Here is a 72,089-nt window from a genome sequence, read left to right on the forward strand (position 1 = left end):
ATGCTAAATGGGAGTAAACAAGATTGCCTGAGCCCAAGTGATGTGACAATAAGAGAATACTTTCCAAAATATACAAATAATTCATACAGCTTAATAGCTATAGCTATATATATATATATATATATACACACACACACACACACACATATACAGAAGACCTAAAAAGACATTTCTCCAAAGAAGAAATACAGATGTCCAAACAGGCACATGAAAAGATGTTCAGCATCACTAATTATTAGAGAAATGCAAATAAAAACTATCATGAGGTCCCACCTCACCTCAGATAAATAGCCATCTTCAAAAACTCTACAAATAATAAATGCTGGAGAGGGTGTGAAGAAAAGGGAACCCTCCTACCCTGTTGGTGGGAATGTAAGTTGGTGCAGCCACTACAGAGAACAGTATAGAGGTTCCTTACTAAACAAAAAACAGAGTTACCGTATGATCCAGCCATCCCATTCCTGGGCATATATCCAGAGAAAACTCTAATTCAAAAAGATACATGGACCCCGATATTCACAGCAGCACTATTTACAATAGCCAAGACATGGAGGCAGTCTAAGTGTCCATCAACAGATGAATATATATATATATAATGGAATACTACTCCGTCATAAAAAGAATGAAATGCCATTTGCAACAACACGAATGAACCTAGGGATTATAATACTAAGTGAAGTCAATCAGAGGAATACAAATATCATGTTATCTATATGAAATCTAAAAAATTATACAGGTGAACTTATTTACATAGAAAATATATGGTTATCAAAGGGGAAGGAGTAGAGTAGGGATACATTTGGAATCTGGGATTAATATATACATACTACTATATATAAAATACTTTAGATAGATAACAAGGACCTACTGTACAGTCAGGGAACCATATTCCATATCTGGTACTAACTTATAATGGGAAAGAATCTGAAAAAGAGTATGTGTTTATCACCTTGCTGTACACCTGACACTAACACAGCACTGTAAATTAACTATACTTCAGTTAAAAAATGCTTTTAAGATTGCCCACACAGTATAGAATAAAACCTTGTGTGCTGGTATAAGTGAGTTCTCTGAACCATAGACTGATGTGGAGGGTAAACTGTGGCTTATAGCAAAAGCCTGTGAACACCCCCACAGTAATGCCTCCTGGGACTTTGGACTAGAAAATTTCCATTTGAGGGGCAGTTACTAGCTTGCTCTTGGACATTAATTGAAATTGTCCTTATGACTGAAGGACATAAAATAATCTTACCACCTTGCATGCATTAATATGGTTACTATCAAAAAAACAAACAAAAAAACAAATAGTGGGCAGGATGTGGAAAAATTGGAACACTTGTGCACTAGTGGTGGGAATGTAAAATGGTGCATCCCACTACGGGAAACAGTGTGGTGGCTTTTCAAAAAATTAAAAATAAAGTTAACATATGATCTAGCAATCTAATTTGAGGTATGCATAAAAAAGAATGAAAGCAGAATCTCAGATATTTTATACCCATTTTCATAGCAACATTATTCACAGTGCCAAATGGTGGAAACTCAAGTGTCCATTGATAGATGGATAAACAAAATGTAGTATATATGTGCAGTGTAATATTATTCAAACTAAGAAGAAAATGAAGACACCTGCTACAATATGCATGAACCTGGAGGACATTATGCTAAGAAAAATAAGCCAGTCACAAAAAAGAAAAATACTGTATGATGATTCCACTTATAAAGGTATCCTAGCATGGTCAAGTTCATAGAAACAAAGTGGAGAAGTGGTTGCCAGAGGCTGGAGGGAATGAGAAATAAGGAGCTATTGTTCAATTGGTATAGAATTTCAGTTTTGCCTGAGAAACATATCTAGGGGTTTGTTGCAGAACAGTATGAATATACTTAACACTACTGAACTGTACATTTAAAAATGATTAAGATGGTAAGCGTCATGTTACATGTATTTAACTACAACTAAAAAATCTGTAAATAAAAACTATCGGATCAGATCAGTCACTCAGTCGTGTCCGACTCTTTGCAACCCCATGAATCACAGCACGCCAGGCCTCCCTGTCCATCACCAACTCCTGGAGTTCACTGAGACTCACGTCCATCGAGTCAGTGATGCCATCCAGCCACCTCATCCTCTGTCGTCCCCTTTTCCTCCTGCCCCCAATCCCTCCCAGCATCAGTCTTTTCCAATGAGTCAACTCTTCGCATGAGGTGGCCAAAGTACTGGAGTTCAGCTTTAGCAGCATTCCTTCCAAAGAAATCCCAGGGCTGATCTCCAAAGCCTGAAGTATCAGTGATGTCTTGGGTAAGGCCAGAGAAGCATGTGAGGGGGAAGATAGTGCCTAGAAGAGTTCCATAATAAAATGGAAATGTTTGTATAGGTATATACTGTTGGGGAAATGCAGAGAGCTACTCAGTGGATTCACAAGCAGGTGGACTCTTTGTCCCAGGACTGACTTTGGAAATGCATGAGGAGCTGTCAGAATCTATTCTATGAACAGTGCCCTGTAAGGTTTTTCAGCTGATCAACAAAGAGTTGCTTGGTTTATGGATGGCAGTTCCAAGGTGAATGGATAGCATCCTATTTGGAAGGTTATCACTGTGTTTATAGAAGGTAAAAACCAATCAGTTCAACAGGACTTCTTGCTCCTCCTTTTGAGTAGGAGTCCAATGTAATAATGAAAAAAAAAAAAAAACCAGTTTGGTGAGCTCAATTATATGCTATTTTCCTAGCAATGACTGAAGAAATGAACAGTGATAGAAAGTCCCTATGTTTGAACTGACTCCTAGGTAATGGCCTGGTCTTAAGTGAATGGAAAGTTGGCCTATTAAAGAGATGCCTGTATGAGGCATGGCTGTATTAAAATTACTGAGACTTCAAGGGATGCGTTATAATAGATATGGTGATGCTCATAGGAAGAACCAACTTGCAGGTTCACAAGGTGGTTGGAACTGACCAGTGGATACCCTGGTGTGCTTGCTTGAGGACAACACCTGTGCATGAAATGAATGGACATTGAGGGACTACAGCAATACGGAGATGGACCCAGTCTAGACATACTCCTCTTGCACCTCTGTAGCACAAAATGCCACCAAGAACTGCTTTGTTTGCCAACAAAATAGAGCCTGCAGATGGATATGTTGCAGATACCTCAAAGGGGAAAAGACCATGAACATAGTGGCAAGTGAGTCAGATGCTGGTATCTAATGGGTCTTGATGAGAATAGATCCCGATTCTGACACAGACTTTGTTTACTCAGTGGTAGATGCGAATGCTCAGAGTACTATAAAAGAACAGCAACAGCAAATATTACACCACTTTGGATCACAGAATGACATTGCTTCAGACCAAGGTACATACTTTACAACCCATAATGAAAAGAGATGGACAGAGATATCCTGCTCAGAGTAATAGTTTGATAGAGAATTGCAATGGGGAATTAAAGCATCATTGTCTGAGGGGTAGATACAGGCATGAAGAGCTGGTTTATACACCTTCATGAGTGTGTGCTCACACTTAACATGAGCAGGACTAAGGGAGTATCCTGACTAGAGTCTCCCCTTCCCCACCTGCCTGGTGTATCTGGGGTGGAGGAGAATGCTAGTATGACTACATGGTTTAGTCAGTCCTGCCTATGTAGTGAAACCCCATCTAGAAACCCTAAAAAGGGTTCAGGGAATTTCTGGGTTGGTGAACACATGGATGTGCTGGGATCATGTACTTGGACGGGGCATGGAATTTCTGTGCATTCACTACCACCCCCCTCCCTCAAACTTGCTCTTTATACTTCTTCATCTGGCTGTTCACTTGTATCATTTATAATACACTGGAATCCTAAGTATATCACTTTCCTTAGTTCTGTCAGTCATACTAATGAATTATAGAACCAAGGGGATTGTGCATATTTGGAAGGGGTTTGTCTTTTAATGTTCCCTTTAGTCTACATTTATATTATTTCAATGAATGATAACAGGTGTCCACTTTGGAGGATTTCATTTCTTTAGGAAAATGGCTTCACAGACAGGGACCTCAGGATTTATTATGAGTGGTGAGACTGACCAAGCAAACAAAAGATCTGGGAACTAAAAGGGGTAAGCCAAGAGGTCTCTGCCTCAAAGCGCTGTCCAGGGTTCTGCTTTCTCTGGTATGAAGACCAGAGTTGGGGTCGCTTCCAGGCTTGCCCCTACCAGACGCCCCACCCCGTGCATAGTTCTGACAGCACCAGAGTTAGGGACGAAGGCTGGCAGCCGCTGAGTTCCTGGACCTGACAAACCCTGCGCTCCCTGGAAGCCTGGCCAGGACCCTGTGAAAGCTAGGTCCGCAAGCAGCGCAGCACAATGCTTTCCTCTGAGCTGTTTCTTACCCTCCCACTACGCAGGATCCGTAAGTGCCCCGGAACCACTGTCCTGACCCTGCCTTCCTTCCTGGTTTTCTCAGAGGACTCGCCGGCAGATTCGCCTCACTTAGAGTAACCATTCTCAAAAGCCATCTGGAAACGCAGGGCGCTGGCCTCAGGAATAGAATCTAGGCACTCCCGCCCGGATGTGAATGCCACGATTCCAGAAGCCCCCGGTTAGTGCGCTCCCAATGGGTGTTAGCAGATATTCCCCTGCCAACAAGATCACCTACTTCACTGAGTTGCTGGGAAGTTGGGAAGGAATAGGGTATTTTTGCTTACATTCATTTATCGAGAACCCACCATATTAAAGACACAGTGCTGTAGGCTAGCAATATTAATAATGAACCAAAGAATCATTGTCCCCACCCTTACTGAACTTACACTGGGGTGAGATAGAGGGAAATAATAATAATAATAAGGAAATCTTTGTCTTAGTGGTAGGAAAGAAACATGATGCAGTGTTAGGAAAAGGAAAGAGGATGGTGATAGTTAAGATAGGGTTCAACCTGCAGGAAGAAGTGATATTTAAACTACAGTGAAAAGTGAAGACCAGAGTAGGCAGAGAGGATGAAGTACACAAAGGACCAGTGGTAAAAAACTGGGAGCATTCAAGGTATTGAGTAGAAATTACAGTTGTTTAGTGAGAGGTTGGGATTAACATATACACACTACTATATATAAAATAGGTAATCAACAAGATTCTACTGAAGGAAACTTTATTCAATACTCTGTAATAACCTATATGAGAAAAGAATCTGAAAACAATAGAGATATGTATAACTGAATCACGTTACTATTCATCTGAAACTAACACATTATAAATCAACTATAATCCAATATAAAAATTAAAAATCTTTTTAATGTTTTTCATGATGGATATATAAATCCTTCTTCAAATGCTTTGTTAACCAGTATCTCACTGGTTCTCTTACTAATGAATTGATAATATTCTTTGATAAGGGTTCATTTTGCATTTGTATAAGAGCCACGATTTAAAATCCTTGAAAATTATTTTACTACATCACTGGATTCTCAATGAACCAATTAGAGTCTTTGGAAGACATTTAAAACTAAAGCAGGGAAATAAAAGAAATCTTTTCTCCTTGGTTGCTAAGCTGAAAGCATGTGAGCTCAAAGCTGCCTGTGACATATCTCTACTACATTTACCCATTGCCATAGCCTCAAAATATCTAAAGGAAATTTTTAAAGAATTCTAAGAAAAAAAGAAAAATTTTCCATTAAAAGAGTTAAAATGTTCTCAATAATTTATAGTTTGAGCAGCAAAAATTAGTACAAGATGATTTGAACTGAATAATTAAAAACCTTGATTTAAGGGGTATATATACATACATACACAGTCATGGGAAAACACATTCTTTTCAAGCTCATGTAGAAAACTGATTATATACTAGGCCTTGAATTATATCTCAACTAATTTCAAAAAATGTTTTCACATAGAACACATTATCTGAACTCTCTTAGGTTAAATGCAATAACAAAAAGGTAGCTTTAAAAATGCCTAAGTTTGAAAATTTATAAGTGACATGTGGGTTACAGAAAAATAAATTCGTGTAAATAAAAATATTTGGATATGAATGCTAATGAAAATAGTTCATACTCTGGATGGACTTGAAGGGTATTATGCTTAGTGAAAGAAGTCAGACAGAGAAAGATAAATATTATATGATATCACTTATATATGAAATCTAGAAAATAAAACTAGTGAATATAACAAAAAAGAAAGACAGACACAGAGAACAAACTAGTGGTTACCAGTAGGGAGAGAAAAGAGGGAGGGACAATATAGGGGCAGGGGATTAAGAGAGAAAAACTACTATGTATAAAATAAGCTACAAGGATATACTGTACAACACAGGGAATATAGACAATACTTTATAATAGCTATGAATATATAAACTTTAAAATGGTCAATTACTATGTTGTACACTTGAAACAAATAATGTTATAAATCAACTCTACTTCAGTAAAGATTCCATGGTCAATGATGGGAATTCAATTAAAATACAAATAGAAGGAAATGTATATTGTTAATGCTTATAATAAAAGAGAAGGTTGGAAATCAGTAAGAATCTAACTTAAGTTAGCATACTAACAAAGCAAATTCAAAGATAATAGAAATAAAATAAGAATTTACAATACAAATCTATAAAAAGAAAACAGACAAAATGTAAAGAATCAAATATAACATTTGTTTTGACCGCCCTATTTGATCCTTTCGCTATCGTATTTGACTCCTTAACTATACTATTTAAAACTGCAAACCTATCCTAACATAGAGCTCTATTTAGAATGAGGGAAGTGGTTTTCCTGATGCACAAAATTTAAGAAGATGCCAAAAAGCCCCTCACGAATGAAGATAAATAATATTTTAGTGAAATGTTTTTAAAAATAAAAATTAGTGCAAAAAATCCATGATAACCAGTATTTAAAATTTAAATAAAGATGGTGTTTGACCTGGAACTTGCACAGTCAGAAGAATAAGTGCTTTACTTGTCTCATCCTTATCCTGGCTCATGGGTTACCTGATAGCAGTGATACCAGGCACATGTGCAAAATGTAAATAGCATTGCTTCTATATACTGTTCAGTTCAGTTCAGTCACTCAGTCGTGTCTGACTCTTTGCGACCCCATGAATCGCAGCATGCCAGGCCTCCCTGTCCATCACCAACTCCCGGAATTCACTCAAACTCACATCCATTGAGTCGGTGATGCCACCGAGCCATCTCATCCTCTGTCGTTCCCTTCTCCTGCCCCCAATCCCTCCCAGCATCAGAGTCTTTTCCAATGAGTCAACTCTTCGCATGAGGTGGCCAAAGTACTGGAGTTTCAGCTTTAGCATCAGTCCTTCCAAAGAACACCCAGGACTGATCTCCTTTAGAATGGACTGGTTGGATCTCCTTGCAGTCCAAGGGACTCTCAAGAGTCTTCTCCAACACGACAGTTCAAAAGCATCAATTCTTCCGCACTCAGCTTTCTTCACAGTCCAATCACATCCATACATGACTACTGGAAGAACCATAGCCTTGACTAGACAGACCTTTGTTGGCAAAGTAATGTCTCTGCTTTTGAATATGCTATCTAGGTTGGTCATAACTTTCCTTCCAAGGAGTAAGCGTCTTTTAATTTCATGGCTGCAGTCACCATCTGTAGTGTAAACAGTCTTTATGTTACGGAAGTACCTGACCAAATAGACTGCTGCTGCTGCCGCTAAGTCTCTTCAGTCGTGTCCAACTCTGTGCGACCCCATAGATGGCAGCCCACCAGGCTCCCCCGTCCCTGGGATTCTCCAGGCAAGAACACTGGAGTGGGTTGCCATTTCCTTCTCCAATGCATGAAAGTAAAAAGCGAAAGTGAAGTCACTCAGTCATGTCTGACTCTTAGCGACCCCATGGACTGCAGCCTACCAGGCTCCTCTGTTCATGGATTTTCCAGGCAAGAGTACCAGTGGGGTGCCATTGCCTTCTCCAACCAAAAAGACTAAATTTTATTAAATTCCTTTCAATATATATTAAGATGATTATTTGGTCTTTCTCCATTAGTCAACTAATGTCATAAATTATAAAATTACTTCTAGTACTTGTCCTCTCGTACTTCTGTTACAAATCACAATAGCCATGGTATATTTTAATTGTTAGAAATAATTTTCAAATATATTTTGTCTTTGAGTATATATTCATAAGTGACAAATAATTATAAATTTCTCTTTAGTGTTATCTTTGTAAGTTCTATTATCAAAGTTTTTCTAACTTTATAAAATGAAATGGGAAAGTTTTCCTCCTCTGTAATGCTCTGAAATTTAGTTAAAAGACAAAAGAAGTTTCCTTTATCTTAAAGTTTGGTAGACATCACCTTGATTATAAGCAGTTTTCGGGAATTCCCTGGTGGTCCAGTGGTTAGAACTGGGCACTTCCACTGCCATGGGCCAGGGTTCAATCCCTGGTCAGGGAATTAAGATCTCACAGGTTGCACAGTGCAACCAAAAAAAAAAAAAAGCAGCAGCATTTATTAGTCCTTGGTTGGAGCTTTATTTGGCCCTGGAGAATGAGCCAGGGAAGATTATGTTAAAGCCCCTTATTTTCCTTTCTCTCCATTCCTGCTACCATGGCTCTCTTCATAGCCTTACCATCTGTGGCACATTTTATTGAATGGAATAAAATGGCACATTTATATCCTTCATAAACAACAAATCCTGTTGTTTATGAAGGATAAGATGCTGCTCACTGCAGCTCAGGGCTGCCCTATGAAAGGAATGCCACTTCTTTGATGTATGCTTTATTTTCTATGTTTATCTAGCCAGGACAATTCTATCACTGGGAGTTAACCTCATACTGACCCTTCTCTAGGTATCATTTCTGCCAAATGTCACCTGTTATCACTGTTCTGTGTGCATGTATCAGCTCCAGGAACATTACTTGTAAATTCTTACCCGATTGCCATCTGCCCCCTTCTACCTGCCATGGTTCACTCTTGTCTCCAGCCCTGCTATGCTGACTTGGGAGCTATTATACCAGCAAAGAGACAGACAGGGAGAAAAAGGATAAGAGTTTGTGGTAGACTACAGAAGGCCACAAATTCTCTAACACCATTCCCATCAACCAGTGACTGCCCTTGAATCTAGACTGGCTTGGACTGTTTAGATCAATGGAGTAAGAGAGAACTGGCTTTATGCCAGTTCTGGGTCTACCTTTTAAGAGAACTGGCAACTTCCCCTTGACTTCGTCAAAGCCCGAAATTCCATTCATTACTCCATCCCTGCTAAAGAGGCCCTAAGACTGGAGGGAAGAGGGGCCCAGCCTAACACAGCCTGCCAGCCAGCCATCCTCTGCAAGGCACCAGGCATGTGACAGAAGTCCTCTTCAGTCTTATAGAGCAGAGCAATATGACTGTCAACTAAATATCACAAGACTCCAGGTGATGTCATGTGGAGCATAAGAAGTGCTTAACTGAGCCCTTTCTGGATTCTAATTCATCCAGTCATGAGATATAACAAAGTGGTTACTGTTTTAACCCACTGTGTTTTTGGATGGTTTGTTATTTGGCAATAAATTGCATGACAAGACATTCTCTCACTGAAAACTTTAGTATACCATGTTTCTGCCAAAGGAAGGAATCTGTTTTTAGCTCTAGAAACTCCAATAATCTTTATATCTTCATTTATCTTCACAATGAAAAGGCAACTCCCATTTCTATTGAGACTTGTGATTCTTAAAGAGTAATGTACCAAAGAATTGTCTGGGAAGTTATTAAACATGCCAGTGGTTGGGAACCTCACCCAGTAATTTAATTCAATAAATCTGGTATGGAGCTCAGAAATCTGCATTTTAAGAAAACACCAAGTGATTTTGCCCCGAATGGTCCCAAGAACACACAGCGGAGCATTCAATAAAATGTGCCACAGATGGTGAGGCTGTGAAGAGAGCCACAGCAACAGGAATGGAGAGAAAGGAAAATAAGGGGTTTTAACATAATCTTCCCTGGCCCATTCTCCAGTCTCATTTCCAGGCTTCTCACATCTGAATCCTTAAACTTTGTATTCAACTCAAACCATGTTGTATGTTCCACAGAGCTTTATGTTTTCCATTTTATTATAGCCTCTTAACTCCCACGTGAAGTAGAACAGACATTTTACAGAGCAGTGACTAACCCATATCTGACAGACATCACATGCTATATGTCTGGGCATGGAGTACCTAAAGCTAAGAGCCTCCCACCCCACCTTGTCACTCTGAGGCCTTCATTTTACTTCGTTGAAGGACATCAGGTTCTTCAAATCAGAAACACCGCCACCAGGAACCATCTTCTTCCTCATGATCATTACAGTCCTGCTTAACAGCTAGGCGTAGATTGCTACTCGCCACAGCTTCCAGCAGCTTCTGTGCTTCCTCATCAAGTGCCTCTTTGCACAACCTGAGAAGACAAGGGAACACCTCTTCTTGCCACAAAAACACCTCTCAATTTTCCCATAGCCCTTTACTTTCTCTGGAGAATTTATTTCAGGGAAAGAAAAAACCTGTTAGAGAATATTAACATGGCTGGGCAGCAGGTAAGGAAAAAGAGAGAGACATAGCAGTTGAAGGAAAATAGAGTACAAAAGGTAAAGGGAAGATAGATTAAGATTTTTAAAGGATCCGTCAAGAGACTTTTCCTATTCAAGCAAAATAGCTCTATTCATGATTATGAAAACAGCCAACACATACACTGTTTATTATATGCTAGTCACTGTTCTAAACACCGCCTGTATGGACTCAGGTGATCCATGCTCACAGTAACCCTATGAGTAAATATTGTCATTTCATCAATTTTACAGACAAAGAAAACCAAAACACAGAGAATCTGGGGACTAGTACAAGTTCAAATATCTAGTAAGTGGCAGGCCCAAAGTTCAAACTCAGATAGTCTGGCTCTAGAATTCTCGGCTCTTAATTACTATGCTACACTGCACCTCTTGAAATTCACTCTTCTATGTGAGAAAAACAAATAAGGGCCTGCAAAATACCCAAGGATTCACAATCAGGTTGATGCTGAGGCTTGCCGTTAATGAATGGCTCCCCAAATGCCTCATTCCAGGAAACTTCTCCCCTGAGAAGCCAATGAAGACTTACCCTAGAACCTGTAGTTTACATTCAGTAGACCTCAAGACTTCACTTAACTTCATAATTTCTTCACGCTCTAAGGTATTCAGTGTCAGGCTTATTTTTATCAGGCCTTGGTTGCTGCTAAGAGTAGAAGAGAGATCCTGACAACAGAGAGAAGTCAAACCACAGTGTTCCAACCTGCAGGGAAGAGAGACTAAAGATAAATGAACTTTATCTCATGATAGAGAACATGCATACAAGTGATCTGTGATCTGGGAGTGTAGGGTAACTCCAGAAGTTCAAAAAATGAGCACAAATAGGGTAAAATCAAGGTATATAATATTCATTATTTCTAGATATTTTGGGGTTGAATATATCCCCGTCCTTAATCATGAATTACAGGTTCATAATTATGGTCCAGGAATAAATAAAATGTGGAAGCACACCAAGGAAAACTGAAGCAACTGAATCCTTAGAATTAAAAACACAGCAACGTAAGTAGATTTTAGAAATATGATACTGAGTGTTAAAGTCCAAGTATACAACACAGGGAAACAAACTAAATGTCCATGGACAGAGGAATGGATAAACAAGATGTGGTACATATATACAATGGAATATTATTCAGCCATAAAAGGAATGAAATAATGCCATTTGCAACAATACGGATGGACCTAGAGATTATCATACTGTGAAGTCAGACAAACACCATATGATATCACTTATAAGTGGAATCTAAAATATGATACAAATGAACTTATCTATAAAACAGACTCCAGACACAGAGAACAATCTTGCGGTTGCCAAGAAGGAGTGGAGGTGGGGAAGGGTTGGATTTGGAATTTGGGACTAGCAGATGCAAACTATTATATATTGAATGGATAAACAACAAGGACCTACTGTATAGCACAGAAAACTATATTCAATATCCTGTGATAAACCATAATGAAAAATAATTTTTTAATATTTTTAAAAATGTCATGTGTATATTAAAGAAATTATGGAAAATGGGTAAGGTAAATAAATGGCACCATGCCAGTTATGCAAAAAAATGTATACACCTAAAAACACCAGGGAAGCCCCAAAACATTACATCTTCTATAAGGTAATACAATTCTATGGCATATTTCAAAAAAACTAGGTAAACTGCCTATAAATGGAAAGGAGACATAGTTAATGGAGATAAATTAACCAACTAATCAACCAACCAGGGCCCTTGCATAAAACAAGGATAATAAAATACCACGAACTGGATCAATTGAACAGAACAGAGAACCCAGAAATAAATCCACACACCTAGAGTCAATTAATCTTCAACAAAGGAGGCAAAAATACAAAATAAGAAAAAAAAATGGTCTCTTCAGCAAGTGATGCTGGGATAGTTGGACAGCTGCATGTAAATCAATGAGATTAGAACACACCCTCACACTATACTCAAAGATAAACATCAAATGGCTTAAAAACTTGAATATAAGACAAGACACCATAAAATTCCTAGAAGAGATCATAAACAAAATGTTCTTTGACATAAATTGTACTAATGTTTTTTTGGTCAACCTCTTCAGTCAATAGAAATAAAAATAAATGGGACTTAAACTTACAAGCTCTTACACAGCAAAGGAAACTATATATATATGTGTGTGTGTGTGTGTGTGTGTATGTATGTATGTATGTATATGTGTGTATATATATATATGTATGTATATATATAAAGACAAGCTACAGAATGGGAGAAAATATTTGCACATGATGTGACCAACAAGGACTTAATTTCCAAAATATACGGATAGCTCATACAACTCAACAACAAGACAACCCAATCAAAAAATGGCAGGAGACCTAAATGGACGTTTCTCCAAAGACATACAGATGGCCAACAGGCACCTGAAAAGATACTCAACATGGCTAATTGTTAGAGAAATGCAAATCAAAACTACAAGGAGGTACCATCTGACAACAGAAGAATGGCCATCATTTAAAACTCTACAAATAATAGATGCTGGAGAGAGTGTGAAGAAAAGAGAGCCCTCCTACCTTGTTGGTGGGAATGTAAATTGGTACAGCCACTATGGAAAAGAGTAGAGAGGTTCCTCAGAAAACTAAAAATAGAATTACCATATGGTCCAGCAATCCTGCTCCCAGCCATATATACAGACAAAATTATAATTTGAAAAGATACATGTACCCCTTTATTCATAATAGCACTTTTTACAATAGTCAAGACATGGAAGTAACCTAGATGTCCACCAACAGATGAATGGATAAAGAAGAGGTGGTATATATACACAATGGAATACTACTCAGTCATAAGAGAGAATGAAATAATGCCATTTGCAGCAACATAGATGGATCCAGAGATTATCATACTAAGTGAAGTAAGTCAAAGAGAAGGACACTTTCTGGTATCACTTATATGCGGAATCTAAAATATGGCACAAATGAACCTACCTATGAAACAGACTCACAGACAGAGAACAGACTTGTGCTTACCACAGGGGAGGCTGTGCGCAGGGGATGCACTGGGAGTTTGGGGTTGGTAGATACAAATTACTACATACAGAATGGATAAACAAGGTCCCACTCTATAGCACAGGGAACTATATTCAATATTCTGGGATAAACTATAATGGAAAAGAATATAAAAAGAAATACATAAATGTGTATAACTGAGTCATTTTGCTATACTGCAGAAATTAACACTGTAAATCAACTATACTTCAATACAAAATTTGTAAAAGAAAAAGAAAAAATATATATAATACCATGAACTGATGTAGTATGTTAAACTCAACCTTCTGGAACTGATGATCACCCTCTACCAACTAATTTTAATTTTTACCTTCTGTTCATCTAGCTATTCAACATTTGAATTCCTATATAGGTGCTGGGTATATAATGTTTTTCAGTTACTGTCTACATGAAACACACATTAAGTGTGGTGGGGCAACAGTCCCAGTAATTATGACACAAGGTACCTAAATATCACACAAAACAAACCTTATAGTAAAAGCATATAAGACATAAGACATAAAAGCATTATAAGAATAAAAGCATTATGAGATACAAAACACTATCAAGAATTCATTAGGAAATAATCATTCTAAATGTGTGGTCACTAATAAAAGTCTCAAATATAGAAAATAAAAACCGAACTATGAAGTTAAATACACAGATCTGTAACTATAGCAGAGATTTTAACATTTTTCACAATAATAGAATTATCTGGAAAAAATCATTAAAAATACCAAATGATTTAAACAACAGAACTAACAATCTTAACCGATACAAAATACTGCAACTCACAACTCTTCATAATCTTTCCAAGTGCACTATGGAACACACATTAAAAGCTGACTATATAAGGGCCATGAAACAAGTGTCAACAACTTTTTAAACACTGAAATCATGTACAGTATATTCTCAGACTACAGTGCCAGAGGTTAAATATAAGAAGATAATAAGAAACCCTTCTTATGTTTGAAGATAAAGTAGTACACTTTAGAATAATCCATATGTTGAGGAAAAAAATCATAAATATTTTAAACTAAAAAGTAAAAATATCACATATAATATCAAATTTTGAACTTAATGACTTAATGAAGTCTATTGGAAAAGAAGGAAATATTTATGAGATAAACATCCAAATAAAAAAAATGGCAAAATTAACTCAACAAAAATAGAAAAATATAGTAATTAATGAAACATGGCTATCTAAACACTAAATATAACTTAGAAATTAAGCAGATAATAACAGACCCTTGCCAGTAAGTTTTAAATTTCAGATGAAATGGCTAACATCACTTGCCAGAAGTTCACCAGAAATTTCTGCCAAGTTCAAGGAAGAAATAATTCTAGTTCTACACAGTCTTATGCTAAAACCATACTTGATTGGCTACAATTTTAAAAATTAAGTCTGACAAAATTGACAAGAATAGAGTAACAAGAACTCTTACACGCTGCCAGTGGTAGCATAATGGGTGTAATCCTTGGAGATATTCCCAATAATATAATAATTCCACTCCTAATTATTTACTGTAGATAAATGTGTACACACCTGTCTTACAATCCGTGTATTAAAATGGGCTTCCCAGATGGTGCTAGTGGTAAAGAAAGTGAAATTGAAAGTTGCTTAGTCATGTCTGACGCTAAGACCCCATGGACTATACAGTCCATGGAATTCTCCAGGCCAGAATACTGGAGTGGGTAGCCTTTGAACTCCTCTGGCAATGCAGGAGACCCGAGTTAGATCCCTAGGTCAGGAAGATCCTGTGGAGAAGGAAATGGCAACCCATTCCAGTATTCTTGCCTGGAGAATCCCATGGACAGAGGACCCTGGCGGGCTACAGTCCATGGGGTCGCAAAGAGTCGGACATTATTTAGTGGAGATAAATGTGTAAACACATATCTTACAATTCATGTTTTAAAATACTCATAGCAGCGCTAATCATTAAAGAAAACAATCCAAAAGTCCACCAACAAAATAGACTGAGCAATTAAGCCCAGCACAGTACAGAAGAAACCTATGATAAACACAAACCTCAATTAAATAGAGTTGGGAGACCAGAAGGGGGAGCTCTCACACCCTGCAAAGACAGCGCAGCCCAACAAGAACTTCTTTCCTGGTAAGGACTCAGCCAGTGAAAAGCCAGACTCTTAGTTTGCTGTAGCCCTCCAGCTTCCTTTTCCTCTCCGTAAACACGGTCTCCTTTCCCTGCCATGTGGAGACTTGCGCATGGCTCATCCTGATTGCACAGCCCAAATTACAATTCTCTGCGGATCCTGAACAAATTCATTTTTGCCAGAGAAATATCTGGCAGTCTGTTTGTTTCAGGTTAGCAATAGTTGGTAGTACGGTCATTCATTGGAATCTTTCATAGCAATAAAAATGAGTAAAAACAGCTGCATGAAACAACTAGATGACTCTTACAATCATAACATTAAGCAAAAAAAAAAAAAAAAAAATCATTACACAAAAGAATAAAGTATGATTCCCTGTATAGAAGTTCAAAATCAAGCAAAATTCAAATATATTGTTTATGATTACATATATTATATAAATCTACAGAGGAAAACACAAATTACTGCTATAAAAGTCAAGACAATGTTTACTTCTTGAACAGGAGAGTTGTTGTTGTGATTTGGGAGGGGTAACTGAGAGGAGTTTAGTTTACTGGGAAAATTCAATATGTGAACCTGACCATGATTGTTACATATATCCTTTTTAAAAAACATTAGTTTTATTTACTTTTCTGTATATTTTATTTTATAAATAAAATTTTAAAAATATGATTTGGCAGAGCTTAAAAGTAACAGAAGAAAAAAATTATAGAATGAAGCCCCCATTAAAATAAGTCACAACTGCTAAAAATACACTTAGGAATATGTAGCATGAGTTAGAAAGATCCAGCAAAAGAAGAGTGAGCTTTGAAAGATTAAAGAATATAGATAAAGAATTATCCATAATTACAGAAAAACAAAACAGATCCAACATAAGCATAATTAGTAATCCTGAAAAAAAATTAAGTCAAATAGATAAAGATAGGAAAGCCTACCAAAAAAAAAAAAAAAAAAAGCACAATCTACATTCTTAATGGCACACCGTTTCCCCAGAAAAATATTATTAAAGAAAATCCAACAAAGGCCAAAGGAAAAATTCGAAGGATATATAGTCCCCCTCCCCCATTTTTTTTTTTAGAACAGTAAGGATATTAAAGGGGAAGAACCAACTGATTTCAGACTTTTCTATAACCAGATTCAATGCTGGCAGGCAGTGGACTCTTCAGAACTCTAAGAGGATAACCAAAATATTATGAAGAAAACCAAATGTGTTCATTCAAGTTCACAGAAAACTAAGATATTTTCAGATATGCAAAAAAAAAAAATATCTCTGGACTTCCCCTCAAAATTAAATAAGAAAGATTACTGACTCAACATCCCTCACTAACTCCTAGTCTACATTCCTTAGAGGGGCAGTTTAGTCACTAAATGTGACAATCCCCTGAAATGCTCATCTCTCTTGGGCTACCTCTTGGGTAATGATTAGGATGAAAGGGATGGCAGCTTCTATAAAAAACTATTTTGAAGTTTCAGGATTGTATTCTGGTCATTCTTGGTCATGATGCTTTTCTCGCCCTTAAAGCAACTCCAGGCGACCCTGACTGGTACACCCTCCAGGTGGCAGGTCAGTCAAAAAAGGACTTTGGGATTCAAACTTAATTTAGATCAGATACCTGGATTCTCTTTTGGACTGACAAGGCCATAGCTCGTGAAAATAACAATCGTTTGGTTGAGTACAATGCTGGACAACTCCCCAACAAGCCAAGATGTGAGATATACGGGTTTCTATAAATACTGTAAAATTTCTTTTGTTCCTCTCCTGCCTGATCCCTCTGGACTGAAGGCCTGGTGCTGGTGGGGGATGATTAGAGAAAAAGTAAAGTTACAGACACTGGGATGGGGCACACCGAGTTCATGACTGGGAGGAAGACTAACACTAATACCTGGGGAAGGAACACCTTAGAACCTGAGAGGTTCAGGAAGTGGGAAGAACCACCACGGTTCTCTGTCACCCTGGATGCAACACCGCCACCTGACAAATAATTACGTGGTTTGCTTGAGTCAAGCAGCAGCTGGCACCTGGACCCACTGCCCAGTTGTCATGCCTGTCTACGTGCTATGAAAACAGAAAATCTCATATGGACACGGCAGATCCTCAACTATTCTGTTATGCCTGTGGCCGTCAAAGGCAGATCCCAAATGTAAGATCCCTTTCACAGGGCGACTGGTATAAACTTGTTTCAATCTGTCTGATGCAAATTCACTAAGATTCTCTTAATGCTGGAACAGCCTGGATTATGCCACATATGGCAAACAAAGCAGTTGTAACTCCTCAGTGGCAGTGCCTGCCCGATACAACCAAAGCAAGGCAATGGTGACCCAAATCGAATATAACAACAGACCCCACACTGGAGCCACCTGTGCACCTTCAGGTTACATGTTTGCATGCGGGGAGTGCAGACCACTGAATGGCTCTTTAATGGTGAAAGCATTGCTTCTGGCCCATCTTTTGCCTCCTTTATTTATTGCCAATGAGACCAGGAGCAGCAGTCATTCTAAATTCCCTTTCTTGAATTATAATAAAAAATTGGATACATTGTTCCTTTTATTGTTACTCAGCTGGCAAAGCCCAGGGCCCTGGGGCATGTTTTAAATCAATACTGCAAATTTGCCTCATCCTGTGCTTGGGAGTCCAGTTGATAGTGACCTTAAATAGCATAGAGGCAAACTGAACAAATTTGGGCCCAGCCTTTGTTGGTCTGACTAATCAGAGTGGCCAGAGGAGTGGCATATCTGTGCGAAAATTCACCAGAAGCCAAGACTTCTGTAGAAAACTTTTTCTGTTGTGTAGAAAAATTGTTGGAAATTGTTGGGATACATTCTTCTATGGCTATGTCACCCTCCTACATGTTTTACTGACAAAAATGCAAGGTCCTGACAACACTTTACCTGATCGTTTCCTGGGATGTGTGTGCAGTGAGCAACCTGGAAGGATGAAGAAATGTCTCCCTCCAGGACAAAGGGCAGGCTTGCTCCCTGCTTACTATGAAATGATGGGTCCCCCAAACTCAACGCTCCTCTCCTGGAATGCAACACCTGCCTGCGCAGGCATCCATCGAGTCCTCCACATCGACCCTGTGGGATCTGGGACGCAAGGGAGACTGCCAACAAACATGCCCGATGCTTATGTGGCTATCCTCTGAGTAATCAAGTCCTCTGTCTCTGATAGGACCCCACTCTCCCGGCAGGATGCAGTAAACAGTGACTGGCTAAAACAGGCAGAATAAAATCAAAAGTCAGACCCAGAAGTAATATCATAATTATTGTGAAATATATATATATAATTTATATGTATTTGTATGTGTGTGTGTATTTGTAAATTGTCAATGGAAACATAGAAAAAGCAACACTTTCTTAGAAGAGCCAGGAAGATATATCATAGTGTCTAGTTTCCACACGTAGAGCAAATTTCTTGACCCAGAGGTCAATAATTCATGCTGTGTAAGTAAAAATATACTAGCCAATAGCAATCCGTTCAAGATTTAAAGAAAATAAAAATTTAAACATTATTCAACATAAAAAGTACTCAGAACATAGGATGAGATTTTGTTAGATTACAAGCTCCTTGAGACCACAGACAGCCTTTTTCCAGGTAGAAAATGATTAGTAAAACCTTTGAGTTACTAAGAAAAATTAATTCAAGGACAGATGGAATATCTGAAGGATAATAGAACATAGAAGACTTAAATTAAGCACTATTTACTTAATATATGCCTGGAGAATCCCAGGGACAGGGGAGCCTTGTGGGCTGCTGTCTTTGGGGTCACACACGACTGAAGCGACTTAGCAGCATACCGTGTCCAAAGCACTAAGGGGGACACAAAGAAATGTGAAGTGTGGCTTCTATACTAATAACATGTAATACACCGATTTATATATATGAAATTCAGATTTTCATTTTTGAGAATAATTTACCTTCTAGCCCCATTAATTTTTCATCCTCTCTGCATATCTAAATTTCTTCTAGGTATACAAGCCACCAAATAGGTATCATTTTCCTAAGGAAAACCAAACTCACCCAAGCCTCTGAATATTGCAGTTTGGATGTCTCAAAGCCTCAAACAGAAATTTCACTCCATCATCCTGCAAGTCATTGTTCCCGAGGTCCAGGCTCTGCAAGTTCGGGTTGTTCAAAATAGCAGAAGCCAGATCCAGGCAGCATGCACTAGTGAGAACACAGCCCATCAATCTGTGAGAAATAAAAAAGAGAAGTGAGATTTTCAGTTGTGAGGCTTTATTAGTTTATTCCTGGAAGGCACGCCCAGGGGAGCCTTTTTTTCCCTAAGCCTTTTCTATCTATAACCTAGGATGCACATGGGAAGGTCTAATGTTAAACCACTAAAAACAGATGGGATTGCTTAGTAAGCAAGAAAAAACCAACAGGTAAAACTGCTTTCTCCCACAAATAGGCTGTTTTCTAGTAAGCTTCCCAAGTCAAGGGTATAAACACTTACTTCTACCTCTGCCAAAAAAAAAAAAAAAGGATCGGATATAACTTCCCTGAGGAATCCACAGATCTCTATGTCTTCGGTTTCCAATATATTTTTCAAATTAAAATGTGGTTAAGGAATCTAAAAGTACTGTTTCCAAAGAAGAAAGAAGCAAGCTACATACAAAAAGGTACTTCCTTCAAGTCCTTTGGACATTCAAGAGCATTCACAATCTGGCCTTTCTTTCTCTTTCCATATTTTGTCCCCACCCTATTTTCCAACCATACACATCCATTTAACCTACCCTAAATATATCACATCTATCTGCATTCTCCATCTTTTCTCTCTGCCTAGAATATCTGCACATAACAAAATCCTCTTTATCTTTCAAGCCTAAATTAAATAAGTTTCCTTTGTCCCATTCCTTGCTCCTTGGGACTTTGGCCACATCCTTATAACAACATATGGAATCTATTATAATTGGCTTTATATTTATTTCCCTGCTGTCAGCACTTTGTAAATTCCTTAGGACAAGAGCATAACCTTAGAGAAAGCCTTTAGTCCCCTGAGCATCTAGCTCATATCTGTTGTTAAGATTGGTTGAGAGAATAGGCATGCCTGCAGAGGCTTTGAAAGTGGCTAAGGAAGCACAAATTTGTCTATGTGTTTACAGCAATGCTTAGGAGAAAAAAGCAGGCTAAGCAAACATCTTGTGTGCATAGGCCACATAGAAATTATATCTCTGTAGCTGAAATGAAGGCACTGGATTTAATGATAAACTCCATGAAGTAAATTTCTGCCTTCCAGGTGAATAATAATCAAAGAAACCAGAAAATCACATCGTAACCCATATCATATACATTTTCTCACAGGAAGTACAGGTACTTATTGAATCCAAGAGTTCAGTCACCTCAGGGTTTATAGAAATGACAATCAACTATTAAACTCATTTGAAAATTTGGTTATCATAAGTCAATCCAATCTGGCCAAACACTTCTAGGTATACCATTGATCTTCAGTTTATAGTTCTAGGAAAACAGTGTTGGGCTTAGATCCTTAATGACTCACCCAGGCTACTAGTCCCATGGGAGGCCCTAGTGGGAAAGTGAGATTTCTAAGTGACATCTCTTATCTTGCTTCACTTGAGCCACAATATTTACCTAATGAAATACTAAGTATTATGTAGCCATTAAAATAAATAATTATATGTAAGTATTTAAATGAAATACATTTATCTGAAATACGATCATGTAAAAAGGAAACCTCAAAGTCATGTAATCCCAATTATACATACACATATAACGCAAATGTTTGTGTACCCACTCCCAGAGTAAGACAGGCTATAATGGAATTAAAAATGGTTGCTGCTCAAGAATGATTGGATTCTTGGATATTCTTGAAAACTTCATTCCCAGTTTCTTTCAAAGTTGACCTAAGTATAAACCCGAGTTTAAGAAAGAAAAACTAGTAAAGCACAATTCAGCTTCCTGGATTTGGGTAGAAGACACACAACAGACTCCCTGAAGCACAACCAAGGCAAAAATGAAATGGCTACACGCAGATCAATCTGATGTCTCTGACCCTCCTTAACCGAGGGAATGAGAGAAGCTGACTGTAATTACTGTAATAATTGTTTAACAAAAATCTGATGAATAGACTCCTCCAGCTTTTCTCATGCAGAATGAGAGAGAATTGGCTGTGTATTCTTCTCTGACAGGTACTCTGCTCTCAGACTTTCTTTTTCCATCTTCCCTGCCCTCACTGTACTTAAAGCTACACAAAAATAAGGTCACAGAACACCTACTCCAGGTCTTGAAGACTGCAACTTGGATGCCGAAAGGCATCACACAGAAGCTTTACTCCATCATCTTGCAGGCAGTTTGACCCCAGATCCAGGTGCATCAGGCTCTTGTTGTGCAGGAGAGAGGCAGAGAGAGATTCACTGCTGAGTGAAGTGAAATGGCAGCGCCTCAGCCTGCGGGAAGGACAATGTGAGGAAAGATGGAATCACCGCTCTACTACTTAGATTTATACATCTTTGAAGAGGTTTCTAATCCCCTATCTTTCTCGCCAACCCTCCATCTATCTCAGATCAAATACCCTCCCCTTCCTCATTGCCTCTTTGGCTGTCTCACTTGGGATCCTGAAGTTTGTGCCAAATTTGGCTTCAAACTGGATTCTTGTTCTTCAGAATTTTTCTTACTAAAAAGACCATGCTAACTTCCCTATCTTGTACATAAATATAGTATCCTATTACAGAAGTAGCTCTGTGGAGCAGAGGAGCAGGCAAATGGAGTAGAAAGGGAGGAATCATAATTAAATGAGGACTTTCTGTACATATTAAATGTGGCATTTTCAATCAGAAGGGAAAAGATACATTATGCCATAAATGATTTAGGGACATTTAATGTCCTTTACTTTATGTAGGGGACATTTAATGTCCCCTAATATGTAAGGCAAAGTAAATTTAAATCTTATGACAAAATTAATTTGGAATAAATGTTAAAAATTAAGCCATGGTGGCTCAAATGGTAAAGAATCCGCCTGCAATGTGGGAGACCTATGTTCGATCCTTGGGTTGGGAAGATCCCCCGGAGAAGAGAATGGCTACCCACTCCAGCATTCTGGCCTGGAGAATTCCATGGACAGAGGAGCCTGGCAGGCTGACTTTCACAAGACGTAATGAGTATGAAAAAGATGACAGAAGTGGGGTTTTTTTAATGTATTAAACAATTCTTAAGTCATGAAGGGGAAGATAATTCAACATCACGAAAGCTTTAAACTTCTATATTCTAAAAATAACCATAAAGAAAGTTAGAAATACAACAGGTAAGTTATTTATAATATAGAAAAATAATAGTGATAATGTATATGTGACATTAATAACCATAATAGATATAACAAAAAAAAAATCAGGGGAAAGCTAAGCCTAGGAAGAGGAAATTTCCAGAATAGTAGAAACCAAAAAATTTGAAAAGATGTTCAACACAAATCATTTTTAAAGTTATTTTCAACTAATTAATATTGATAAAGAATCTTGTATAGGTTGATGCAAAAGTAATTGTGGGTTTTGCAGTGTTGAAATTTGCCATTTGATATCAGAATAGATTCTTAAATAAATGTGATTATGTTATACATCATTTTAATGCACATTTCTCACTTTATGTTTTTTTGCTAATGACTTATTAATTGCTGGTTATTTTATATTTATTTTAGACTATGGAATTGATGTTAGACAAAAAGCAAATTCAAGCAATTTTCTTATTTAAGTTCAAAATGGATCATAAAGCAGTAGAGACAACTCACAACATCAACAACATGTTTGGCCCAGGAATTGCTAATGAATGTACAGTGCAGTGGTGGTTCAAGAAGTTTGTGCAAAGGCGACAAGAGCCTTGAAGATGAGGAACGCAGTGGCTGGCAATCATCGAAGCTGATCCTCTTACAACTATGTGAGAATTTGCCCAAGAACTCAATGTCGACCATTCTATGGTCATTCAGCATTTGAAGCAAATTGGAAAGGTGAAAAAGCTCAATAAGTGGGTGCCTTGTGAGCTGACCAAAAATCAAATAAAATCATTGTTTTGGTGTTGTCTTCTCTCATCCTATGCAGCAACAAGAACTCACATACTTCTCACATTACCTAACAGCAATGAACAGTATAGTCACATCATAACCCAGCCACACCGTGGAATACTGTCTTTGTTTAATGGTAGTGATACATATTTAACTGTTTGGAATCCAGAATATGGAATTGGATGGGTGGACTTTAATTAAATACATCATTTTCTTGTAAGCATTATGCAAGTTGCATAACCTTTCTAAGCCTCACAATCCTCACCTATTCAGTGAGGCACTTAGAACTCAGGTGACCAATTTGACACCAACGGGTACTTCTGTGCAGGTTAAACAAATTTTGCACAGGGCCCAGCACAGAGTAGGGTCACCATAAATGGCAATTATTAATATCATCATCTTCATCATCCTCATCATTGTAGACAACAGGGAAAAAGCAAGGGACATAACATGTCCATAATATTTTCCTAGTTTAAATATATTTCAAAATGTTATTACATGGGAATGATGAAAACTAGTAGACACTAGGACTTCCCTAGTGGTCCACGGGCTACGACTCTGCACTGCCAACACAGGGAGCCTGGGTTTGATCCCTGGTCAGGGAACTAGATCCCACAAGCTGCAACTAAGAGTTCACACACTGCAATGAGGATCGAAGATCCCGAATGCCACAACTAAGACCCAGCATGGCCAAGTAAATAACAATAAATATATATATATTTTAAAAACTAGTAGACACTTACACTAGGCTCTGTAGAATGCACTGTGGATGTTTCAAGGCCTCGCTCATAAACTTTACTCCACCATCTCCCAACATGTTGTCCGCCAAGCATAAATGTGTCAGCCTTTTGTTGCTGATGAGAACCAAAGACAGATCCTCACAACAAGCTACTGTGAGGCCACAGCTTTCTAAGCTGAAGCAGAAACACAGATGAAGAGGGGTCAGTCAAGTCCCAAAGTGCATGCTTCTCTCCCCTTTTAGAGGGAAGTTAGCTGGTACCAACAACCCCTAAATCTCTACTATAGAAGCAACCTCATCAAACCTACTTAAATCATGAATTTCATTGCAGCCATGGACAAGGTATGGTGAAACAAAATATAAGAGGACAGAGAAGAGCCTGGAAAAGAATGAAAATAAGACCTCTATCATAAACAAAAGAAACGTCTAAAAGTCAAGTGAAAGGGGGAAGGAGGTAGAAGGAGGAAGTCATCCAGGATTGACAAATGAGCCGATTAATGTCAAGACCCAGTTTCCCCACTCAGTTCATAATTATAAGTTACAAAAAAAACTGAACAAAATGTCTCTGTAGAAAACAGTACAGAAAGACTCACGACAGTTTCTCCAGGTTACACTTTGGATGCATTAAGCCCTCGCACAACAGCTTCACTCCATCATCCAATAGATTATTAGTTGACAGATTCAGAGATAACAGGCTCTGGCTTCTCACGAGAGCCTTAGAGATATTCAGACAACAAACCGTAGTTAGGTCGCAGGATTCCAAGCTGGAAAACGATACAGAAAAACAGAAATGACCACTCCTCAGAGAAGAATTATAACCCCAACTCACTCAGCCACAGGGTGTGGTTTCCCAGTCTTTGGGACCTGTTCTGAAAACCCAGCTTCCCTACACAGAATGAGAGTGATTCATCTGAAGCACAGGGCTCTGACAGACAGTTAGGAAGGGGAGGGGAGGAAGCTTGTCTCTCCCATCCCTACCTCCCCAATTCCTTACAAAATATGTATGAAAGCATTCAAAAGAGTATTTTTAAATAATAATCTGTTTTTTTATCTGGGAGGAATTTCTTTTAACAACAACATGAAGAAGGTAGACGGAAGGATGGCTGTATCCTCCTTATCCTCCTTGCACACTGTGACTTCTGAAACAGAACTGAGATGGGCAGGAAACCAGGGGCGAAAGCTGAAGCAACCATAAACTACTGTCAAGATTTCATTTATTCATGGCAGCCAACCTGTGTTTTCTGAGTAACCCTGTCCTTAACAGTGAAAATAAGAAGTAAATTAGAAATAAAATTAAGTATTTCTTAAAAGAGGAAGGGAAACAACAAGAAAGTAAGAAGTGCATGTAGAGCACTTATTTTTAGAGACTCGTATTTACATACAACTTGGGCTTTAAACATGGCTGAGAGTAATATCAGCTATTTGTAAGCAGAGTCAGGCAGTAACATTCCTGGAACTTGTACTTGTTCTACTTATTCCCTTTAATCAAGGACTTATCAGCTTGAGTCCCTTGAGAATTGGATCTCTACATCAAAATCAGGGTACAGAGCGGTAGGAACAGGAGCAGCTCCCTCCTCAGTCCAGAATTAGTCCTTAGTGGATGACCTAGAACATGACCTAAAGCTGAAAAACCTTAGTTTGTTCTGAAAAGTTGTTATGGACTGAATTGCACTCCCCAAATTTGTATGTTCCCTATCCAGGATGACAGTATTTGGAGATGGGACCTCTAAGGAGGTAATTAAGGTTAATGAGGTCATAGGAGTAGACTCCCTAATTCAATAGAACTGGTGTCCTCATAAGAGGAGGAAGAGACACCAGGAGTGAGTACATGCCCAAAAAGGCCATGTGAAGACAAAACAAGAAGGCAGCCACCTATAAGCAAGGGAGAGAGGCCTCACCAGAAACCAACACTGCCAGCATTTGATCTCGACCTTCCAGCTTCCAGAACTGTAATAAATAAATTTGTGTTTTCTAAGCTTGCCAGTCTGTGCTATTTTGGGTATTTTATTATGGGATCCTGAGTAGATTAATGCAAAAAGATATTATATCAGCAGCCAACCAGGCAGTTAGGGAAACAAGGGAAATCTTATAAACTAGGTATAGATAGAGCTGTTCCAGACAGAAAAGATATTCCAATATTATGGGATCTGTGGATAAAATATTAAAGCTTAACAGAAAAAGATACATTATACCAAGGGACAGAAAATAAGAACACATATAAAAAACAAAACTAGGAAACAGAAGAAAATGTTTAGAAAGGCTTCTTTTACATTTTAAATGTATAGGACAATGCAGACTCTGTGAAACAAGAATAGCACATCAGAAGTGAGAATGCTTCACATGGGTTCAATCAACCAAAAAAACAAAAATGAAGGAAAAACAAAAACAGAGAACTGAAATCTGTATTTGACACAATAGAGAAAAATCAACATAAATAAATCTAAGAAACTCCCCTAGTAGGAGAGGATAAAAGATTAAGAGGACAAAAGTAAGAATTATATAGGAAGAAAGCTACAGCCATTGACTATCAGTTCAGTTCAGTTGCTCAGTCATGTCTGACTCTTTGCGACCCTATGAATCACAGCATGCCAGGTCTCCCTGTCCATCACCAACTTCCGGAGTTCACTCAGACTCATGTCCATCGAGTTGGTGATGCCATCCAGCCATCTCATTCTCTGTCGTCCCCTCCTCCTCCTGCCCTCAATCCCTCCCAGCATCAGGGTCTTTTCCAATGAGTCAGCTCTTCACATGAGGTGGCCAAAGTACTGGAGTTTCAGCTTTAGCATCAGTCCTTCCAATGAACACCCAGGACTGATCTCCTTTAGAATGGTTGGATCTCCTTGCAGTCCAAGGGACTCTCAAGACTATCAGATGCTCTTAAAAAAAGAGACACAGAGACAGCACGTGCAAGAGAGTGAGCCCTGAAGTCATTTTAAAAAATTTAAAGAAATCATTTCTGACAGGGAAAAAACAAAGGTTTCCAGCAGTTCAAAAGTTCAGTTCAGTTGCTCAGTTGTGACCAACTCTTTGCAAACCCCATGGACTAAAGCATGCCAGCCTTGCCTGTCCATCACCAACTCCTGGAGCTTGCTCAAACTCATGTCCATTGAGTCAGTGATGCCATCCAACCATCTGGTCCTCTGTGATCCCCTTCGCCTCCTGCCTTCAATCTTTCCTAGCATCAGGGTCAAAAGTAACAAAATGTAAAGCTAATTTTAAAAAATTCTGAGAACACGAGTGAGAAAGTCTGGGAAGGTACAGCTGAAGTGGCAGATTATTCTCAGACTTCTCTTTAGAAACCTAGATGTTAGAAAGTAATATAGCTAAGTCAAAGCGTGCAGAAGAGAGTGGAGGCCTGAGACCCAAATATGCTGTAATTCATCTATGAAGGCAATCCAAGTATATAAAGGAAGTTGGCAAATGTATCATTCACACACACTGCATGAAAACATTAGTTTAAAATTGTACTAGCCAATGGTGCAATGAATCAAAATTAAGATCTTATACAGTGAGAAAGGTGAGTTTAAGAAAACAAAACCAAAAAACTAGCAGTACACACTGATTAAAAATTAAATTTAAAGAATTAAGTATAAATAATTTCTGGAATCATGTGTGTTGCCATGATAGAAAGTTTTAGAAGAGTTCAAAAGGTAGAATATCTAGCCCTTGTAATCCTAGATTAAATGAACATACTGGAAATTATATGACAGAGGTATACTAAATGTATTGCTTTACATAGGGTATTTTAAATGCTGTAATCCTGTTGAATTTGATCAAGCATACATATGAGCGGGAACCCTGAAGAGTAATAACTAATAATTACCAATTAAAAGCAGGCACTATAACTTGCTGGACATGAGACAAAATGCAGCTCATTTATGAATCAAGAAATAGAAGTGGCACTGAAACGTTAAAAAATGCTTCTGACTGGAGATATAAACAGTACATGACCCAGAGTCCCTTTGTTCATAATCTATTTCGCTCTTATCTTTTCCATATTATAAGTTTGAGTTTCTCAATCTCTTTTCTTTGTGCCAATTAATAGAATTTAAGCTATGGACCTCCTAATGCTTGATGAATGAAATATCAGCCTCATAAAAAGAAAATGATCCCTCATTCCCTTGCATCTGCAAAGAAAAGTAGATGGTATCATAAATCAGAAGATATTTTGTAAGAACATTTTTGCTGTGTTTTATTGTTTTATCATAACAAGGGAATCTTATAGGGTACCTGAACCTTACCGATTGTTGCTATGTCTTGTGAGATCAACCTTTAAGTGCTTTTAAGTCTGTAATTTTGATTGCCCTGTATAATAACGTCTTTCTTTCAATACTCAAATTGATATTTTGGAATTCCTAAATGTTACAAATATTGAAAGAATTTTGTTAAATCAGAAAAAAGATTTATCAGTATTCTCATCTCACATTACGATAATAAAAATGTATAATCTTTTTCTAGAGTTTGAAGGCCCTGTCTTATTATTAATATGTAATATCAATCACCAGTGACTCAATCACCAGTGACTCAAAGGGAAGGTGAGAGCTGAGGTTTCTGACTCCATACTTAACCCCTAAATAATGAACCAGCAAAACAGAGAAGATGCACTAACTTACTTTTAGGTCTTGCTGGAGAACCAGTCTCTTAATGTTGCCACTAAAATGAGGCCCTTGGCTGAAAACTTCCAAAGCCTCTTTAAAGTAGACACATTATAATTTTTATTTTTTTGTTGTTCTTATTGATTGCTGTCTGTGGCTCTTATGAGTTGTCATGGGACACTGGTCCATAAAATGGTCCTTAGGCAATGGGACTGACAGGAAGGAATCTACACTCCTAGAATAAGTTATCTCAGTTCAAGAGGTGGTCAGGGTCGAATTTTATCTGATGGAAGCTGCTACAGCTTCATTCATGAGTTGAGACCCAGTGGAGTTAAGCTCTCCTGTGCTACAGGATTACGGTAAGAAAACTGCCACTCAAAAGGCATCACCCAAGAAAGCCACCATTCCTCGGTGAGGAGGACCTGCTGTCCTAGAGCATGAACTCTTGGGGAGCTCAGAACAGCTGTATGAGTGTATTTATCTTTTCTAAAAATGCGTGTTTTATTTGCAGGTTATTTCTTTCTGTTGCTGAGTATGAGATGAGTTTTCTGATATGAACTAGAAATTGAGATACAGCAGAATGGAGTTGTTGCCAAAGCAGAATGGTTGCAGAAGTTGTCTGTTATCCACATAGGGGCTGAATGTACCACAGGTGCCAGGGAAATGATGCTCACAAGAGAAAGGGCCTTTCCATTAGTGGGATAGGCTTCATGGGCCTGTTCTAAAGTGAAAGAAAGTGAAGTCGCTCAGTCATGTCCGACTCTTTGCGACCCCGTGGACAGTAGCCTGCACCAGGCTCCTCCGAGCATGGGATTTTCTAGCAAGAATACTGGACTGGGTTGCCATTTCCTTCTCCAGGGAATCTTCCCGACCCAGGGATTGAACCCAGGTCTCCCGCATTGTAGACAGACGCTTTACCGTCTGCACCACAAACAAGATAAATCATGGGATAAGTTAATTTGGTCCAAAATTTGAGACTTAAAATGTCTATGGGACTTCTCCCTGATTTTACGAAAGTGAGAAATAAAAATGCACACATGGTTTTTTAGATCACACAAGGTTTTCCATCTCTTTAACAATAAATCTAAATTAAAGAACTTAAATCTCTTACAGTTCTCTTATAGATCAAATTATTATGCTAATATTTAAAAGAATATAAATGTAAATCTGTGTGTATAATTTAAATGAGTTAAATAAATGACATCTTTATAAATTATAATTTTATAAATCTTGGAATCAGATAATATTATAAACATCATGATATCTGGGTCAAGCTTTGAGATATAAAACTGTTTTGCTAAATTCGTAGTTACCAACAGTGATTATACTATCATCAGGTATGACCTAAATCAAATCCCTTATGATTATACAGTGGAAGTAAGAAATAGATTTAAGGGACTAGATCTGATAGAGTACCTGATGAACTATGGACGGAGGTTCGTGACATTGTACAGGAGACAGGGAGCAAGACCATCCCCATGGAAAAGAAATGCAAAAAAGCAAAATGGCTGTCTGGGGAGGCCTTACAAATAGCTGTGAAAAGAAGAGAAGCGAAAAGCAAAGGAGAAAAGGAAAGATATAAACATCTGAATGCAGAGTTCCAAAGAATAGCAAGGAGAGATAAGAAAGCCTTCCTCAGCAATCAATGCAAAAAATAGAGGAAAACAACAGAATGGGAAAGACTAGAGATCTCTTCAAGAAAATTAGACATACCAAAGGAATATTTCATGCACAGATTTCATGCACAGAATATTTCATGCACTCAATAAAGGACAGACATGGTATGGACCTAACAGAAGCAGAAGATACTAAGAAGAGGTGGCAAGAATACACAGAAGAACTGTACAAAAAAGATCTTCATGACCCAGATAATCACGATGGTGTGATCACTCACCTAGAGCCAGACATCCTGGAATGTGAAGTCAAGTGGGCCTTAGAAAGCATCACTACAAACAAAGCTAGTGGAGGTGATGGAATTCCAGTTGAGCTCTTTCAAATCCTGAAAGATGATGCTGTGAAAGTGCTGCACTCAATATGCCAGCTAATTTGGAAAACTCAGCAGTGGCCACAGGACTGGAAAAGGTCAGTTTTCATTCCAATCCCAAAGAAAAACAATGTCAAAGAATGCTCAAACTACCGCACAATTGCACTCATCTCACATGCTAGTAAAGTAATGCTCAAAATTCTCCAAGCCAGGCTTCAGCAATACACGAACCGTGAACTTCCAGATGTTCAAGCTGGTTTTAGAAAAGGCAGAGGAACCAGAGACCAAATTGCCAACATCCGCTGGATCATCAAAAAAGCAAGAGTTCCAGAAAAACATCTATTTCTGCTTTATTGACTATGCCAAAGCCTTTGACTGTGTTAATCACAATAAACTGTGGAAAATTCTGAAAGAGATGGGAATACCAGACCATCTGACCTGCCTCTTGAGAAATCTGTATGCAGGTCAGGAAGCAACAGTTAGAACTGGACATGGAACAACAGACTGGTTCCGAATAGGAAAAGGAGTACGTCAAGGCTGTATATTGTCACCCTGCTTATTTAACTTATATGCAGAATACATCATGAGAAACTCTGGGCTGGAAGAAGCACAAGCTGGAATCAAGATTGTCAGGAGAAATATCAATCATCTCAGATATGCAGATGACACCACCCTTATGGCAGAAAGTGAAGAGGAACTAAAAAGCCTCTTGATGAAATTGAAAGTGGAGAGTGAAAAAGTTGCCTTAAAGCTCAACATTCAGAAAACGAAGATCATGGCATCTGGTCCCATCACTTCATGGGAAATAGATGGGGAAACAATGGAAACAGTGTCAGACTTTATTTTTTTGTGCTCCAAAATCACTACAGATGGTGACTGCAGCCATGAAATTAAAAGATGCTTACTCCTTGGAAGGAAAGTTATGACCAACCTAGATAGCATATTCAAAAGCAGAGATATTACTTTGCCAACAAAGGTTCGTCTAGTCAAGGCTATGGTTTTTCCTGTGGTCATGTATGGATGTGAGAGTTGGACTGTGAAGAAGGCTGAGCACCGAAGAATTGATGCTTTTGAACTGTGGTGCTGGAGAAGACTTTTGAGAGTCCCTTGGACTGCAAGAAGATCCAACCAGTCCATTCTGAAAGAGATCAGCCCTGGGATTTCTTTGGAAGGAATGATGCTAAAGCTGAAACTCCAGTACTTTGGCCACCTCATGCGAAGAGTTGACTCATTGGAAAAGACTCTGATGCTGGGAGGGACTGGGGGCAGGAGGAGAAGGGGACGACATAGGATGAGATGGCTGGATGGCATCACTGACTCGATGGACGTGATTTTGAGTGAACTCCGGGAGTTGGTGATGGACAGGGAGGCCTGGCGTGCTGCGATTCATGGGGTCGCAAAGAGTCGGACACGACTGAGCGACTGAACTGAACTGAATGTCAAATATATTTTCTAAACCTACTCATTGATTTTGGAGGCTCAGAGTAATGTAACATTTTAAGAATTAGTTATGTGTGCTTATCTAAATGCATATACAGAAATTAAACTTCAAAGACAGAAAATAAATTACTTTCTTAACAATACTCTGTTACCATTTCTTGTTCATATTACTCAAATTATAGTAGCAAAATCTTACAGTTCCCTTATAGATCAAATAATTCCCCCAAATCAATGAATTGTCTTATGTCCCATATTATATGCATTTTAAAAGTTAGGGCTTAAATGTTTAAATGATACTTCATTTAAACATTATTTGGGGTGATTATGAAGCTGTATAAATATACATATGAAGGTTTATTAAATCTGATGAATGAAAGATTTCTGTGAGAGAGAAGAGAGGATTGGCAGTTCAGTTTTCAAGTCTCTGCCTGCTGTATCACCTATGCAGATGGCAGAACTTTCAGTTTCAAAGTGTATACTCTCACTTTGCCAAAGTCTGTGCATGTTTATCATGGCTCATTATGCTTTGGGCTCTTAAGGACTGTAAACAAGTGTAATAAACTGCAAGTTCTTCAAGCCTGGAAAAGCAAACATTTCTACTGGACCATATGCACTCTACCTATTAATATTATAAAGTATTCTATTCTACTTAATAATAGAGCCAAGATTGTGACTCTATGTGATATTAGAGTGGATATCTGACATTCTCAAGTACCTTCTGTTTATATTTGGCAACTAGTCAGTTTCTTCTAGCAACCATTTTAGATGCTCTCTTTCTAGAATGTTAGTCCTAACTCAAAACCTTTGAGGATCTAAGGGGTGTTTTGCATTTATACCATTTTGGCATTCTTCAGGTGGCTGTTTGGTGGAACCAATGATTGCTCCCTCACCTTGCTTGTAACCACAACAGCAGAGTACAGGCAAACTAAGACAGGATTCCGGGCACAATTAGGCAGTAAATGCATGTCCAACATCCCCCATCCCATGTGTTCAACATATTTTAAGAGCTACCCTGTTATCACAATGTGGAAGAAGTTATTAAGACAGGGAGACAAGATCTTTCTCCTCTTGTGGGGGAAAACCTTTGGTAAATATCATCGTGAAATATTCACACGAAAATTAGTGATTGTGTGTACCTTTCCAATATGTTCATTTGCAAGGGCTGATATGAGTCTCTTTACAATTTAAATCGTTTTAAAACACTATTTCTAAATTTGCTAAGTCCCTGTAGCAATTGGGGATCATATTTGGTGAAACAAACTGGCAAAGACCCACTAATTTATCAACACTTTCGCTGCCCGCATCATCTACATTCAGCAGGGGGAGTGAAATATCAAAATGCAATTCTAAAATGTTAAGCTCAGCATGATCTATGCCTGAACAAGGCAATCGTGGCCACTCAGGCTGTTTCTAACTCTCATAACAGGAGGCCTAAAGCAAACACAGAACTGGAGTTTTTCCTAGGAATATTTCATGATATGAAATGTTTAATGAGACTGATTACTCCCCAGTGGCCACCCACACTGAGAAAACATCCAGTCCTACAGAATAGAGTGTTAGACAATATACAAAACTCTGATGACTTCTGCCTCCAAACATTCTACGCACTGGTGCAACAGCCCTGTAATAGTTGACTTGGAGAAATGGTTTCCTATTTGAAAGTCTAATACTTGGGCCTACATCAAGGTTCATCAGTGGAATGCCTTATTCAAATCTCAACTGATGAAAGGAATCTTATCACAGCCTGCTGATCTGTCAAGTGCCAAGGCATTTTTCTTGGCTCCATGGCTCCTACTACAAGAAAACATCTTTCCCTCCATTTAACAACCCTTTGCTGCTAATATGTTTTATGCTTGGACAGAGGAGAGATTTCCTCAAAGTGACCTAAAATGTCCTTGTAGTTGGTAAAACCAATACCCTAGGCTGGCCTGCTGACAATTGAACTCTACACATGATTAAGAATTAACCAAAAACTTTTGCAGATATCCTGTGAATTTCATCCCGTAAAAACTGGTGAGACTTTAAAAAATCCCAATGATACTTTTGCCTATTGTTAAAAAGAAGGTCTTGTTTCAGATTTCACTGGTTTTTGTCCACATAGAGATTATAATTTGCTCCCCACAAATACAGCCTTACCTTGGCCCTTCATGTATCAAGGTTCAGTCTTGCTCCCCTGAACTGAACCTAAGGATTTCAAAAACTTCTAAGGTAAAACTTACTGTAATGATTTTTTGTTTTTCTTTTTTGGTTGTTTTTATTTTGTGAGAAGTTGATTTAAGTGCCTTTCCTTGGAAAATAAGATCTTTCTTGAAACCTGTTACACAATGTGGAGAGCAAGTATGATTGCTAACCTTCTCACTTTTGTAAAGAAGGTCAGGCCTGTCAGTAGTGTGTGAGAGCTAGCAAGTGTCTTGACAGCTGCTGCACTGATATTCCTCAACTTTCTGACCTGGTCACTGTGTTGCAATTACAAGGTAAGGGGGATTCATTATCCAAAATTAAGTTAAAAAAGTTTAGTCCACCACAGCATTGCACACCCCACCCACCTGTGGTGCATTCTTTTCTGTGAGAGTTCAAAGATACAGTGAGTATGCCTGCATTTAAATATGAAAAACTTACAAATTCTGGGTCTGCTCCCATTTTTTCCCCCAGACTTAGAAGATGGAGACACAGAGAACTATACAATGGAGTTCTTCAGTGGGGGAGGTGGGAGGAGTTGTAGGTCCTATTGGGAGGAAAGAAGCCTGAATCTATTAATCCCTGCTATTTTGTATCAGGAAAGTAAATTTAAGTTAGCCCAAAGAATAGCAAGTCCAGGCTGTAAGAGTCTATTTGGACAGACAAAAGTCTCAATTATAAACACACACACACACACGCACAAAACTCATGACTTACCTTAGACTCTGTAGTTTACAGTCTGGGTGTTTCAAGGCTTCACATAATGACTTCACTCCATCATCCCCTATATCACTCCCTTTCAGGTCAAGATGTATCAGATTCTGATTGTGAGTCAAAGAACCAGAGATACCCTGACAAAGGTCAGGGAAAGAAGTAAATCTCAACCTTCAGAAGAAAAATACACAGGAGAGATTACATCATCATCTCTGTCCCTGATTACAACATCCTTTTCTTTTCAAGCCCAGCTCTTAGACACTGTCTAACTATTTCTGCCATCTCTTATTTGACACTAGGTTTCTCATATTCCAGGTCAAGATCATATACTCAGGATTCAGCATGCTGCCTAGGAAAAAGACTGAGTTATGACTTAGATGTCCATTATATCCTGACAACCAATACTCTCAATTTGTTTTTCAACCTTGAAGGAAAAGAAGGTGTAACATAAGGAAAGCAGAAGAGGGTTCTTTTTTGTTTGTTTTTTTTTTTAAACTCTTTAGTCTTAGGAACAATGACCAAATATTATTGGGGCTATTCCAAATACTGCATGACAACATTAATTCACAACATTAATCCTTTAAATAAGCCAACGTGAGTTCACAGTTAATATCAACTATTTGATATGCATAATTAGCAAAACACATTTTTTCAAAATATTTCCTGTCACCTCATGGGCTTTGTTAGGTGTAGAGAGAGAGACAACGGAAAGCAAAATATGAAGTAAGTTAAATCGGCCAATTTTTAAGTTTCCATCTAACTTTGTCAGAGACTTAAGCCTGGGTCCTCCAGTGCCACTGCTGGCCCCAAATGCCCAGTATAGTCATATTTCTAACCGTTCAGAAACCTGTGATATCATCTCCCTTCACTTTAGCAGAAGGCAATGGCACCCCACTCCAGTACTCTTGCCTGGAAAATCCCATGGACAGAGGAGCCTGGTAGGCTGCAGTCCATGGGGTCGCCAAGAGTCAGCCACGACTGAGCGACTTCACTTTCCCTTTTCACTTTCATGCATTGGAGAAGGAAATGGCAACCCACTCCAGTGTTCTTGCCTGGAGAATCCCAGGGACGGGGGAGCCTGGTGGGCTGCCGTCTATGGGGTCGCACAGAGTCGGACACGACCGAAGTGACTCAGCAGCACCTTTCACCCTCACCCCTCATCCAGCCAAGCACACCAAAAGAATAAAGCTTTATATCCATTTAGAGTGCTAGGTATCATCATATAGTAAAGGTGCCTAATGCACTCACTAAACGTAAGTTGAAATCCCTTGTCAGGGAAAAGGGATTTGAGTAAGGTGATACTAAGGTGAGAAAGACTGAGAGCCGTCTTCATGGTGTTATCCCCCATAAGAGACTCTCGCATTCTAAAAGAGGGAGCCATTTAAGCCCAGAGAAGACACTGCATGCTGCGTTGCCTCAGTTGTGTCTAACTCTTTGCTACCCCTTGGACTGTAGCCCAGCAGGCTCCTCTGTCCATGGGATTCTCCAGGCAAGAATACTGGAATGGGTTGCCATGCCCTCCTCCAGGGGATCTTCCCGACCCAGGAATCAAACCCACGTCTCTTATATCTCCTGCATTGGTAGGCAGGTTCTTTACCACTGGCGCCACCTGGGAAGCCCCAGTATCAGCTGTTGTTGAAATTTGAGTTGGTGGCATCCAGTGAAGGGTCACTGTGGGGGAGATGAAGGCGGGTAAGTGAAAAGGACTTGACTACGTCATCATCACATATGGGCATATGTCAACAACATTTATAAATATATGCAAGACCAGACTTCATCTACTTACTTGAGATTCTAAGGGAAATATTTAAAGAGAAGCCTGTTTCCTGAAAAAAGAACATTCATCTCCAGTGCTAATGGAAACAACAAGTCTCAATTATTTGTTCAGCATTCACTACATATTACTGAGCACCAATCAGGCATTGGGCACACTGATGGGCATCGAATACAGAGACAAATAGGATAGGTTCCAGCTCCTGGTGGAGCCAACAGACAAGAGAGAGAGATGTGAACAAGCAAATGTAAAAAAGTGGTAGGGTATCTAAAATAAAATGAAGATATAAAAATTTTGAAAAGGAAATAGCAAATGTTGGCAAGGATGAGGAGCAGCTGGAACGTATACACGATGCAGGCAAGATTATAAAATGGTAAAACCACTTTGAAGAACTGGTTGGGAATTTTTTAAAAAGTTAAATATATATCTATGAGCTAATAATTCCATCCTTAGGTATTAGCCCAAGAGATAAGAACATGTCATAAAAAAAGGTTGGTACAAAATATTCATAGAAGCCTTATTCATAACAGCCATAAACTGGAAATAACCCAAAGATCCATTAATAAGAAAATAAGTAAGCAAGTTGTAGTATATCATTACAAGGGAATGCTAATCAGTAATTAAACGAATGACTGAAACATGCAATACCATGAATTTCAAAAAACCTTTTGTTGAGCAAAATAAGATGAACACATGAATCAATCTAAATGAGTTCCAAGAATAGACAAAGCTAATGTACAGTCATAGAGGTCAGAAAGTGGTTGCCTTTATGACAGGACAGAGTGAGAGAAGTAAATAGAGAAAAGATTACATGGAAACTTTACGAGGGGAGGGAATTACTCTCTATCTTGTTTTGGGTATTTGTTACAAAGGTATATGCAACTGTCAAAACCTAATGAACTAAACACTTAACATCTGTGCATTGTATTGAATGGGGAAAAAACAGAACTTATCTTTGAAAATGCTTTGTTGACCTGAGTAGAATGCCTTAGTTCTATGTTCCTTTTTATCTAGAAAATTCCTAATCAAGCCTCAAAAACCAGGTCAACCACTTCTATGCTCTGTGCAGTTTTCCCCAGAAAAAGTTACTTATGTTCCCACAACTCCAGACGTTTCCATAGGTGGTGTTCTTAAGAGTATTTTATGCAGTAGATTTTAATTTCTGTTTACTACTAGTTCCCCCTAATGAGTAGGAGTGGGAGGTGGGATAAAGAAAGAAAGAAGAAGAACTCCATGTTCTCATGCCAGACTTACCGTAGTTTTTGTAGTTTACAGTTTGGGTGCCTTAGCTCTAGATTAAAAATCTTCATTGCTAATTCATCAAGGTTGCTGTGACACAAGATCACTTCTCTCAAGTGTTTGTTTGTATGAAGCACAGAACAGAGGTCTTGCCACCAATGAAAAATGTGACTGCCAGCCCTTTGCCTAAATGATTAGAAAAAGAAAAGACCAACAAATCTGTTTCCGCTCAGGCAACTCTCAGAAGATGGTACTGAGTGAAAACAAGTGTCCTTTGCTACTCAGTTAGGAGTAACTCAAAGGAGTGGTTGGAATTTGGAGTCTACATACCTCAATTACTAGAGGAAAGGCAGAGGGAGAAAGGGCACTTACAGGAAAACAAATGGCTTTTTGGTAAGGTAAACGGGCCCCTTAGAGGAGAGCCTGAAGATATCATGGTGATAATAATGTCTGAGTGTGGTGCCAACTGCTGCCTTCACAAAGACAAGATTAGAGTTATTCTGGGGAGGGGATTTATGACAGCTAATTTAAAAAGCTGAGATCTTTTGGAAGGCTCTGCTTTTAGGCAAATAAGGAATTTTGAGAACTCAGATGCCTTTAATTCAAAATAATTCGTATGTAAAAACTGCGTAGTTTGAAATGGCAATATAGTGATCCACTTCACTACTCAATAAATATTGGTTCCCCCATGCCTTGCTTAAATTGGGATGAATGACATTGCAGAGGGGTGGTCTCTACATCACTCAGGGTCTTAAATTTGAGATTGAGGTGGTAAGTCATTCATTCAGACATTCAAGTACTTACTGCATACGATGTATAAAATGGTGAACAAGAGATCCCGCTCTTGTGAGGTTTACAATGTAGTTATGTCATAAAATAGGCTAAGGTCACCTATAATGTCTCTTAAAAAAACACAGGATTCTCGGTCTCTTATTTTCACAACAATGGCAACTCTAGTATCAGATAACACTATAACATAGATGAGGGAAAAGTAGCACAAAGACTAGCAATACAGTTGCTAGAATTCCTTCCTAATACTTATTATTAGGCATAAAATACATTCTAATGTTCTGGGTTCAATCATGTCTTCTATAAGTAGAACTATGAAGTCAGAATTAAGAAAATTGACTGCAGGTGATTACTCACAACTCCCTAAGGACAGGAAAGGTCATAGCATCCCAGCCTACAATTCCTACTTCCACAGTTCCAAGAGAAATGAAATGTATGTTCTTATAAGAGGAATACATTTGTATGTAATGGCAATGAGAAAACTTGGGTAAAGTTGGAAAACCAAATACCTATAATCAGATGTGTAACCTCAATCAAGTTATGTTCTTTCTTGGTACCTCAGTTTTTTATAAGTAAAATGGAAATAACAGCACCTACGTAGGATTATTGGAGACTAAACGAGCTGGTACTTAGAGGGATACTGGGTATGTGTTAAGCAAATGTTAGCTATTATTTGATCTGTGCTTGAATCAATAACTAATAACTGTAACTTTCTGGGTGAACTTCTCTGAGTTTCAGTTTTATAATCTTAAAAATAAATTGAGATATGGTTTTGACCAGCATTAGCTTGGATAACATGTTAAATATTCTGTGATTATATAGCTGTGTGCCACATGAAGTGAAGTGAAGTTGCTCAGTCGTGTCCGACTCTTTGTGACCCCATGGACTGTAGCCTACCAGGATTCTCCGTCCATGGGATTTCCCAGGCAAGAATACTGGAATGGGTTGCCATTCCCTTCTCCAGGGGATCTTCCCGACCCAGGGATCGAACCCAGGTCTCCTGCAATGCAAGCAGACGCTTTACCCTCGGAGCCACCAGGGAAGCCCCAAGCCCTTAATCAATTAAATCTGGAACTGATACCATAGTTCAAGAGAGTTAGAAAAAGTAACTTGAGAAAGAAGAGAGGGTAAAATAATATGCATAAAATGCTGAAGGTGCATTTAGTCTTTCAAAACACTCCTTCAGCACCTACTATTTCTTATCTCACTATTTATGGTGTTAAAGGGCTAAATCTTTCATGCAAAGGCCAAACTATATCAAGGTAATAGGGAAGGTGAGTGAGGTCAGTAAAGTGAAACAGCCCAGACAAATGAGCTATGTACTCTGGGTTCAGCAAGAAATTCCTGGTCTCTATTTTTTTAAAAAGAATATATTATAGTGGACGGAAGTTAGCACCGTGCTGCCTCCCTCCTTGAGAACTGAAACACTCATTCCCTAGTTGCTGGAAGCTCTCAGCCAAGTGCTTCTCTGGGGATTGCCCTCAGGCCAAGACAGCAACTGCAGGCACATTTTGCCCATTCCTTACCAGTAGCTGTGACTGGTCAATAGGGGGTTTCAGTGCCTGGCCTCCTTGTCTCAAGGTGGGACAATTCTGAAAGGTTATCCTGGCTCTGGGACCTCAGTTAAACAACTCCTCCCCTCCCTCTGACAACATCTACGTCCTGCATTCCCTTTCAGGGCACTTCCAGGGAACTGACCTAACCCACTTACCAAGTTTCAGGTGGGAAGCTTGAGTTTAACATCTTCTTCTCAAATACCCCAGTTACCATCAGCTTCATGGTCCGTAAACACTGGCAGTGCTTCAGGCAGAATGAAGACAAAAGCAAATGGATTTCCTCACAAATATTAATGACAACCTTTTGGAAATATCTCATTGCCTGGCTTACAAATACTTCATCTTGAGTCTCATACAAGTGGAAAAACAACTCCAGAAAAACCAGGTGTGATGGAAGCTGTTCACTGCTACCCAGTGTTTCCATCCACTGAAGTATTGTCCATTTCACCTCCAGTGACATTGTACAGTTAAAAGTTTCCTCCAGTTGTTTCATTCGATCTTCATTCAAAAGGCCGAACAAAAAGCATTTCATCTGTGACAAATGGGGGTCTTTATAACTGCTGCTTTCAAGCACCAGCTCCAAATTTTCAAAAGACTGAAGGGAATCGTCCCTGGCGTCCCAATTGCCTTCCAACACATAGAACATTGCTGCAAAAAACTCCTGAATGTGTAGGTGGGTGAACACGTAGCAGTTTTCATACTCTGTGTCCTTTTGAAGAATATTTGTGTCTAGGAAAATTGAAACATCAGATTTCACTAACCCATGTCTTCTGAGATTTTCCTTGTAAAATACATATGTCATAGTCCATACTCCTTTGGCAGCCAAGTGGCACAGGCTCCTCAGTTGGGTTTGGCTGGGTAGACCAGGAAAGCTTCTATCTACTTGTGTCAACAAGCTAGAGATACAGCAGGCAAACAGAGAAGTGGTTGTCTTGCAAGTCAGCGTGATATCAGCACCCTTTTCCATTTGCTGCTCCAGACAATTACAAACGACCCAGCACACTGCGGGGACTTTGCACATGTTAAAAAGCATCACACTGTTTCTTAGGCAACTGAATACTTGCAGGGCCCAACTCTGGTCTTCAAAAAACTGGTAAATATATTCCTGTCTTGCATCCTCAGACATACCTAGTAACTGTATAGAATGCCGATTCTTCAACAAAGGCTTTAGTTTCCTCCAAGCTGTGAGTTTTGTCGTCACCAACAAGGATGACTCAGGGAGCATCACTTTTCTCAGCAAACTACTCATGAGGAAGGACACAGGATGTACTTGGGTCCAGTCTGCACACAGCACAAACTCAGGCTCCTCAAAGGCAAAGTTCAGTTCATCAAAACTATCAATAATAAAAAGGAGACGACTTGGCTGGGACATAATCCTTTCAATGGGACCTTCTGTGCTGGGCCAGTCCTTTGACAGCAACTGAACAAAGCTTCTCTCTCTCAACTGGTTGATTTCTCTTGCATTGAGATAAAAAACATAGGTAAATTTCTGCTGGTAGAGGTTGCCCTGTGCCCAATCTAACATCATCATTCTCACCAACGTTGTTTTGCCTATTCCAGCAGCCCCTTGAAGGACCACCGTCTGTGGCTGCTCTTCGGTTCCAACTTCTTCACCAAACAAACGTTCCAACAGTTCTCGGCCTTCCTGAGCAATTTCATGACAGAAATCTCCAGATTTCCCAAGCAAATGGTTCTTATCTAACATGTTGCGAAATTTTTCCCTTATTTGAATTCTGTATTCTGCTCCATCACCTAAGTCAGTTAGAAGGGAGATTGAAAAAAAAAAAAAGATACACATGATCAAAATTAATTCTATGATTTGCAATGTTAAGAATATTGGACATAGAGTAGGAGTGATACAGGCTGAAATCAAAGCACAGCTGGTTTAGATGAGAAAAGAATGTAAATAAAAATATTTCTGTGGGTTTAAAACTCATATTATAAATTGTGGAAAAAAATAATTGACAATGCAGAAATTTATGATGGAAAATAAAAATTAGATTCATTCCAGAAGTATTTTTTCTTCTTTGTACTTCTATAGAGAAAAAAAAAAATGGTATGTATGGAGAACAGAGCCATTCTCCAGATAAAAAGAGAACAAAGGCAACAATTAACACTAACAGCCAGACAGGATCTGAAGACAGATCTGAACTACAGATTAAAGTAATCTGCTTTATACAGATAAAACATTAATGGGCATGAACAGTTGCAAACATGTTTCTCAAGGAGCAAGAGTTGAGCCCCACACTGAGCTTCTCAGCCCTGGGGTCCTGCCCTAGGAAGATGAGCCCATGGAACATTTGGCTTTGAAGACAGCAGGGCTTACTTTCAGGAGAGCCTGGAAGGCTGAGAGAAACACAGACTCTGCTCTTAAAGGGCACACACAAAATCTCACATGTTGAAACCCAGAGTAGAAGCAGTAATATGAAAGGAACTTGAGTAAGTAGCTGATCTTGGAAAGCCTCCCAGGGAGGCAGAAGGCACCTGAGACTTACCCTCACAACACTGACAGCAGCCACTTTGGGAGTTGATTTTACCAGGAAAACACGGGTGCTGGCAAGAGTCATTTTGGAATCCTTCCCCTAGTTCACTAGCACCAGGACCCAGCCATGTCCACCAGCTAGTCAGCACTAGTCTCTGGGGCCCTACCTACCAGCAGGGAAACACCAGCTCTAAGATATCTTAGGCTCCTCAGTCAGCTTCCCCGGAATCCAGCCCCAACCACCAGTGGGCCAGCAATGGCCCTGGAATCTGGTCTCATCTACCACCTGTAGGACCCCCAGTCCATAGCCAAACCTGGATCCGCCCATCAGTGGGCCAGCACCAGCCCTGGAACCCCGCAGAGCTCCACAGCTGGTCACATCGGGATCTGGCTCCACCCAACAACAGACCAGCTAGTCCTGGCACCCCTGTACTCCCAAAGCCAGGCACTTGTGATCTGGCCCTACCCACCACCAGGTCATCCCAGACTCTGTAACCAGTCACAACATGCCCCAACCCCACCCAGTGGCAGGTCAACATCAGCTCTAGCAAACCTGGGCTTCAAGCCAGCCACAACCCAGCCCCCCTCACCAGTGGGACAGCACCAGACAAGGACCCCCCAGGCCATGCCGCCAGCTCCTCTGAGATCAGTTCCACCAGCAGCCAGTAGCCTCTGCATGAGGCAGGGCCTAGCAACCAACTGGACCAGGGGCCAGCCATGCCTACCAGTGCATCCACAGTAGCCAGCCCTGCCACAACAGAAGGGCCCATGGGGCCTGCACAGGGGCCACCCCCAGACCATAGGGCTCTGCTGACCAGGGGGAAGTGTGCTGCTGGGCCTCGTAGGACAGACCTACCTAATACATAGACACAGACACAAACACAAGGAGGCTAGACAATATGCTACTAAACAGCCAATGGATCACTGAAGAAATCAAAGAGGAAATCAAAAAATACCCAGAGATAAATGAAAATGAAACCACAATGATCCAAATCCTACAGGATCCAGCAAAAGCAGTTCTAAGAGGGAAGTTGATAGCAATAAAATCTTACCTCAGGAAACAAGAAAAATCACAAACAAATAACCTAACATCTAAAACTAGAGAAAGAAGAACAAACAAACCTAAAAATAGGAGAAGGAAATAAATTACAAAAATTAGAGCAGAAATAAATGAAACAGAGATAAAACTATAGCAAAGATCAATGAAACTAAAAGCTGATTCTTTGAAAAGATACACAAAATTGATAAACATTTAGACAGACTCACCAGGAAAAAAAGGGAGCAGGCTCAAATCAATAAAATTAGAAATGAAAAAGAAGAAATTACATGGGACACCATGGAAATAGAAAGGATAAGCAGAGACTACCACAAGAAACTATATACCAATAAAATGGACAACCTGGAAGAAATGGACAAATTCTTAGAAAGATACAATCTCTCAAGATTGAACCATGAATAAATAAAATACATGAACAGATGAATCGCAAGTACTGAAGTTGAAACTGTGGACCATAACAAAGGTCTAGGACCACGGCTTCACAGGTGACTTCCATCAAACATTTAGAGAAGACTTAAAATCTAACCTTCTGAAACAATTCCAAAAAATTTCAGGGGAAGTAATACTTCCAAATCCATTCTATGAGGCCACCATAACCTTGATACCAAAATCAGACAAAGATCCCAGAGAAAATTACAGGCCAATATCACCATTGAACGTAGACGTAAAAACCCACAACAAAACACAGCAATCCAAATTCAACAACACATTAAAAGGATCATACACCATGATCAAGTGGGATTTATCCCCAAGGAGAGTTCAGTATCTGCAAATCAATAAGTGTGAGACTGCATTAACAAATAACAAAAATCATACAATTATTTAAATAGATGCCAAAAAAGCTTCTGACAAAATTCATATCCATTTAGGATAAAAACTCTCCAGAAAGTGAAGATGACCATATCACCCAAGGCAACCTACAGATTCAATGCAATCCCCATCTGAATACTAATGGGATTCCTTCCTCCATACATTCTCTCAGAACATAGTATATTTTTCATTCACAGCACACATCTCAAGCTGGAATTACTTTAATTTTTTTAAAGTATATCATTCTTTTCTTTGTTCTACTAAGGCCTTCAGTACAAACATCTAACAAAGTTCAGATCCCACTAAATTATCCTTATTTCTCCCTCAGGAGAAGGTATGGTATTAGAAGTCAGATACTCCTTTTTATGGTATAACATCTCAGACGTTGCTGCACTTTATAAAAATCAGGGTTACAAGGATAATCTACTTTCTTTGTAATACTTTATCTATCTTCCAAATTTTACAAAGTAAATTTCTATGGAGGTAGAATCTTGGTTTCCTAAATTTACAGCTCCTTATATTGTATCAGAAATCACGGCCCAAGCAGGAACTTATCTTCAGAATCATTTGATACAATAGGAAATTTTTATTTATTAGTTCTTGGAACAAAGTAGACTCTCAATTATTTCTTGAATGAAATAATGTAGCCCATTAAAAAGCAGCATAGCTGAGTTAAGAACAAAGGCTTCTCATATGGTCCCATTTTCTGTGTATTATATTTCAATTTATAGAAACTGGGATTCAGCTAATATAGAATTCAAAACAAAGCAGGGCGACTGGAAATGGTATTGAATTAGGACTAAGAAAACCTGGTCCTAGAAATTACATTTTATGTAGATTAGTTGGTCACCATCCTGGAACTCAATTACAGTATCATTTTGAACAGAAGAGATGCAACAAGCCAAATTTTCCCTGCCAACTCTTACGAACTCTTATGAACTCTTCAGTCCATAAAACAAGATATTAAGATACCTTTGTTCATCAGACTATCAAGTGACAGGGTCATTTCTAAAGACTCTGAATTAACACGGTCCTGTGTCTGATTTTGTCCAGAGAGCTGGTTTTGTCAATTCTTTCTGAATGATAATCACTGCTGCTGCTGCTAAGTCGCATCAGTCGTGTCCGACTCTGTGCAACCCCATAGACGGCAGCCCACCAGGCTCCCCCATCCCTGGGATTCTCCAGGCAAGAACACTGGAGTAGGTTGCCATTTCCTTCTCCAATGCATGAAAGTGAAAAGTGAAAGGGAAGTCACTCAGTCGTGTCCGACCCTCATCGACCCCATGGACTGCAGCTTTCCAGGCTCCTCCGACCATGGGATTTTCCAGACAAGAGTACTGAATTGGGGTGCCATTGCCTTCTCCATGATAATCACTGAGCAGGTAGTATATCGTAAGAAATTAGCAGGAGTTGAACAAAAGTCTCCTGAGAGATAATCTTCCCCCATTATGTTTCAAAAGCTCAAACCTCCCAAATCTGACAAAAAGCCCACCTACTTACCCAGCACTGCTTCCTGATCACCCTGTACCTCTCTGGCCTCGGTGTCCTCTGTTCTCATGGTCTGGGCAGTCCCTGCAACAGATTCCAAAAGGAACATGAGATTTACCAAACACAAGAATTTGCTGACAGCCACACAGGGGCCAGAATTTTCCTCAGTGGTCCAATTCTATGATCACCTGGATTTAAGAAACTAGAGCCAACAGAGCCCCAGACTCCACCAGCTTAGCTGACGGAAAAGTGATGTGGTGAGAACACTGAAGCAGGACACTTCTCGCCATGCCTCCCACCCTGTAACTCTAAGGCAAGTGGTCTAGTCTAAGCCTAAGTAAGGGTCTGTACTGACCTCATAGGGATGTGGTGAGGCTCAAAAGAAACAATGGATATACATTTTGGAGCTGTAAAGCCTTAAATGTGAGTAAGGAATTTTAGATGTCTACAGTATTTCACACCTAGGAATGACAAAAAATAGTTTTTATGTCCCTTAATATTTTTTTTTGCCCATTCCTCATATTTCAGCAAAAATTTAAGGTCATATTTGAGTATTCTTAAAATTTAGGCCAGCCTAATTACTTTATTTGGAGAAGGTAATGGCAACCCACTCCAGTACTGTTGCCTGGAAAATCCCATGGATGGAGGAGCCTGGTAGGCTGCAGTCCATGGGGTCGCTAAGAGTCAGCCACGACTGAGCGACTTCACTTTGACTTCTCATTTTCATACACTGGAGAAGGAAATGGCAACCCACTCCAGTGTTCTTGCCTGGAGAATCCCAGGGACAGGGGATCCTGGTGGGCTGCCATCTATGGGGTCGCACAGAGTCGGACACGACTGAAGCGACTTCGCAGCAGCAGCAATTACTTTATTTGTAGTTTAGGCAAAAGAACACTAGGTGGGGTAATTCTTTCTAATCATTCTGTTCTTTTAATCATTTTAATCGGTACCAGATGGATGAATTACTGCCAATTAAGGAGCCATACTCTGGAGAAGGGCATGGCAACCCACTCCACAATTCTTGCCTGGAGAACCCCATGGACAGAGGAGCCTGGCAGGCTACAGTCCATGGGGTTGCACAGAGTCGGACACGACTGAAGCGACTTAGCATAGCATATCCTAAGGAGCCATACTGAACAACAGTACTCAAAACTCTTCAGCCTTTTAGTGCTCCTCAAATGATCTAACAAACTCCCATTATATACCTGACCACCATGGAACTTGTGTACCAGAGAATGGCCTGGACTTCATTCCCAAATCCCTTTCACAGAATCAATGGGCTCCAGGAAGCACCCCCTTCTCCCCACCCCTAGGTATGTCTCCAACATCACTCACAGTTGATCTCTGCTTTTGCTCTCTGACACAGATCCTTCAGGTTCATCTTGCCAAAGATACTGAGAGCCACCTCCCAGGCTTGCTCTCCTGGATAATACTTGCTCATCAAGTCAGCCAAATCCTTCCGCTTGGCTTTCTTCACTTCAGACCAGGGTATCCTGCAGGACCTGGGTTCCAGGGTCTCATTCTTTAGAAATGACTTGAATCTAATTAATTCCTCTTTGTTTAGCTCCTCCAAATACAATAGCAGCCCAAAATCAGAAAAGAAGGAGGAAGACGACAAATGCGTCATCTTGTCTATGGATTAATATTCAAGCTTCAGTGGGGAAGATAATCCAAAGAACATGGGATAACTGGGACCTGTGGAAAAGTAAGATTAGAGAATGAAATACCTCTAAAAACACAGACTAATTCAACAAACTTATTGAAGCCCACTGTTTCAGGCTCAGTACTAACCTCCTGTCTACTGTAATATATTTTCTATCATAAAAGCATTTCTCTAATTATGTTTCTTTCACCTTCCCCAGAGTTTCTCCCAGCCCCATGCTTATGAGCTGTAAGAAATCAAGGAAGGCAATCCATCTCTCATTACTCTTCTGCAAAGCAAGGACATCAGAACCAATTTCAGAGGACCATGGTCTGGATTAAATGAGGTAGAGTTCATGTATCACCTGGCTCAGAACAGGCTCCTACTAAGTACTGGCAAATTTCTTCATTCACTCTCTCCCCTACCAACACCCAGCATACATCTCAAACTATAAAATGTTATTATTGTACCTCCACCATTACTCTTAAAGCATGACATGCAATTGGCATATGTCATCTTTTTCCTAGTCTGGTCATGTCAACTCTAGTCATAAATCCATACCAGCTCCTGATACTCTGTGTTCCCGAGCTCACAAGCTCCTTTCACATCTATTCAATACCAAAATTATTATAGGTGAATTCAAATGTAAAGCCCTTCCAAAAGAGCATTCTCACCCATCCCTGACCTCGACTCTCATGACCTCATTCCACTCCAGCACTTCACTCCAATGTTCTCACTCAGACTTTATCATCAACAACTACTCAAACTCTGTAGAATCTTTTAAACTCTTAAACTAATACTTTCTAGTTAACTGAACAGTTTCATCCCCTCACTCCCATGACAGTTCTTCAGATGCTATTAAATCTTAGTCTTCTGAGCCCTGTGTTTTCCTTATTTATCAGCCATCTTAAGAGCCTTATTCAATTTCTCATTTAGCACAGGAACTCCAGTTAATCATTTAAATCTTAAGTTCAAGTTCCCCATTACCTCTTCAGTGATTTGCCTAAAGAGACAGAGCTAGTAAGTGATACACCTGGAACTCATCCTAGATCTTCAAGCCCTCCTCTCCTTTCCAGCCTTTCATAGGCCACCTGCTACTCTGGCCAGTGGAACTGGAAAAGATGAATAGGGGAAGAAAAAAATGTACAGAGGGAAATTTTACTTCTTAAACAGAAGGTGAATTGTCTCAAAATTACAAGGTAAATTAGGACTTTCTCATATAGTAATTGGTGAGTTATCAGCTGTTTCAGGATTGTTTTTGTTTGCTTTAATGGCACTGTAGAAATACTCCACATTATCCATAGAATCCAACCAAAACATGTTCTACAATAATTTTTTAAAAAACGCAAAAAGGAGGCAATTTGAGGAAATTTCAAAGGAACACTAAAATTTCTCCAGAACATACAAAATATGGTAGGTGAGGGAAAATGCGATATAGAATACCACACCCTCAACTTCCTGCCCAGAAATGTACAGTTATCACTGCAGGGGGGCTCATCTGTTCCTTCTTTTCCTGTAACAAAAGATATGAGCACTAGCTCCTTTTCTACAGCTCATTCCTTCACCTGTGATCTGAATCTTATCAGCATCAGGAATTAAGGGACTTAGTCCATCAAAAATTCTCTTCCCTTCTCGAGCCTCAATTTCTCCCTGTCCTCTAGGTCCTTCTCACCAGCATTTAAACATGCCCAAGTTCACCTTAGTATTTTACAAATATTTCCTTTACTCCACATCTCCTTCATCTTCAAACATCCTCCGTCTTCTATACTTTCCCTATTATACCTCCTCAGTCCCCTGTAATCTAACTTTTGCTATCCCAGTTTCACTGGGAAAACTCATACCAATGATCACTGTTGTAAAACCCAATAGGTAGGCATTTGGGGGATTCGATTTTTATATTTTTAAATAATAAAAATAACAGTACCTACCTCTGCAAGGATTAGAAGATAATGCATGCCCCTAATTTATAGGGTCCCATATATATAATATTACAATTTTAACAGTGTCTTAATTCTTGATGTCCTCTTTGGCTCTTATAATACCTCATACTTCATCTTCCTCCTGTCTTTCTAGGTGTTCCTTTGAGCCAAGATTTGTAACTTCTGAATCCCTTGGGTTTCTACAGAATGATATCTACAACTCTGATAGAGTACAATATGCCTTGGCCTCTTTTCCAAAGATTTTATGTTGTTCTTTAAGGATTTTTCTTTTTTTCCTGTTTTGTGATCATCCTTTGCTTGTATTTTTGGGAAGAAGAAAGCAGATGTTATCTGGTGTGACTCTTGTTTCTGGAAAGGCATTCATAAATTCCAAAATGTTCTGAACTAGAATAGAAACCCATGGCCTAAGAGGATCTATTTCAATTTGCAAATTTATTGATGGAAATTTTTACCACCTATGATAATTAAAGAATATTTGCTCAAAATAAGTTATTCTCTCAGCATGTATTAATAATTATCATATTTCTTGAGAACCTACTGAGATAGTTTATGAAAATGTTCTCTAGTCCCCAAAGCTTGGTTTTATCTACATTTTACAGATACATGGACTTAGAACTTAATAAGTTTGCCCAGGTTACAGAGTTGACAAGGAACTTATCAGGCTACAAAGCTCATTTTCTTTCTACTATCAACCATTTGCCTTTTAATTTTATTTTTCAGGGACTGGAAATTCTGATTTAATGAAATCTGCATGACTATGCTCTGATACCTGACTTTTGCTCAACACTGGGCTAGGGGAAAGGGAAGACTTCTAAATATATAATGGCAGAACATAAGGAAGGAGGGATTCTTTTCCAAAGAGGGTAGAGATGACAAGGTCTTGGAAAAGTTGCATTCTATGTAAGAAACAGGATATTCCTACCCTTTTCATGTGTTTCTGCCTGACTTCCTTTATAGGGCCACTTGAATCTCCTATAACAGTTTCTCAACCTCACCACCATTAACATCTTTTGCCAGATGATTCTTTATTTGGGGGACACTGTAAGTGCACTGTATGATGTTCAGTGGCCTTCCTGGACGCTGACCACCACATGCCATTAGAACCTCAATCTCCCACAGCTGTGAAGATATGTCTTTGGACATTGCCCTATGTCCCCAGGGGAGCATATTGCCCCAGTTGAAACCAATTTCAAAGCTTTAACCTCCACTGCTGTATATACAACTCATCAGCCCTTCTCTATGTCATTACTGTAACAAATCAAAGAAACAGTAGACAGCTCAGGAAAAGGCAGCATGTAAGACAAGAAATGTAACTGTGAAGGGAAACATTCAGTGAAGATTATTAGGACAACTTGTAAACCATTCAGACAAAAATTCTTATCCTCACATAACAAATCTCAGATACATAAATCAGTACATTGTTAAAGCAGACTGGGATAAAGCAGAGCATATTCATTACACCTTAGGAGATCAGGAACTTAGCAGCTTGGGAAAATTAAGGGAAATGATCAAGAATCAGGATAACTATCAGGAGATACATTGTTAAATATGTTGAAAATAAAACTTCTTGTCCATAGGAATTCAAATGCAAAAAGTAAACTGAAAACAGCTAATGTTTATAGGAAATTTGACAAGTAAAGGGCTGAAGTTTAAATTAGTAAAACCACTTTAGAACTGTTGGCATTAACTATTAATGAGGGCTCCTTGGAGAAACTGTTGATTCTAGAGCTGAGGCTGGGAGTATATGAGCTGAGTCTAGAGCTTCTTGTTATGCCAGAAAGTAAGGAAAGGAAAAGGATTAGGAACATCAGAAATACACAAGAACAAACCCAAAAGAGCTCCCAGTGGCAAAAGTAAATAACATTGTATTGGATTATAACCTAAAGGCTAAGTGTCTCTAAGTCCAAACTGATAGATAAAGGACTGAAAAAATAAATTAATGGGGGTGGGGTGGGGAGAGACAAATCTTACAAAAGAATTCCAAATACTTTACGTAGCAGTTTCCTCCTCCAGGAGGTAGATCTTACCCCCAGCCCACTACCACCTAGGAGTGTGAACCGTGAAGAAACCTGGCAAACACTGGTGATGAAGGTTAATATCATCAACCATAAGTCACCACTGACAGTATATACCACTGATGTGACTGATGAGAAAGGCTTATAACCACTGTGATATTCTTCTCCTAAATCTGTAATCCAGTCTAACCATGAGGAAAATATTAGACAGACTTAAATAAAATGCTACAAAATACCTGGCCAGTACTTCTCAAAACTATCAAGATCAAAAATAAGGAAATAAGGAAAGACTGAGCTCTTTCCTATCTTGCAAGATGGCGGGTGAAAAGGCTGAGAAGCCAGATACTAAGGGTAAGAAAACCTAAAGCCAAGAAGGCTGATGCTGGTGAGAAAATTTGAAAAGTGAAGAAGGTTAAGAAGGGGAAACCCCACTGCAGCTGAAACCCTGTCCAGATCAGAGGAATTGGTAGATATTCCCAATCGGCTATGTGTTGCAGAAAGGCCTTGTACAAGAGGAAGTACTCAGTGGCAAACTCCAAGGTTGAAAAGAAAAAGAAGATGCAGGTTCTTGCTACTGTCACAAAACCAGTTGGTGGTGACAAGAATGGTGGTACCTGAGTGGTCAAACTGCGCAAAATGCTTAGGTATTATTGTACTGAAGATGTGCCTGGAAAGCTGCTGAGTCATGGCAGAAAACCCTTCAGTAAGCCTGTGAGAAAGCAGGGCACCAGCATCACTCCAGGGGCCATACAGATCACCCTCACTGGGCGCCACAGAGGCAAGAGGGGCAGTTTCCTGAAGCAAGCCGAGCAGCAGCTTGCTACTTGTGACTGGGCCTCTGTCCCTCAATCAAGTTCCTCTGCACAGAACACACCAGAAATCTGTCATTACCACCTCCTCTAAAATTGATATCAGTGGAGTGAAAATCCCAGAACATCTCACTGATACTTACTTCAAGAAGCAGCTATGTAAGTCCAGGCAACAGGAAGGTGAGATCTCTGACCCACAGAGGGAGAAATAGAAGACTACAGAGCAGCACAAGGCTCATCAGAAAGGGTGTGGACTCACAAATTCTGCAAAGAAATCAAAGCTGTTCCTCAGCTCCAGGGCTACCCCCACTCTGTCTTTGCTTTCACAAATGGAATTTATCCTTGCTAAGTAGTGTTCTGAACTTCTTACAAAGAACCTAATTAAGTAACTTGTACATCCTGGAGCCCCCACCCTGCCCCTCCCCATAAAAACCACAAAACTGAAAAAAAATAAGGAAAGACTGAGAAACTGTTACAGACCAGAGAAGACTAAGGAGACAAGATGCCTAAAGGCAATATGGTGTCTTGGAAAGGATTCAAGAGCAGAAAGAATACCAGGAAAAATATTGTGAAAGCTGAACTAAGTGGGAATTAATTGTTTTAGTTCATATCTTTGCTGTTACAAACATACTACAGTAATACAAGATGTTAAAAATAAGGAAAATAGGGTGATGGGTGCATGAGAACTCTTTCCGTAAATCTAAAACTATTCTAAAACAAAATGGTTATTTTTAGTTGAATTTATGTATACCCTATGGCTTAGCAATTACAGTCCTCAGAATATACCTCGCAGAAATGTGTGTGTGCAAGTATATGCCAAGAGACATACAAAAATAGCCACATCAGCATTGTTTGCCAATTCGTAAGCACTGGAAAAGATCCAGAGTAAACCTATAAGTAGAACCAATAAATAAACTGCAATAAATTCATACATCAAAATCCTAGACAGCAAAGAAAATATATGACTTGTAGCTACATGCCATTAGGATGAACCACACAAACATAACCCATGAAAGAAGTCAACCCCCCAAAGATTATATACCATATAATTTATAAAAAATATCAAAACGAAAAAAGTAAAAAAAATGAAACTGGTATACTGTTTACAGATATATGTATAAGTGTTAAAGCCATATTTTAAAAATGGGCTAGTGGTAAGGAAGTAGCTACCATAAAAACTGGTTTATTGTTACCTCTGCAGGGAGGGAGGAATTTGTAATCAGGAATGATCCCCTGGGCTCTTGGGCACTCTATAGTAATGGTAATAAGTTAATATAGTGTAGTATAGTAACAGTAATGTTCTATTCCTTGATCTGGTGATGGTTTACATGGGTAATCATTAAGTTTTCACTCACTAAATGCACATTTATTTTGAATACTGTCTTCTATATGAGTTATAGTGTCCTCTAAAACAACGATTTTAGTTCATATGACCAGAAAAAAATAAGACAAATGTATTAGAAAAGCACTAAAATTATTGCAAATAACCGCTCCAGATAGAGGGGAAAATGGATAATAAATATTTCAGAAAATGGTCAAACTTAAGCAGATACCAAACTAACACAAACCAGGTGATACCACTCCACACTTATTAAAATGGCAAAAATAAACTTTAAAAACAACACCCCATTGACAATGAGAATGGGATGGAACATTGTTAGTGTAAATGTTATTTGCTACACTCTTGGAAAGCTGCATGTTTAACACAACTATGCAGCACTTCAAAAACATGCATGACTTTTCAATCAGTAACCTCTCTCTGGGAAATTAACCAATGAGAAGAATTACAAATACAGAAAAGAAAGTATTGGGCAAAACAGAATAATTTTTTGTGCATAACATAAATAATTGTCAACTGATTAAAATTTAAAGATGATTAATGAATGCATAAAAAATGAAACACTTTTTCAGCTATTAAAATGATCTCTTCATTCAGCAATATGCAACACATGCATGGTTAAAAGCAAATGGCAAGAGTGTAAGGGTTACAACCAAAGAACTGAAACCCCTGCATTAAAAAAAAAAAAAACCAAATACAGCAAAGTGTCAACCACGGTTGTGTTTTGGGCTTCGGACAATTTGTGACAACTTTCTTTAATCAGATTACATTACTTAAGTGAAAAAAATAAAAAGGTGAAAGGCAATATATTTGTCAAATGTTAAAAAAAGACAGAAATGAATACCTGTACTTCAATTTGGCCAGTGGGAGTTCAAGGGAAACTTCTGTGAAGAGAGCAATTTTAGGTCTCTGCTGGGGGAGAAGGAGTGTGAGTGATAAACTCTCAATACTATGGGGGTAGAGGTTGACTGATGCAGTGAGCAAATACGCGCTATTCTTTTCAGAACTTTGCTACTTACTGGGGGAAACAGAACTTCAGCGAGGAGCCCAGAGACTGCAGAGCTGACAGTTTTGTTTTCAGTGCGGCGAGAACTGGGCGGAGGCTGCACGGGGTGGAGGAATAAAGGCGAAGCACAGGTGGAGGGAAGACTCTGGGATTGAAGGGCAAACACCTGCGGGGGCAGAGAGCCCGAGGAGTGCCTGAATCTATTAGGATGCAAGCAAGGGGGGAAAATCATACCACCTGACCGTTACGAAGCGGGCGCTGCACTCGAGTTAAAGGCCACGCTAGGTCTTCGACCAATCTGGACTCCTTACCCACGTGCGCACCTCGTCCCGGGCTCCCCGCCTCCCCAGGTCTGGCGGACTGGAACCTGGGAAGTGGCCTCTCCCGCCGGGTCGTCTCCCGCGCCCTCCAGCCGGCTGCGTTCTCCACTCTGGGGGTCCTAGCAGCTCCCCTCCTGGGCCTCGGGCTGGGGTCGGCCTGCCCTTCCTTGTCTTCCACACAGAATGCGGGTTCTGGCAAGACTCTCACGGGATGTTAACTTCGTATTTTAGAGCGGGCAAAACACACGCCGAGAATTCCATACCTTGTGTCACACGGTGGACATTGGTGGCGAAGATTCAATTCCAGCTCTGAAAACCCGAACCAAAGAGAGAAAGGAAAAAGAGAAGGGGTACCCTCTAATGCGAAGGGGAAACTCATTCTTAGATCGTTACACTAAAACTCCCTCCGGAGCTGCGAGTGCTGCAAAAGCGCGCCGAGGGCAGCGTGGACCGCCTGGGGCGGTTGGACACGCAAGGCCGGGCCCAGAGAGTCTTCCCACTAGTTAGCGGGGCAAGGGGCTGCTCTCACCCTTCCGCTCCCTGCCTGAGTCTCCGAACAGCTTTATTACACATTGCTGCTAGGAAAAGATACATTGTTCATTATCGGATCCTCTGTGTGCAGCACACCTGGAGGCACACGGCCTCCTTTCTTTCCAGATTATAAATAACCTGGGGAAGAGAGAGCCTGGGAGTTGGGCCCTAGCTCATCTGACCTTTCCTCGACTGGCGGATTCCTAATAAACCGCGTACCTTTATTCATCCATCCAATAATTCCTGTAATTTTTGAGCATCTGTTTCCTGCCTGACAGTTTTCTTGGTCTTCTCTTGAAGGGAATAAAATATCCAAATTTTTCTCCCATCCCCCTTACTCCCACCCCTCCCATGGAGCTTACAGTCTATTGAAGAAATAGAGATCTATCGGAGAAGGCAATGGCACCCCAATTCAGTACTCTTGCCTGGAAAATCCCATAGACGGAGGAGCCTGGTAGGCTGCAGTCCATGGGGTCGCAAAGAGTCAGACACGACTGAGCGACTTCACTTTCACTTTTCACTTTCATGCATTGGAGAAGGAAATAGCAACCCACTCCAGTGTTCTTGCCTGGAGAATCCCAGAGACTGGGAAGCCTGGTGGGCTGCCGTCTATGGGGTCACACAGAGTCGGACACGACTGAAGTGACTTAGCAGCAGCAGAGATCTATCAGAACTGTAGTATATCATATGTTATCTTTGCTAAGGAGAAAAACAGTGGGGTAAGGGACCTAGTCCTGGTAGGTGGGGGATAGTGAGGGTCCTATTCTCTTATGGTGGAAAGGGAAGACACTCTGCTAAGGTAACATTTGCAGAAAGGGCATGGGCCATGCAGATAAGATATCCTGATGATGGAGCAGCCAGGGAACCCCTCCAGCAAGAGCCTGACTGATAGATATGAGGAACATTTGAGTTAAATCAAACATCATGGTCACCATGACTCCATGTTGATATATAGATAGTGCAATTTCATCCAAATCCCACATGACTAGAACTGCTCTTGTATGAATATGGCCTTGGTCCTTCAAAGTTGACTTCTACCCTAATAATGGAATTAGAATCATCTAATTCTTGGATGGGAGACCTCAGATCAAAAAGGCAAACATATGTCCCTTTAGGATGGCTTCCTTTTTCTCAGGATTAACCATTCTAAAGACCTTTTCTGGTTGACACAGCAGAAAAATTTGGGAGATTCTAGAATTGTCCATAATCTCATTTAAGGTAGTATTTCTCCAGCTGGAATCTCCATGGAGAGTTTTAAACCTTATTGGCAAAGTAGGAGCCAGCATTCATTGTCATTAAGTAAATATACAACTCTAGACAACTGATACTAAGGGTTCAGGCATGCTGGTTAGCAAGATGGATCCAACAACCTCAATCACACTGAGAGACGAGAGTCCTAGATTGTAAAGATTCATATAAAAATTAAATCAAAAGGATAACCAACAGTGTGAGGGTGAGAGAAAACAAAGTACCTTCTCTTGGTTTGACTCCAGCTTACTATATGTATTGGCTATATAACAGCTATCCAAGTAATGTGCTAAATATTATATTCACAAGTCCATACATCTTAAGAGAAGCTATGTATGTTAGAAGTTTTGGTTCTGAAACCATTTCTAACATGCTCATAAAATACAACATTTATTTCACGAAAAATTTAAAAAGGAAACTGTTAAAGAAACAAAGTTTGAGAAACTGAGGATCCCAGAACTGTACATTAGTAAAAATGAATTAGACATCTGCATTTTTATTTAATTTACAAATATCTGGCCATATTTGAGTTTACATAAATGCACAACCTTTATGTCTGGCTCCAGGTGAGTGATCACACCATTGTGATTATCTGGGTTGTAAAGATCTTATTTGTACAGTTCTGTGTATTCTTGCCACCTCTTCTTAATATCTTTTGCTTCTGTTAGGTCCATACCATTTCTGTCCTTTATTGTGCCCATCATTGCATGAAATGTTCCCTTGGTATTTCTAATTTTCTTGAAGAGATCTCTAGTTTTTCCTATTCTATTGTTTTCCTCTATTCCTTTGCATTGATCACTGAGGAAGGCTTTCTTATTTCTCCTTGCTATTCTTTGGAACTCTGCATTCAAACAGGTATATCTTTCATTTTATCCTTTACCTTTCGCTTCTCTTCTTTCCTCAGCTATTTGTAAGACCTTCTCAGACAAACATTTTGCCTTTTTCCATTTCTTTTTCTTGGGTGTGGTTTTGATCACAGCCTCCTGTATAATGTCACGAACCTCCATCCATAGTTCTTTAGGCACTCTATCAGATCTAATCCCTTGAATCTGTTTCTCACTTCCACTGTATAATTTTAACGGATTTGATTTAGGTCATATCTGAATGGTCTACTGGTTTTCCCTACTTGTTTCAATTTAAGTCTGAATCTGGCAATAAGGAGTTCACGATCTGAGCCACAGTCAGCTCCCAGTTTTGTTTTTGCTGACTGTATAGAGCTTCTCCATCTTTGCAAAAAGTACAATCAGTCGGATTTCAGTATTGACCATCTGGTGATGTCCATGTGTAAAGCCTTTTCTTGCGTTGTTGGAAGAGGGTGTTTGCTATGACCAGTGCATTCTCTTGGCAAAACTCTATTAGCCTTTGCCCTGCTTCATTCTGTACTCCAAAGCCAAATTTGCCTGTTATTCCAGGTATATCTTGACTTCCTTCTTTTGCATTCCAGTCCCCTATAATGAAAAGGACATCTTTTTGGGGTGTTAGTTCTAGAAGGCCTTGTAGGTCTTCATAGAACTGTTCAACTTCAGCTTCTTCAGCATTACTGGCCAGGGCATAGACTTAGATTACTGTGATATTGAATGGTTTGCCTTGGAAATGAACAGAGATCATTCTGCCATTTTTGAGATTGCATCCAAGTACTGCATTTCAGACTCTTTTTTTTGACTATGATGGCTAGTCCATTTCTTTTAAGGTATTCTTGCCCACAGTAATTTGGAAAACTCAGCAGTGGCCACAGGACTGGAAAAGGTCACTTTTCATTCCAATCCCAAAGAAAGGCAATACCAAAGAATGCACAATTGAACTCATCTTACACACTAGCAAAGTAATGCTCAAAATTCTCCAAGCCAGGCTTCAACAGTATGTGAACTGTGAACTTCCAGATGTTCAAGCTGGATTTAGAAAAGGCAGAGGAACCAGAGATCAAATTGCCAATATCCGTTGGATCCTCAAAAAAGCAAGAGAGTTCCAGAAAAACATCTACTTCTGCTTTATTGACTATGCCAAAGCCATTGACTGTGTGGATCACAACAAACTGCGGAAAATTTGTCAAGAGACGGGAATACCAGACTGCCTGACCGGCCTCCTGAGAAATCTGTATGCAGGTCAAGTAGCAACAGTTCGAACTGGACCTGGAATAACAGACTGGTTCCAAATCAGGAAAGGAGGACGTCAAGGCTGTTTATTGTCACTCTGCTTATTTAACTTCTATGCAGAGTACATCATGAGAAACGCTGGGCTGGAAGAAGCACAAGCTGGAATCAAGATTGCCGGGAAAAATATCAGTAACCTCAGATATGCAGATGACACCACCCTTATGGCAGAAAGCAAAGAAGAACTAAAGAGCCTCTTGATGAAAGTGAAAGAGAAGAGTGAAAAAGTTGCCTTAAAACTCAACATTCAGAAAACTAAGATCATGGCTTCCGGTCCCATCACTTCATGGCAAATAGATGGGGAAACAATGGAAACAATGACAGACTTTATTTTGGGGGGCTCCAAAATCACTGCAGATGGTGACTGCAGCCATGAAATTAAAGGACACTTGCTCCTTGGAAGAAAAGCTATGGTCAACCTAGACAGCATACTAAAAAGCAGAGACATTACTTTGCCAACGAAAGTCCATCTAGTAAAAGCTATGGTTTTTCCAGTAGTCATGTATGGATGTGAGAGTTGGACTAGACGAAAGCTTAGTACCAAGGAATTGATGCTTTTGACCTGTGGTGTTGGAAAAGGCTCTTTTTTAAAAATTAATTAATTTATTTATTTTAGTTGGAGGCCAATTACTTTACAATATTGTAGTGGCTTTAGCCATACATTTACACGAATCAGCCACAGGTGTATATGTGTTCCCCATCCTGAAACCCCCTCCCACCTTCCTCCCTATCCCATCCCTCAGGGTCATCTCAGTACAGTGGCCCTGAGTGCCCTGACTCATGCATCAACAATGGATTGGCAATCTATTTCACATATGGTAATAAACATGTTTCAATGCTATTCTCTCAAATCATCCCATCCTCGCCTTCTTCCAGAGTGCAACAGTCTGTTCTTTATATCTGTGTCTCTTTTGCTATCTTGCATATAGGGTCATCATTACCATCTTTCTAAATTCCATATATATGCGTTAATATACTGTATTGGTGTTTTTCTTACTGACTTACTTCACTCTGTATAATAGGCTCCAGTTTCATCCACCTCATTAGAACTGATTCAAATGCATTCTTTTTAATAGCTGAGTAATACTCCATCGTGTATATGTACCACAGCTTTCTTATCCATTTGTCTTCTGATGGACATCTAGGTTGCTTCCATGTCCTAGCTATTGTAAACAGTGCTGCGATGAACTTTGGGGTACACATGTCTCTTTCAATTCTGGTTTCCTCGGTGTGTATGCCCAGCTGTGGGATTGCTGGGTCGTATGGCAGTTCTATGTTCAGTTTTTTAAGGAATCTCCACACTGATGGAGAAGACTCTTGAGAGTCCCTTGGATGCAAGGAGATCAAACCAGTCAATCCTAAAGGAAACTAGTCCTGAATATTCATTCGAAGGACTGATGCTGAAGCTGGAATTCCAGTACTTTGGCCACGTGATGCAAAAAATCTGACTGACTGGAAAAGACCCTGATGCTGAGAAAGATTGAAGGCAGGAGGGAAAAGGCAGGAAAGGGGATGAGATGGTTGGATGGATGGCAGCACAGACTCGATGGACATGTGTTTAAGCAGGTTCCAGGGGTTGGTGATGGACAGGGGAGCCTGGCGTGCTGCAGTCCACGGGGTCGCAAAGAATCGGACACGACTGAGGCAGTAAAAGACTGAATCCAGGTGAGAGAACACGATGATACCAGAGAAGCCTAAGACTTAGCAGGAAGAGAAGAGGGAGAAAAGCCCAACCCGACCAACGAGTTAGCAGGAGAGAAGCGGGTTCCGGCAACCATAAACAGAAAATTGAAAAGCCCTCTTCGCGGCTCTGTAACTCGAATTTGGGGAGGATGCTACAACCAAGGCTAGTGGGGTGCCCATTTCGCTGAATGCGCGGACAGCAAGCGCTACCACCCCTCGCCCCCCAGGGTGACTATTTCCCAGAATCCTCAGCCCTGCCCCGCTTCCCAGGGGTCCTAAAAAAAACCCCTAGAATTGTCCATTAACGTTAGTAATATCTTAGATGGCTCAAGCCCATCCTCGGTTCAAAGTGCATTCAGTAGTGCACGGTCCTCCCGCCCTAGAACACTGGTGGTTTAAGACTATGCCGCCGCTCCGATCTTTCTGGCCAATCAGGAGACACGTCCTCCGGCGCGCTCCTTTCCTGCCCCGCCCCCTCCCGTCTCCATGGGAACGTTCTGAGTGTCCAGTCCCAGGCCTGAGGCTTTGGTTTTGGTCAAACAGGGTGGCAGACATTGTTTGGACGGAGTATTTGAGTTGGTCCCTGTTCCTCTCCAGAGGCTCCGTAGGTGACGCGGACTCTCAGGAGCACCGAACCAGAAGCAGACAAGGACGAGAAGAGCTGTGGCGGAAGAGAGAGGGCCAGGTGTCGAGAAGTCGTTCAGGCTTAGAAATCTCGGACTCCAGTGTAGGTAGGTCCTTCACAACCGCCCTCCCCACGTTAAAACTGAAGGGGAAGGAGAGAGGAGGCAGAGGCAACTTGGATCCTCGGGCCGGGGTGTTCGGGGCTGCGAGTGCTGAGACGGAGGTCTGGATGCGGAACGGAGGCCGCCCGTGTCTCCGCGGCAGGAGCGGAGGCCCTGTGGATCCTGCTCTGCAAGAACAGTTTGTATGTCTGAACCCGGAGCTTCAGATTTACAAACTCTGGCGGCCCTTGGTGCCTAGAGGGGAGTGCAAACCTGTCCTGCTCCTGGAACACCATGAATCAGTTTTCTCTCTAGAGAAGGAGGGCTCTTAACTGTTTATCATTTTCTCCAGGGACCTGTGATCAGCAAGGGAGGACCAGAGTGTCAAAGACTAATGCCCCCATTTTACAGGTGAGGAAAGTGAGGTCCTAGAAGGTTTAGAAGTTTGGTCTTTTTCAGAGTTCTACAAGTGGTTGGTGGGATTATCATCACATCGTGGAAGCCCTAGATCTGGGACCTTCTGCTGAGACTCTCTACTCTGATCTAATAGTAAATCCAATATTTATGTTGTAAGAAGTGGGGCGGGAGAGGGTGATGGAATTAACCTTTCTACTTAACTGACTGAACAAAATTTTAAAAATACTTTTAGAAAGAAGCTTTTTAAGTGTGCTGTTATTCCAATTGTTTTTATTTTTCTTGTTAATCGTAAACTCGGCAAATTTTGATGCTCAGAGAGGTTAAATTACATGGAAAGCATCTGTATTCCTGGAGAGACTAAACTTTGAGATCAAATTCTATGTTTTCATGCCCAGGCTAGAACTGTACTTTTCTAGATATTCATAAATGAGGTCCTGAGTGTAAGTTAATATAAGTCTCCTTTCTGTTCTTGGGCTCTTTCTGACATCTTTCTGGGAGTTTTGGGGGTCACACTCAAATCTTAGTGCATGGGGATTGTAGTGAGTTTGGGAATTTCAAGTCATGCCAGTCTTTCATTCCTCCTCTCTCCTCTCTCAGCTCAGCCTTCTCAACACTCCACACTTCCCTAGAAAAGGAGCACAAAGGAGGAAAGAATGGTCACTCTTTCCCTCACAGTCTGATCCTGGGTGAGTAGGACTGTCTTCTCTTATTTATAAAATGCCCCTGACTTTTCCATGGATAGCAGGAGAAGAAGTGGCAGCAGGGATGGACGGACCAGACTGAGTAGAACTTGTTCCTCGTTCGCCTGGGAAGCTTTCAAGCCTCCTACACAGCAAGCCCCTGCCTCCCGCCCAGGGTGTTTTCTTAACATTTACTCATTGAGCCAGCCAACCATTCAGGTCTACTATATAATTCATACTGCCTTTGATACTCTGAGATAAATAAATGTCAGAATGTATTTCCTTGCTACTGCTGCTGCTAAGTCGCTTCAGTCGTGTCCGACTCTGTGCGACCCCATAGACGGCAGCCCACCAGGCTCCCCCGTCCCTGGGATTCTCCAGGCAAGAACACTGGAGTGCGTTGCCATTTCCTTCTCCAATGCAGGAAAGTGAAAAGTGAAAGTGAAGTCGCTCAGTGTGTCCGACTCTTAGCGACCCCATGGACTGCAGCCCACCAGGCTCCTCGTCCATGGGATTTTCCAGGCAAAAGTACTAGAGTGGGGTGCCATCGCCTTCTCGGGTATTTCCTTAACCTTGGGCAAATAAACCACATGAGGTTAACAAGAATTTCTAAAGTTACCATATGTTAAACGGTGCTGGAATGAATGGCAATTTTAAGTAAAAGACAGGAGCAGGTACTCAAATTTGAATTATTATTATGAATTGGAAGATATCATTCCAGCAAGAAGACCATCATTTAGTCTCCGGCAGAATATGAGGGGCTTCCCTGGTGGCTCAGTGGTAAAGAATTCGCCTGAAATACAGGAGCTGCAGGAACCGCAGTTTTGATCCCTGCGTCAGGATGATCCCCTGGAGGGGTCTTGCCAGGAGAATCCCATGGACAGAGGAGTTTGGCAGGATCAGTCCATAGCGTCACAAATAGACACGACTGAAGTGACTTAGCACACATGCACATGGAAAGATAAGTATATATAAAAAAGTTCGAATCATGATAGATAGGCTCCATGAGGGCAGAGAATGTTCCCAGTATCTAGAACAATGCCTGGCATATTAGTAAGCACTCAATGAATAGCTGTTGAATATGTGAATGGCTGTTATATGTTTCATTTTTTCATTTAACATATGAAGTGGACATTTTTCCAAGTATGTTTTGGTAGCATGAGTTTTAATGGCTATATAATCTTTCATTCCAAGTGTATATCATGCTTTATTGAAATTTTCTTTTATTGGGAAAAACTTAAGTATTTCCCAATATTTTGCTATTATAAGCAACTTCCAATAAATATTCTTATAATTTATCAAGTGTATTTCTATTTCTTCAGGATATGTTCTAGGAAATAAGATAATAGAGTCAAAGAATACAAACATGTTTTAGGCTTTTAAAAAACTTAAGTTCTTTTTTAGAAATATTGCATAAACTAACCGGTACAACCATATAATGAAAGATCTTGTGTTGTTGAACCTTTACCAGCATTGAATATTATTTTTAAAATTTAGCCTTGAATTGCATCTTTTCAGTCTTTATTAAGATTGATCATTTTAAACATATACTTCTTGATCATTTGGATTCCTTCTTTGATAAAACCACTGGACATACATTACCTTTTTTCCTATTGATTTTTTTTTCCATATGATAAAAGGTGTACTTTGTATGTAAAATGCAGCAACCATTTGTCGTATGCTATAAGCATTACTCTAAGTTATCTGTCTTTTACTTTTAAGGACTTTGTTTATATAACTTAAATTTGCATAAAGTGAATCTTATTTCTTTTTATTTATATGTATAGTTTTATACTTTGAAAGTTCTTCATTCCAAGTCTAATAGTACATAATTACTTTTCCTCAATTATTTCTTATGGTTTCAAGTATTTTTACAATTTAACTCTTAAACCTATCAGGTATTTATTTTGGTGTGAGAAAAAAATACAAAGAATATATGGAAACATATATGTGCAATTTAAAATACAATGATAGCATGGGTACCCACCATATAGACCAGCAAATACTTTTAAAAGCCCCCTGATAAGCCCGCAACTTCACTCTTCCTTCTCCTAGAGGCAACTGATATCTTAAATGTTGTGTTTGGCATTCCCCAGCTTTTGTGTGTGTGTGTAGTTTTAACTACCTATGTCTGTATCGCTAAACGAAACTGTTTAGTTTTGCCTATTTTTAACATTAGATAAATGGAATCACTATATATATTTTGTGAATGGCTACTTTAGCATAACGTTAGATTTTTATAGTGCAACCATGTTGATTCATGTAACTGTAGTTTATTTTCACTGCTGTGTACTATTTCACAGTATAAAAAAACAGCTTATTTATCCAACATAAATTGTGCCTTCTGGATTATTTCCAGTGTTTTTGCTACTACAGCAGTCATACTCTAAATGCTCTTACACATATCCTCTGGTATTCATATGTAAGTTTCTTTAGGATACAAACCTTGTAGTGGAATTTCTAGGATGTTGAACTCCCTTACAATTGCTCATAATTTTCAGTTGATTTTCTTGGACTTCCCAGAAAAAAACAATCACACCCTCTACAGATAATTTTGTCTGCTTGCACTAGTAAATACTTTCATATTAATGGCTGTAAAATAGTGAATTTGTAGTATCCTTGTTTCCAATTTTAATGGGAATGCCTTTATTGTTTTACCTTTGGATTTGAACTGTTTTTGCACGTCTTTGTTTTGGTAACTTGCTTTGTTTGTAGCTTTAAATGAAGGACCAATGTTGAACTTTAAGAGATACCCTTTGGGCATTGATTAAAATAATTATATGGCTTTTCTTATTTGACATTATGATTATGGCTTATAACTAATAGATTTTCTCTTATGAACCTTCCTTTGCTTTTTTTGAATGAGCCACCATTTCATCATGCTATAATATACTTTGGTATTGTACCAGATTACATTTTCCAAAGATGGCCATACCTATAATTTATCCTATCCTTCATGCTCTTTCTACAATATGACTTTCACGCTTCTGACCAAAAGATGGGATCTATGACCCCTCCTCTCAAATCTGGCTGGGGTGAGTGTGTGCCTCAGCCAATGGAGAACAACATTGGAGAACAATTGGAGAACACTGAAGAACAATGGAGAAAACCACAACAGCAGAAGTGGTGCTATGTGACTTCCCATGCTAAGTCATTAAAAGGATGCAACTTTTGCTTGCCCGTCTCACTCAAGAAACTTGCCACCATGTTGAGAGGTAGCTCAGGCCACAAGAAAGGACCAAGTAGAAAGAAACTGAGACAGCCACCCTGAGAATGAATCCTTCAAGCCTATGGATGACTGCAGAGCTAGCTGACAACTCCACAGAATCTCCTGAGAGGTCCAAATCAGAACTGCCCAGCCAAGCCTCCCTTGAATGTCTGACCTAGAGAAACCATGAAAGATAATAATCACTGTTTTAAGCCACTCAATTTTGAAGTAACTAGTTATGTGGCAGTAGATTATAAATACAGGTGTTGCTGAATTTTATTGACCTTATATTTTACTTTATTTACTTCTGAAGCTTGTCCGTATTCATTAGTAATATAAATCTATGATCTTGTGACTGTTGCCATCTCTTTTCTTGAGTTTATTAAAATTTTGCTAATTTTTTATATACCTTGGAATAATTTAATAGAATCATATAATCTGCTCTTTGAAAATTTGAAAGAATTTATTTAAGGAAACTTTTGGGTTGTTATTGTGAAAGTCATGTCTTCAATAACTTAACCAATTTGTTTCAAAATATCTGATCTGTTCATGGCTTTTCCCTTTTCTTGGGGCCATATCAAAAGGTTTCCAGGAGAAGATAAATTCCCATCCAGATTTTCAGATTTATTTTCTATAGAATTATGGAAAGTGCCCACCTAATATTCAGTTAAACTTTTATCTATTGTTTTTTCACTAATCTCATTTCTAACTTTTTTGTTTATGCCCACCCCTTTTGCTTTTTTTTTGTTGTTGCTAGTCAGGGATTGATATATTTTCCTGTTAATATTTTTCTCACAAAGAACTGGCCCTTGGATTCATTTAACAGTGGTAAATGTTTCTCAATTCCAACACTTTATTTTACTGACTTTGTAACGTTAAAATTTAAATGTTTAACCCATCTAGTGTTCTCATTGTATATGCTATCAAGTTGGAATCCAACTTTATTTTTTCTCATATAATCAGTTTTACCACTATCTAATATAAGTAATCTATTCTTCCTTATTTGCTTTTTAATACCATCTTTATTGTTAATAAGTTTTCATATATAAACAAGTACATTCCTTACTCTCTGAATCCTCAATTCCATTCTACTGGCCTATGCTGATTTTACTGCTGCTGTTTGTTGATATGTTGATATTTGGGAGGACAAGTGTTCCTTGGTTTACTTAAGTCTTTATAGACTTATTTTCCCTCCCTATAAATTTTAGGGGAAAAAGTATATTCCTCAAAAAATCCAGCTAGAAATTTGACTGGAGGTATATGAATTTGAGTCATCACATCCAAGAACATGCAGGCATGCTTCTTCTTTTATTCAGATAATCTTTTTACTACTTCATTGGAATCTGAAAGTTGTCGTCAAAGATAAAACTTTTATAAGTTAGCTTTTTTTTGGCTGTTGTGAATGATATCTTATTTCCTGGAATTGATTGCTGCTATCATGATGCTTTTGCTTTATCTTGTCTGGTAATTTTGCTGAGCTTGCTCATTAATTTATGGTTTATCCATATACTTTTGTTTTCCTAGGTAAATGACCATAATATATGCAGATAATGACATTTTATGTTTTTTCTTCTAATCCTTATGCTTATCTCTTTTTCTTCTAGTATTTGTCAGAACCCTTGGTACTATTTTGAAAGCAGTGGTGATGGTGTATATCCTTATCTTGTACCATCATAAAAGGAATACATATACAATTTCTCCATTAAGCTTATTGTTTGATGTGGATTCTTAGTATATAATCTTTACGGATTTAGGTAGTTTCTTTTTATTTCTAGTTAGCTAAAAGTTTTTTTAGGACATATAGGTGGTAAAAATTATTATCTTTAGTACACAATTTTTCTGCATCAGTTGAGATAATCATGGTTTTCTTATGTAGTCTATTACTAGAGTGAATTATGTTGATTAATTTTTCATGTTGAACTGTTCTCCATTCCTGTTATAAATTATGCTTTATCATGATGCACAGTTTTCATATATTTCTGAATTAAGTTAGCTAATATCTATTTAGGACTTTCTACATATTTATCAAACTTAAAAATGGGCCTATAGTTTTATTCTTTTGTATTGTTCTTATCAGGTCTTGTAATCAAGATTACACTGACCATATAATGAGTCAATAATTTTCACTTTCTATTTTCTAAAATAATTTGATTGTAATAGTATTTAAACATTTGCTAGAACTCAACTATAAAACTCTTTGGGCCTGTGATTTTTGGGAAGAGAGAAAGAACCCTGGCTGCCATTTCAGTTTCCTTAATACTTACTGGTCTATAATTATATATTACTCTTAAAATCTATTTTGGCATTTTATATTGGCATTGTGTACTTTACTAGGAATTTGTCCTTTTATATAGATGTTCAAGTGTATTTGCAGACAGTTCATAATGCCCTTGTCTTATTTAAAAGCTTATACCTGTGGTTATTTCCTCATTTTGTCTTTTATTTTGTTTGTAATCATCTTTTTAAGAAAATCAAACTTGCAGAGATCTGACTTCTTAAATTTTTAAAAATTTATTTTTTTAATTGAAGGATAATTGCTTTACAGAATTTTGTTGTTTTCTGTCAAACCTCAGCATGAATCAGCCACAGGTATACGTTATACCCCCTCCCTTTTGAGCCTCCCCCTATCTCCCTCCCCATCCCACCCCTCTAGGTTGACACAGAGCCCCTGTTTGAGTTTCCTAAGCCACACAGCAAATTCCCTTTGGTTATCTATTTTATATATGGTAATGTAAGTTTCAGTGTTACTCTCTCCATACATCTCACCCTCTCCTGCCCTCTCCCCATGTCCATAACAAAGCAAAGCAGCAGTGGAGAAACAGACATAAAGAATTGACTTCTTAAATTTTTAAGAGTATCTTTTGACTTTATGCATTTTCTCATCATCTGTTTATTGTACCTTTGACTCTCAGCTTTATTCTCCATTTCTAAAGTTTGCTTATTTTTTTAAAGTGGGAGGGTTTCTGTTTTCTAAGTTTTTGAGTTGAATACTTAGGTTGATTATATGTAGCCATTCTTATTTCCTTTAAGTACTTTTTTATTTGAATCTTGAAAAGTTGATATGTAATTATTATTATTCAATTCAAATTTTTCTTATCATTATGTTTTCCTTTTAAGGGCTATTTAATATGTTACTTGGTTTTTTATTGTTAATAGTTCCTAATTTTATTACATTCTATGTAAAGAATGTATTTTGCATTATATTAATCCTTTGGAGTTTATTTAGATTTCTTTAATGGACCACTACATGGCCAATCTTGTAACAGTATTGTAGGTGCATGAAAATGTGTTTTTAGTGTTTCAGAAGTAGAGTTCAACACAGATAAAATAACTAGCGTAGTGTACTGTCTAGTCTTTATATTGAGTTCTTTGGTTTTGCTTGATCTATCATTTTCTGAGGAGTGTATTAATATCCATAATTACCATCAATGATGTATATATCTCCTTGAACTTACGATAATTGTTACTTCATACATTTTGAAATTTTATTTGTGGATGCAATTTAACTATTTTGGATATTTTCTTACTATTTATTTGAAAGTGAAAGTGAAAGTGAAAATCGCTCAGTCGTGTCTGACTCTTTGTGACCCCATGAACTATACAGTCTCTGGAATTCTCAAGGCCAGAATACTGGAGTGGGTAGCTGTTCCCTTCTCCAGGGTTACTAATATATAAAAACCTATATTTCTGTTCCTTATGGTATTTTTGCCATACATTTTTTTATTGTGATATAGTTTACATATAACTTTATATTAGTTTCAGGTATACAACATAATGATTCTACATTTGTATATGTTGTAAAATGATCACAATGTCTAGTTAACATCTATTGCCATACACAGTTACAAATTTTTTGCTATAAATTTTATCTCAGCTGAAATTAGTTATTAAAACTTTCTTTTGGTTCATATTTGTGTGGAATATGTTTTTCCATCCCTTTATTCCCATGTTTTTTCTTTTTAGTGTATCTCTTCTAAACCACATATTGAATTTTATTTTTTTTAACCTACAAATCTGTGTCTTTTAATCTGTGAGATTGAGCTATACTATTATTTTTACTATCGTATGCCTTTCCTCTTTTCTGTTTTCCTTTGAAACAGGCTGTCTTCTGTTCTTGCTTTATTTTTTATAGATTCTACTATGGTTCTTCTGGTAATTGCTCTTAAAACCCATGTTGACTTTTATTTACTCCTATTGACTTCTTAAACTTATATCTAAGTCATTTTTCTAAACAGACAAGTACTTTGGCACACTCTCATGTCCCTTTTGGAGAAGCAAACGGCAGCCCACTCCAGTGTTTTTGCCTGGAGAATCCCATGGACAGAGGAGCCTGGCAGGCTGCAGTCCATGGGTCGCAAAGAGTTGGACACAACTGAGTGATTAAACCCCCACCACCACGTCCCTTTTCTCTTATCTCCCACTCATCAGTGCTCGTATTGTCAAGAACTGTAGGGTAGGTGTAGATGTGCTCTCTTTTTCCTTTTTTGTTCTTAGATTTTGTTTTATGGTTTTTACTTGTTTTATGATAACAATAAACTTTACCAAGGCATTTGATCATCTTTCCTTATTATATCTCATGCAGCCTTTCCTGGATTTGTTTCTTTTCTTAAATGACTTACTAGAAAAATAGGTAAGTGTATATGTTTAAAGCATATTTAGGTTGACTCTTAAAGAATATAAATTACTAATATATGTATGGAATCAAAATCATAGAGGACAAAATGGGAGGAAATGAAAAAATAAAAACTAAAGACAGGAATGGATGGAAGAATTTTTTTAAATAATAAGATTTTAGAAATAAGTCCAAATATATTAGTAATCACAATAAATGAACATGGATAAAACTTACCTATAAAAAAACTGAGTCATAGAGAGTTGATGAAAAACATGATCTTGCTCTGTGCTATTTACTGGAGACCTAGCTAAAGTAATGCCATGAAAAAGGTTAGATGTATTAATCATGAACAAAACATGTAGCTAAGAATGTGTTTCAAATTATATATAGCAAAACCTGACAAAATTATAAGGAATCAAAATTTCAGATACTTAGAGAATAATTTTAACATCTTGAAAAGGACCTTTAAAGAAAAATTTAATTATTGGAGAGATAACTATGTTTATGGATGGGAAGACAAGAGGGCTGTCAAGTTTACATATTGTTGGGGAGGTTCATTTATATAGAAAAGAAAAAACTGAGATTTTCAAACACTTTGGAGAAATGGTGAATCTTGGTTGGTACTGGAAAAGCAACAAAACTCAATCACTTGTGCAAGAAAGTAAGGATGTTTTCAAACACTAGAAATGGTCATGTCACAAGAACTTGAGGCCAACCTGAAAGAATTCCCACTAGCCTAAGATAAGAGAGGTTTGAACATCTAAAAGTAAAATGACTGCAATTTGACCGAAACACATCAAATATGTAAAAATCAATGAATTCATAAAAATGCTTAAAAGCAAAACAATTCAAATCATACTAGTCACATTTGGTGGTTACTTTGCCCCAATCTACCATCTAACTACTCTGCAAATTAATTTTCTTAAGGGGATAGTTTGGGAAATAAATATTTATCCTGACTTTTTTGATTGGACTACATTTCAGGGTAACCAGAAAATTTGTGATGGGGACTTCTTTAGAAGAATTATAGCTTATATGTGTACAAGTGAGAGAATTAGGAAATCAATTTACAATGTTTAATGACATATCTAAGAAATGATCATCATTTACTTGCAAAACTTTAAGTGAAAGATTGATGGGAAACATTAGAATGAAGGTCGGAACTTGAAAGCACCTGAACCCACTACTTAGTAAATTTAGCAGCCCTCAAGTATTGTAACAGGAAGTGTATAACAGAAATACACTACAGAATACACTTTCCAGAATATACTTCTGGAAAGTGTATTCTTTCTAGAAAGAAAAAAAA

General features: G+C 39.0%; 2 protein-coding genes and 1 pseudogene across 6 annotated transcripts in view; 2 read left to right on the plus strand and 1 right to left on the minus strand.

Moving 5' to 3' along the window:
• Positions 1-9,893: 9,893 nt before the first annotated feature.
• On the minus strand, positions 9,894-48,144 carry NLRP14 (NLR family pyrin domain containing 14). The gene is made up of 11 exons (XM_019974756.2): positions 47,791-48,144; positions 46,468-46,539; positions 40,774-42,370; positions 38,289-38,453; positions 35,264-35,431; positions 24,943-25,113; positions 24,354-24,524; positions 21,839-22,009; positions 19,623-19,793; positions 11,015-11,185; positions 9,894-10,319 (listed from the first exon to the last, which is right to left on the minus strand). Exons 1-11 carry the CDS (start codon positions 48,080-48,082, stop codon positions 10,184-10,186), a joined length of 3,285 nt encoding a protein of 1,094 aa, XP_019830315.2. The 5' UTR covers positions 48,083-48,144; the 3' UTR covers positions 9,894-10,183.
• Positions 48,145-52,366: 4,222 nt separating this feature from the next.
• LOC109569454 (large ribosomal subunit protein eL6 pseudogene) lies at positions 52,367-53,222 on the plus strand (annotated as a pseudogene).
• An 8,398-nt stretch (positions 53,223-61,620) lies between these two features.
• ZNF214 (zinc finger protein 214) overlaps positions 61,621-72,089 on the plus strand; it is a 23,405-nt gene continuing 12,936 nt past the window's right edge. For 2 of the 5 annotated variants that reach the window (XM_019975776.2, XM_070803744.1), the window contains exons 1-3: positions 62,255-62,274; positions 62,878-62,966; positions 70,751-70,798. The gene's annotated coding sequence lies outside the window, so the exon portion shown is untranslated. Of the gene's footprint in view, positions 61,870-62,215; positions 62,275-62,877; positions 62,967-70,750; positions 70,799-72,089 lie in introns of those variants that run through there. The other 3 variants (XM_019975778.2, XM_070803745.1, XM_070803743.1) reach the window with 3 other exon arrangements.

The sequence above is a fragment of the Bos indicus genome, chromosome 15, assembly GCF_029378745.1.
Source record: "Bos indicus isolate NIAB-ARS_2022 breed Sahiwal x Tharparkar chromosome 15, NIAB-ARS_B.indTharparkar_mat_pri_1.0, whole genome shotgun sequence".
Lineage (NCBI taxonomy): Eukaryota > Metazoa > Chordata > Mammalia > Artiodactyla > Bovidae > Bos > Bos indicus.

Excerpts from the sequence above, each read along its gene's own strand:
- NLRP14 (XM_019974756.2), bottom strand. The coding sequence starts at position 48,082 with ATGACGCATTTGTCGTCTTCCTCCTTCTTTTCTGATTTTGGGCTGCTA. Across the intron at positions 46,540-47,790 it reads AGCAAAAGCAGAGATCAACT|GGACTGCCCAGACCATGAGA; the intron begins GTGAGTGATGTT and ends AATCTGTTGCAG. Across the intron at positions 24,525-24,942 it reads TGTAACCTGGAGAAACTGTC|CTTAGAAAGCTGTGGCCTCA; the intron begins GTGAGTCTTTCT and ends TTTCTGCTTCAG.